Here is a 72089-nt window from a genome sequence, read left to right as displayed (position 1 = left end):
GGACGTGAGGCGGCGGGACCGAAGAGCGGGAAGACGTAAGTATTCTCTCTCTCTCCCCCCCTCTCCCCCTTCCTTCCTCTCAACTTGAAACCTGCCTGCCGCTGCCGCACTGTGTAAAATGGGGGCACCTGCCTGCGTACTGTGTAATATGGGGGCACCTGCCTACCGTACTGTGTAATATGGGGGCATCTGCCTGCGTACTGTGTAATATGGGGGCATCTGCCTGCGTACTGTGTAATATGGGGGCATCTGCCTGCGTACTGTGTAATATGGGGGCATCTGCCTGCGTACTGTGTAATATGGGGGCATCTGCCTGCGTACTGTGTAATATGGGGGCATCTGCCTGCGTACTGTGTAAAATGGGGATATCTGCCTGCCGCACTGTGTAATATGGGGCACCTGCCTGCGTACTGTGTAATATGGGGATATCTGCCTGCCGTGATGTGTAAAATGGGGATACCTGCCTGCCGCACTGTGCAAAATGGGGATACCTGCCTGCCGCACTGTGTAAAATGGGGATACCTGCCTACCGTACTGTGTAAAATGGGGGCACCTGCCTGCGTACTGTGTAAAATGGGGATACCTGCCTACCGTACTGTGTAAAATGGGGATACCTGCCTTCCGTACTGTGTAAAATGGGGACACCTGCCTGCCGCGCTGTGTAAAATGGGGATATCTGCCTGCCGCGCTGTGTAATATGGGGACACTTGCCTGCTGTAATGTGTAAAAAGGGGACTTTTTTATTTTTATTTTTTCCCCCCTGTGGTGGGTGTGATGATATCAGATGAGGCCATGCCCACTTTAATGAGACCACGCCCATTTTAATCAGGCCACACACCCTTGTCGGGAGCGCGCGCGCCGTAGGCGCGCGCATGCTTTTTCTTTTTATGGCTATATGGGGGGGGGGGGGGGGCACACATTTTTTTTTTTAGAGCAATGGGGGGGGGGGGGGGGGGCGCATTTTGAAATCTTGCACTGGGAGCCAAATTGTCTAGAAACGGCCCTGCCTGTGACATGGCAAGAGCAGATTGGCTGGTACTTTATCTCCGTCGACTTATCTCAATTCAAGGCTTAGTAAATAGACCCCTAACTTCCATAACATACGAGTGAGCACACACATTATACTGTTGCTTTTGTTAAAAGCCAACTAATACTACATTCAGACCGCAAATGCCGGATCCTACCCGGTAAGACAAACGTGTACTTACCGGGTGGGATCCGGCATTTGCGCTCCGCTGCTGGCTTTCCGACCCGGCAATATACCGGGTCGGTTGCCATAGCAGCGGAGGGAGCAGCAGCAGCAGGGGCGGGGGTGGAGGCGGCGCCGGGAGATGAGCTCATCTCCTGCGCCGCCTCTCCCTATGCTGTGAATGGGAACCGTGTCGCATCGACACGGCTCCCATTCACACCGCACCTGACCCGGTAATCAACCCGGGTAAAACCCTTCTTTTTTACCGGGTTCAATTACCGGGTCAGGCGACCCGCTAAATCGTGAAAGGACCTTTCACATCGCACACTGACCCGGTTCGACACGGCAATATGCCGTGTCGATACCGGGTTATTTGTGCGATGTGAAAGGGGTATAACCTACCAGCATAGCGTTAAGGCTGTTTACATGGTGGCACGCAGAGGCGTAACTGTGGGAGGCAATGGAGTCGGCTGCCGCTGGGCTCCTGCTCTGTAGGGGGGCGCCTCTAGACCCGTTCCCTGTTCAGCGACACCATTCAATCAAGCTAATTGACAGCTGCTGCTATGTCTTCCGTGGCTGACTCCCTTCCCCCACTAGTCCCTGCACCTTACAAGTCGCACCCTCTTTATTATAGATACACATTTTAAAAGTGTAATACCCAGGATTAGAACCCATGACCTATTACACTGGAAGCAGGCACCTTACTGATGGAGCTATTTGCTCCTGTATAGGAAGCATGAGAATTCTAACTATATGAAGTTACTTCTCTGAAAATTACCAGTAACTTCATATAGGACCCTATTCAGTAAGAATTGTAAATTCTGGTAAACAGCAGAATTTACAATCCTTTGCCGCCCATCACAGGGTCACCCACAGTAAATGCGGGCACAGGATGGGCCCTGCACATGCGCCCGCATCGTCATTGTGTTTTTTGCGGTTTGCGATCCAACCTGAATGAGGTCCATAGTTAGAATTCTCATGCTTCCTATACAGGAGCAAATATTTCCATCAGTAAGGTGCCTGCTCCCAGTGTAATAGGTCCTGGGTTCTAGAGATGCTGAGATGCTGGTCTCTTTAGTTCTATAGTCCCTGACTGTTCGCCCACACTGCTCAGCCTCCCGGCACACTGCTCGTCTCTCATAGGCAGGGGCTGGCGGTGCAGCTCCGTCTTCCGGTGTTCTTCTGTCCAGCATACAGATACAGGGGCACGTCGCGAGGCCAGGCTCCCGCAACTCGTGGCACGCCCCCATGAGCCGTAACCACGCCCCTCTTTTCGGGCACACTGCCAAAATTATATGCAAGGGCTGTACAACAGTCCCAGTCCGTCCCTGCCTGTGTGTACGAAACCAACAGGAAACATTATTCACAGGGAAACCAATGCAACACATTTTGTTCTTATTAAGATTTAAAAAAAAAAAAACACAAAAAACGTGCAGCTATGAAATGGTTAAAAAGAAGAAAAACATAAAACATTAACTGGTGCTTTCATTCCTTCTTATACATTTGTTCTTCGTGCAGGTTACAGTTTCTGTTGAGGTGAAAGAGACACAATAATGCATTATACAGAAGATTCCATGTGTACTGTACTGTGTAATAAACCAGTTTCACATTCCTTCCCCACCTAGTCGCATACACAACATTAGAAATCTTAAAGGCCCTACACACTGGGCGATAATAGTCAAAGATAGGAACGATCTCGTTCATTAATGAACGAGATACTGTTCATATCTTTGAGTGTGGAGGCATCAGCGATCAACGATGCGCGGCCCGGCGCTTGTTTATCGCCGGTGCCCCGTCGGCTGTGCATGCAGGCCAATATGGACGATCTCGTCCACATTTGCCTGCACTTCTATGAAGCCGGGTGACAGGGGGAGTGAAGATACTTCACTCCCCCCGTCACTGCCCCCCCCGCTGCTGGGTGGCCCGTCGGCCGTAATCACCGTCAGGCAGCTCGGCGGCGGATCATTAAATGTGTAGGGCCCTTAAGGTGACAAGACAATCTTAAAGATACTGGTGCAAACAGTAATGAAGCAAACATTCCTTGGCTCACATACATACCTCCCAACTTTTCATTAGTGATGAGCACCGGAAATTTTTCGGGTTTTGTGTTTTGGTTTTGGGTTCGGTTCCGCGGCCGTGTTTTGGGTTCGAACGCGTTTTGGCAAAACCTCACCGAATTTTTTTTGTCGGATTCGGGTGTGTTTTGGATTCGGGTGTTTTTTTCAAAAAACCCTAAAAAACAGCTTAAATCATAGAATTTGGGGGTCATTTTGATCCCAAAGTATTATTAACCTCAATAACCATAATTTCCACTCATTTTCAGTCTATTCTGAACACCTCACACCTCACAATATTATTTTTAGTCCTAAAATTTGCACCGAGGTCGCTGGATGGCTAAGCTAAGCGACCCAAGTGGCCGACACAAACACCTGGCCCATCTAGGAGTGGCACTGCAGTGTCACGCAGGATGGCCCTTCCAAAAAACACCCCCCAAACAGCACATGACGCAAAGAAAAAAAGAGGCGCAATGAGGTAGCTGTGTGAGTAAGCTAAGCGACCCTAGTGGCCGACACAAACACCTGGCCCATCTAGGAGTGGCACTGCAGTGTCACGCAGGATGGCCCTTCCAAAAAACACTCCCCAAACAGCACATGACGCAAAGAAAAAAAGAGGCGCAATGAGGTAGCTGTGTGAGTAAGCTAAGCGACCCTAGTGGCCGACACAAACACCTGGCCCATCTAGGAGTGGCACTGCAGTGTCATGCAGGATGGCCCTTCCAAAAAACACTCCCCAAACAGCACATGACGCAAAGAAAAAAAGAGGCGCAATGAGGTAGCTGTGTGAGTAAGCTAAGCGACCCTAGTGGCCGACACAAACACCTGGCCCATCTAGGAGTGGCACTGCAGTGTCACGCAGGATGGCCCTTCCAAAAAACACTCCCCAAACAGCACATGACGCAAAGAAAAAAAGAGGCGCAATGAGGTAGCTGTGTGAGTAAGCTAAGCGACCCTAGTGGCCGACACAAACACCTGGCCCATCTAGGAGTGGCACTGCAGTGTCATGCAGGATGGCCCTTCCAAAAAACACTCCCCAAACAGCACATGACGCAAAGAAAAAAAGAGGCGCAATGAGGTAGCTGTGTGAGTAAGCTAAGCGACCCTAGTGGCCGACACAAACACCTGGCCCATCTAGGAGTGGCACTGCAGTGTCACGCAGGATGGCCCTTCCAAAAAACACCCCCCAAACAGCACATGACGCAAAGAAAAATGAAAGAAAAAAGAGGTGCAAGATGGAATTGTCCTTGGGCCCTCCCACCCACCCTTATGTTGTATAAACAGGACATGCACACTTTAACCAACCCATCATTTCAGTGACAGGGTCTGCCACACGACTGTGACTGAAATGACGGGTTGGTTTGGACCCCCACCAAAAAAGAAGCAATTAATCTCTCCTTGCACAAACTGGCTCTACAGAGGCAAGATGTCCACCTCATCATCATCCTCCGATATATCACCGTGTACATCCCCCTCCTCACAGATTATCAATTCGTCCCCACTGGAATCCACCATCTCAGCTCCCTGTGTACTTTGTGGAGGCAATTGCTGCTGGTCAATGTCTCCACGGAGGAATTGATTATAATTCATTTTAATGAACATCATCTTCTCCACATTTTCTGGATGTAACCTCGTACGCCGATTGCTGACAAGGTGAGCGGCGGCACTAAACACTCTTTCGGAGTACACACTTGTGGGAGGGCAACTTAGGTAGAATAAAGCCAGTTTGTGCAAGGGCCTCCAAATTGCCTCTTTTTCCTGCCAGTATAAGTACGGACTGTCTGACGTGCCTACTTGGATGCGGTCACTCATATAATCCTCCACCATTCTTTCAATGGGGAGAGAATCATATGCAGTGACAGTAGACGACATGTCCGTAATCGTTGTCAGGTCCTTCAGTCCGGACCAGATGTCAGCATCAGCAGTCGCTCCAGACTGCCCTGCATCACCGCCAGCGGGTGGGCTCGGAATTCTGAGCCTTTTCCTTGCACCCCCAGTTGCGGGAGAATGTGAAGGAGGAGATGTTGACAGGTCGCGTTCCGCTTGACTTGACAATTTTGTCACCAGCAGTTCTTTGAACCCCAGCAGACTTGTGTCTGCCGGAAAGAGAGATCCAAGGTAGGTTTTAAATCTAGGATCGAGCACGGTGGCCAAAATGTAGTGCTCTGATTTCAACAGATTGACCACCCGTGAATCCTTGTTAAGCGAATTAAGGGCTCCATCCACAAGTCCCACATGCCTAGCGGAATCGCTCTGTGTTAGCTCCTCCTTCAATGTCTCCAGCTTCTTCTGCAAAAGCCTGATGAGGGGAATGACCTGACTCAGGCTGGCAGTGTCTGAACTGACTTCACGTGTGGCAAGTTCAAAAGGTTGCAGAACCTTGCACAACGTTGAAATCATTCTCCACTGCGCTTGAGACAGGTGCATTCCACCTCCTATATCGTGCTCAGTTGTATAGGCTTGAATGGCCTTTTGCTGCTCCTCCAACCTCTGAAGCATATAGAGGGTTGAATTCCACCTCGTTACCACTTCTTGCTTCAGATGATGGCAGGGCAGGTTCAGGCGTTTTTGGTGGTGCTCCAGTCTTCTGTACGTGGTGCCTGTACGCCGAAAGTGTCCCGCAATTCTTCTGGCCACCGACAGCATCTCTTGCACGCCCCTCTCGTTTTTTAAATAATTCTGCACCACCAAATTCAAGGTATGTGCAAAACATGGGACGTGCTGGAATTTGCCCATATTTAATGCACACACAATATTGCTGGCGTTGTCCGATGCCACAAATCCACAGGAGAGTCCAATTGGGGTAAGCCATTCTGCGATGATCTTCCTCAGTTGCCGTAAGAGGTTTTTAGCTGTGTGCGTATTCTGGAAAGCGGTGATACAAAGCGTAGCCTGCCTAGGAAAGAGTTGGCGTTTGCGAGATGCTGCTACTGGTGCCGCCGCTGCTGTTCTTGCGGCGGGAGTCCATACATCTACCCAGTGGGCTGTCACAGTCATATAGTCCTGAGCCTGCCCTGCTCCACTTGTCCACATGTCCGTGGTTAAGTGGACATTGGGTACAACTGCATTTTTTAGGACACTGGTGAGTCTTTTTCTGAGGTCTGTGTACATTTTCGGTATTGCCTGCCTAGAGAAATGGAACCTAGATGGTATTTGGTACCGGGGACACAGTACCTCCAACAAGTCTCTAGTTGCCTCTGCAGTAATGATGGATACCGGAACCACGTTTCTCACCGCCCAGGATGCCAAGGCCTCAGTTATCCGCTTTGCAGCAGGATGACTGCTGTGATATTTCATCTTCCTCGCAAAGGACTGTTGGACAGTCAATTGCTTGGTGGAAGTAGTAAAAGTGGTCTTACGAGTACGACTTCCCCTCTGGGATGACCATCGACTCCCAGCAGCAACAACAGCAGCGCCAGCAGCAGTAGGCGTTACACGCAAGGATGCATCGGAGGAATCCCAGGCAGGAGAGGACTCGTCAGAATTGCCAGTGACATGGCCTGCAGGACTATTGGCATTCCTGGGGAAGGAGGAAATTGACACTGAGGGAGTTGGTGGGGTGGTTTGCGTGAGCTTGGTTACAAGAGGAAGGGATTTACTGGTCAGTGGACTGCTTCCGCTGTCGCCCAAAGTTTTTGAACTTGTCACTGACTTATTATGAATGCGCTGCAGGTGACGTATAAGGGAGGATGTTCCGAGGTGGTTAACGTCCTTACCCTTACTTATAACAGCTTGACAAAGGCAACACATGGCTTGACAAATGTTGTCCGCATTTCTGTTGAAATACTTCCACACCGAAGAGCTGATTTTTTTGGTATTTTCACCAGGCATGTCAATGGCCCTATTCCTCCCACGGACAACAGGTGTCTCCCCGAGTGCCTGACTTAAACAAACCACCTCACCATCAGAATCCTCCTGGTCAATTTCCTCCCCAGCGCCAGCAACACCCATATCCTCCTCATCCTGGTGTACTTCAACACTGACATCTTCAATCTGACTATCAGGAACTGGACTGCGGGTGCTCCTTCCAGCACTTGCAGGGGGCGTGCAAATGGTGGAAGGCGCATGCTCTTCACGTCCAGTGTTGGGAAGGTCAGGCATCGCAAATGACACAATTGGACTCTCCTTGTGGATTTGTGATTTCGAAGAACGCACAGTTCTTTGCTGTGCTTTTGCCAGCTTGAGTCTTTTCATTTTTCTAGCGAGAGGCTGAGTGCTTCCATCCTCATGTGAAGCTGAACCACTAGCCATGAACATAGGCCAGGGCCTCAGCCGTTCCTTGCCACTCCGTGTGGTAAATGGCATATTGGCAAGTTTACGCTTCTCCTCCGACAATTTTATTTTAGATTTTTGAGTCCTTTTTTTACTGATATTTGGTGTTTTGGATTTTACATGCTCTGTACTATGACATTGGGCATCGGCCTTGGCAGAGGACGTTGCTGGCATTTCATCGTCTCGGCCATGACTAGTGGCAGCAGCTTCAGCACGAGGTGGAAGTCGATCTTGATCTTTCCCTATTTTTGGAACCTCAACATTTTTGTTCTCCATATTTTAATAGGCACAACTAAAAGGCACCTCAGGTAAACAATGGAGATGGATGGATACTAGTATACTTATGGATTGACAAGCGACTGCCGACACAGAGGTAGCTACAGCCGTGGACTACCGTACTGCGTCTGCTGCTAATATAGACTGGATGATAATGAGATATAAAATATATATATATATCACTACTGCAGCCGGACAGGTATATATTATATAATGACGGACCTGCTGGACACTGTCAGCTCAGCACTGCAGACTCCTAAAGTAAGCTACTAGTAGTATCAAGAAGATAGAAAAAAAAAAAACACCACAGGTAGGTGGTATACAATTATGGATGGACGAGCGACTGCCGACACAGAGGTAGCTACAGCCATGGACTACCGTACTGCGTCTGCTGCTAATATAGACTGGATGATAATGATATAAAAAATATATATATATATCACTACTGCAGCCGGACAGGTATATATTATATAATGACGGACCTGCTGGACACTGTCAGCTCAGCACTGCAGACTCATAAAGTAAGCTACTAGTAGTATCAAAAAGATAGAAAAAAAAAAAACACCACAGGTAGGTGGTATACAATTATGGATGGACGAGCGACTGCCAACACAGAGGTAGCTACAGCCATGGACTACCGTACTGCGTCTGCTGCTAATATAGACTGGATGATAATGAGATATAAAATATATATATATATATCACTACTGCAGCCGGACAGGTATATATTATATAATGACGGACCTGCTGGACACTGTCAGCTCAGCACTGCAGACTCCTAAAGTAAGCTACTAGTATCAAGAAGATAGAAAAAAAAAAAAAACACCACGGGTAGGTGGTATACAATTATGGATGGACGAGCGACTGCCGACACAGAGGTAGCTACAGCCGTGGACTACCGTACTGCGTCTGCTGCTAATATAGACTGGATGATAATGATATAAAAAATATATATATATATATATATATCACTACTGCAGCCGGACAGGTATATATTATATAATGACGGACCTGCTGGACACTGTCAGCTCAGCACTGCAGACTCCTAAAGTAAGCTACCAGTATCAAGAAGATAGAAAAAAAAACAAAACACCACGGGTAGGTGGTATACAATTATGGATGGACGAGCGACTGCCGACACAGAGGTAGCTACAGCCGTGGACTACCGTACTGCGTCTGCTGCAGTGCTAATATAGACTGGATGATAATGATATAAAAAATATATATATATCACTACTGCAGCCGGACAGGTATATATTATATAATGACGGACCTGCTGGACACTGTCAGCAGAATGCGTTTATAGAATAAAAACACCACACGACGAGTGTTTAACTTTTTCAGGCAGACAATCACAATATACTGGTGGTCAGTGGTCACTGGTCAGTCACACTGGCACTGGCAGTGGCACTCTGGCAGCAAAAGTGTGCACTGTTAAAATATGTACTCCTGCTATAACTGCTCCCCAGTCTCCCCCACAATTAAGCTGTGTGAGCAGTGAGCACTCAGCACAGTCAGATATACAGTATTACATAGATGATGCAGCACACTGAGGGCACACTGAGGCTGAGCACAGATATGGTATGTGACTGTGTCACACTGTGTATCGTTTTTTTTCAGGCAGAGAACGGATTAATTAAACTGGTGGTCACTGGTCACACTATCAGCAAGTAGTACTCCTAATATGCTCCCCAAAATTAGTAAATCAAGTGTCTCTACTACTCTCTAGTCTACTCTAAACGGAGAGGACGCCAGCCACGTCCTCTCCCTATCAATCTCAATGCACGTGTGAAAATGGCGGCGACGCGCGGCTCCTTCTATAGAATCCGAGTTTCGCGAGAATCCGACAGCGGGATGATGACGTTCGGGCGCGCTCGGGTTAACCGAGCAAGGCGGGAAGATCCGAGTCTGCCTCGGACCCGTGTAAAAAGCGTGAAGTTCGGGGGGGTTCGGTTTCCGAGAAACCGAACCCGCTCATCACTACTTTTCATTTCTTCAAAAAGGGACACACGCGCGGCTTCATCGCGCGCGCCCAAAAAAGGGGTGTGGCCTATGAAAAGGAGGCGTGGCTTTGTGGAGGACCCGCGATCGTGAGCCACGCCCCTGTTGTCGTCACTGAGGGGGCATGCCCAGCGCTCTGCGAGCCGCTGGCATACCCCCTCTCCCTCTGACTCCAGTGAATAGACGCTGTGCGCATGCGCAAAGCGTCTATTCACCGCTGCTCTGCTAAGCAGGGCAGCGAGAGACCGTGCCTCCCAACTGCCCCCCCCCCCACCACGGGACACTGCGGCCCGCGGGTGGGACAGCGGGACAGTCCTCAAAAAACGGGACTGTCCCGCGTAAATCGGGACAGTTGGGAGGTGTGCACATAGGGGGTAATTCAGATTTGATCGCAGGAGCAAATTTGTTAGCAGTTGGGCAAAACCATGTGCACTGCAGGGGGGGCAGATGTAACATTTGCAGAGAGAGATAGATTTGGGTGGGTTATTTTGTTTCTGTGCAGAGTAAATACTGGCTGCTTTATTTTTATACTGCAATTTAGATTTCAGATTGAACACACCCCACCCAAATCTAACTCTCTCTGCACATGTTATATCTGCCCCCCCTGCACTGCACATGGGTGGTCATTCCGAGTTGTTCGCTCGTTAGCTACTTTTACCAGAAATGCAAACGCAAAGCCGCCGCCCTCTGGAAGTGTATCTTAGCATAGCAGAATTGCTAACAAAAGATTAGCAATTCTGCTATTAAGTATTTCCTTGACGTCACAAACACGGCCAGCGTCCGGCCAGCCACTCCCCCCTTTCTCCAGCCACTCCTGCGATTTCTGCTGGCACGCCTGCGATTTTTAGCACACTCCCGAAAAACGCTCAGTTACCACCCAGAAACATCCACTTCTTGTCAAGCATTCTCCGATCAACAGAGCGACTGAAAAGCTTTGTTCGCCCGTGAGTAAAATAGCATAGTTTTGTGTAAAATTGCTTAGCGCGTCCGCCCTGCGGTGCATACGCATGCGCAGAACTGCCGGATTTTAGCCTATTAGCAATTCTGCTAAAAATAGCAGGGAGCGAACAACTCGGAATGACCACCTTACTCTATGCTAGTTTAGCACATTTTCTATTAACACTTTCCTGGCCAATCAAATGTCATACTTTTATTCTAACCTAATTCTCTCTGGCTCCCTGTATTATATAAATACACATCATGCCGTACTGCTTATCCTCTGCTAATAATCATTTATGGATTAATGTAAATGTCCTGTGGTTACCATTAGATTAAAGTCACCTGATTGATTTAGTAGCAGGGCTTTAGAAGCTCCTTTTCTCAATATATACATACATCCCCCGGGTGTAGTACGGCTGACCGGCGGTCTCCTGACCACCGGTCAGCTTACCGACGCCGGGATCCCGGCAGCATACCGACGCCGGGATCCCGGCGGGGAGGGGCGAGTGCAGCAAGCCCCTTGCGGGCTCGCTGCGCTTGCCACGCTGCGGGCTCGGTGGCGACCTGCGGTCGCCACGGGTTCTATTCCCACTCTATGGGTGTCGTGGACACCCACGAGTGGAAATAGTCCCTGTTGGTCGGCATGCCGACCATCGGGATAGTGACCCGTCGGGTTGGTGGAGGAGGTCATGTGACTGTCGGTCAGCTGACCGGCGGTCACATGAATACCACCCCATCCCCCCATTCCCCCTTTCCATTCCTCTGTCATCATGTGACCACCAAGGCGCTTCCTCACTGACTGGCTCTGATTTAAAGTGAAAAACTAGATGCTCTACCACAGGCCTGACTGTGAGTCAAAAATATTCTGCATTGTGCTATTTTCTAGCATCCGAAGTGACCCTTTCTAACTCTCTCCCGGGTGTGGTTCATTAGGTCACCATGAGTTAGGTTGACATACATTGGGTCGACCACGTTTGGTCGACATGCATTAGGTCGACATGATCACTAGGTCAACATGGTCATTAGGTTGACATGTGCTAGGTCGACATGGAAAAAGGTCGACATGATGGTTTTTTTTAACCTTTTTTTTTGTCGTTTTCTCCCAAAAGTGACCGGGAACCCCAATTAGTGCACCGTGACCCCTTGCTTTGCTCGCCATGCTTCGGGCAAGGTGCCTTGCTGCACTTGGCACAGGTTACCGTTCCCGATTGTAGTCCACGTGGTTTGTTAAGTATGAAAAAAGTCAAAAAAATGAAAAAAAAATTGTGTCGACCTTCTTTCTACGTCGATCTAGTACATGTCGACCTAATGACCATGTAGACCTAGTGATCATGTCGACCAAACGTGGTTGACCCAATGTATGTCGACTTAACTCATGTCGACCTAATGACCGCCATCCCTCCCTCCCTCCCATCAGGTTCATGCAATTCCTGACACATCCTATTTAATAAAAGGCTAATGCTGCTCCTCACCCCTATGGGGGTGAATTCAAGTGTTTTGCGTGGCAGCAGCAACTAGATGGCGTCCGACGGAGCAATTCCATTGTTGCTCTGTTCAGGCACGCACAGCCGCCGGCAACTGACATTACTGTTATGGTAACATACATAAAAAAACATTGACAGGCTCTCTGTCTTTGCTGGGGAGAACCATTGGACCTGTGCCATTGACGGCAAAAGCATTGACCATCCGTGGCATGCCATCGATGACCATCCCTGCCACGAGGACCACCACCTAGGTTATGCTATGGGGCGCAGTGTTGCACTGCTTCGCCCCGGCATATGCAGCGGTCATGTATAGTTTGGAGATGACTTGGGCACAGGCTTGGGCTGGCGCACAGGGGAACAGGGGAAACCACCAGTGGGCCCCACTGCCAGGGGGCCCACCTCCTGCTCTAAGGATCAGGTTCCAGACTGTGCACTTGAATTATACATTATACATGTGTTGCCTTATACTGGACTATGGTGTATATTCTACAGTGCATTGCTGTTATTAATCTGTTATTAATCTGGTACATTATCATGCATGCAGCAGCTGAATTTACTGTATATATTTATGAAGGGGCCCAGATGTTGCACTCTCTAATGGTTAGTCAAACCAATGAGGTGGCAGGCCACACCCCCTATGCGGACTGGCCACACCCTTTAACATGGGCCCCTACCACTGCATTTTCCCGGTGGGCCCTACATGCCCCAGTCCGACACTGCTTGGGCAATATGTTTCCTACTTGTCTAGATGACGTCTGTTACTTTATTCTTGCTGTGGTGTTGGTCACTAAGAGATTGCCTCAAATGACGTAAATTATGTTTGTCTATATGGTCAATGTACAGCGTTGTGGCAGCCTGCAGGTGGAAACTGTAGAATGATTGTGTGTTATCAAAGCTTTATTGAGAATCGTGAGTGGCAGCTCTGAGCTTAAATGAGCTGATTGTAATGTGGATATCCGGCTTGCAATGTTCTATAAAACACTTGGGGGAAAACACCTTCAGGCTCATTCATTATTATGGTGAAAGATCATGATTTCTAGGTATCAGTCTTTTGCAAGTTTGACCAAATAATGCAAATCTCTCATTGTTTGCTGTGGATTGCGGCAGAACAAAATATAAGGTGGGTTTGGCTAGGTTCTAAAAATAAAAACTACTTTGTTATTTGCACAATTGTATGAAAGCAGAACTAAGCCTTAAAATGTTGTGACATGTTTAAGTTGATAACTGCCACATCTGTGGTTACTTTAAATATAATCTAGAAATTGCTTAGTGCATATTGCCATACTGCAGCAAAAGCCTGTCCCACATTGCAAGTCACTGATATAGATCAGTAAACTATGTGCTTGGAAGCATATTATGCTATAGAGCGGGGGTACTCAACTTTAGCCCTCAAGTGCCACCAAAAGGTCATGTTTTGTGGATTTCTTTAATCAAGCACAAGTCACAGTCTATTTGGTTGGGTCAGTATCACCCCTTTCAGACCACCTGAGGCGGGTTACACCCGGGAGCCTGACACGGGAGATCCCAGGGCGCGACCTGCCTCAGGTGCCACGCCGCCACTGTAAGCAACCTGGCATATTGCCAAGTTGGTGACATCAGCGGTGATGCGGTGGGGGCGGTCCTTGGAGATTACATGATCTCCAAGCGCAACCCATCCACACACAGTGAACGGGAAACGGGTCGCATCGACTCAGCTCCCGTTCACACCGCATAGCAAACCGGGTTGAACACGTGTTCAACCCTGCTCGCTACCCAAGTTGGAATACTGGGTCGCTTGACCCGGCATTTCAACCCTGGCACTTTTCAGACCGCACATGAACACGGGTTATGCGCGCTCATGTGCCAATAACCCGTTTTCATAGGTGGCGGTCTGAAAGGGGTATAATTATCCCACCTGTTTACAGAGACAGAAATCCGCAAAGCATGACCTGTTGGGAAAGTTGAGGCATGAGGTATCAGTGCAGCACATTACATGATCATATTATATTCACCTGCTCAGCAACAAATGGTCACTACCAGCCCAGGTTTTAAGGATAGCCATACTTGAGCACAGGTACCCTAATTAATACCTCAGTTATTTTGATCTGTGCTCAAGCATGGATATCACGAAAACCTGGACTGTTAATGTACCTTGAGGGCCGAGATTGGGAAACACTGCTCTAAATGATGGCAGGTATGATTGTACACAGCAGAGTACCACCCAGAACGGAGGAAGAGGGGCGCCTATTATCTTTACAATAATTCAGTTAATCTAAATGTTGTTCTTTTAAATCAAATTTGTTAAATAGGGACACGTGTTGGTGACAATACTTTCACTACAACTAGACGTAGATAGCCAAACTGATTGTTAATATGATAAGGTGCAAAATTGTCATCCAACTGGATCACACTGCATGTCATCATACCTCCCAACATTAATGAACTAGTGCCCGGGACAACTGCATGGCGAAGCTGTGCCCATAAAAGGGGCGTGACCTGTGTGAAAGGGGGCGTGGCTTAGTGTCTCCCATGAATAGACGCTTTGCGCATGTGACAGGAGCCTCCCAACTGCCCCCCTCCTCCCCACCACTACAGGACACTGCGGCCCACGGATGGCACAGCGGGACAGTCCCAAAAAAAGGGACTGTCCAGCGAAAAATCGGGACAGTTGGGAGGTATGTGTCATTGCAATGTGTGTATTCTGATTGAACAGCTAGGAGCGGGGTAATAAACAGGGGTGGTCACTCCTACGTGGGACTTGCATTTGGCTTGCAGCTGCCTGGAGTGACACCCTGCAGCCTATAGAGCAGCTGCAGAGACACTCACAGCATTCTTAGGAGGCTCGGCGTGTTCATCTTCTTCCTGGTCCATCCTTTCATTATGACATCATGAACTTACATGTTCAGGGGGCCAGACCAGCTCACCGGGTGAATGTTGGCCTGCTATGGAGACTACAAGAGTGCCACATTGCGCATGCAATAAAAATGCATATCAAAGCCAGATCTAAATGGCAATGTGTAATTTCAGCAAGTCTTGGAGACTCCTGAACTTCGGAAAGCTCTGGAGAGAATGGGCCGGCCTCCGGAATGCAGTCCCCTGCCCCAGTGAAGTGGGCAGTCTGGAGTCTGGATGATGTTATTTGCGGTGAATTGCTTTATCATCATCATTATCATCATCATTGAATTTCATAACCTTTATGTATAGGGCGCCACAAGTGGCCAGCAGCGTCGTAGCAAAACAATTAGGGTGTGTACACACAGTGAGATATTTTCTTTCGATTTTGACTATATAGTCAAAATCTCAAGAAAAGTTAGTGCAGATCGCAAGGTGAAAGTCACCTTGCGATCCCGATTCGATCCCGATGCGCGGTCCCGCCAGGTCGGCATCGCAAGAAAAGATAGACTGTGCAGGCAAGTCAATACTTGCTAGATCGGTGTACTATCTAGTTCATCTCACATGTCAATGACATCTCACATAAGCCAAAATCTCACATAAGTCAAAATCGTAAGCACACATAGTCCATAGCTCAAGAAAAGTTAGTCAAAATCTGTGCTATCTGGGCTCCGGGGAGTCCAAGGGAAATCGCAAGTAAAAATCGGGCATAGCAAGGATCTCACCGTGTGTACACACACTTAGACAGTACAGGGTAAAACAGTACAATACAATACAATACAGTAGACAAGTAACAAATATCACTGCAGCTCTCAACACAGCCACTGATGCAGGGGGGGAAATGGAAAGATAGTAGATACAGCATAAGGTGAGACCTGTACCTAGTAGCGTGGGCAGATAACGGGTCTAGGGGGCAGAGAGCCCAAAGAGAATGTGCAGCTGGTATGTCAGATAAGTAGGTAGTGAGAACAGGAGGATGGAGGGCCCTGCTCATGGGGGGTGATTCCGAGTTGTTCGCTCGCTAGCTGCTTTTAGCAGCATTGCACACGCTAGGCCGCCGCCCTCTGGGAGTGTATCTTAGCTTAGCAGAATAGCGAACGAAAGATTAGCAGAATTGCGAATGGAAATTTCTTAGCAGTTTCTGAGTAGCTCGAGACTTACTCACACATAGCGATCAGTTCAGTCAGTTTCGTTCCTGGTTTGATGTCACACACATGCTCAGCGTCCGGCCAGCCACTCCCCCGTTTCTCCAGACACTCCCGCGTTTTTCCCTGACACGCCTGCGTTTTTCCGCACACTCCCAGAAAACGGCCAGTTTCCACCCAGAAACACCCACTTCCTGTCAATCACACTCCGATCACTTCAACGATGAAAAATCTTCGTTCGGGCGTGAGTAAATCTACTAAGTTTTGTGTTAAAATACTAACCGCATGCGCACTGCGAACCATGCGCATGCGCATTTTTGCCTTAATCGCTCTGTTGCGAAAATCGGCAATGAGCGAACAACTCGGAATGACCCCCATGGAGCTTACAGTCTAAAGGTAAGGGAGGAGACAAAGGAAGTGAGCCAATGCAAGGGGCTCCACCCCAAACTGCGACAATTCCCAGTGGCGGGCAAGGCAATGATGCTGTGATTTTCTGCATCACATACTCCTCCCCTCCCATCCTGGCTAGTTCTGCCACGGTCTCCAGGCATTGGTTCCGTCTCATATGCCGAGATACCTCATGTGGATATTAGTGGCCATTCAACTAAACTGCACAATGGCTTTCTAATGTTATAGGGCCTTATTCAGAGCTGATTACTATGGGGTACATTTACTAAGCAGTGATCAGAGCGGAGACGTGAGCCAGTGGAGAAGTTGCCCATGGCAACCAATCAGCACTGAAGTAAAATCTATAATTTGCATACTATAAAATGATACAGAGCTGCTGATTGGTTGATGGGGAAATTTCTCCACTGGCTCACTTCTCCGTTCTTATCACTGCTTAGTAAATGTACCCCTAAGGCTGCGAACGCTGTCACGTCTACTTTTTTTGTTTGTTTTTTGCCATCTGTGCATGCTATCATGAAGCAATTGCACCCTGGAAGTATGCGTTCGCAGCATGATTGACAGCCGACGGGGACCCGGGAGCGGTGACGCAGCTTTGGAGTGAAGGAGAGCAGGAAACGCAGGAGTGTCATGGCCATTTTCTAGGCCGCCCAATGACGTCGCCTGTGTTTCCTGCCTTAGGAAACATGGTGGCGATGCACCTGCCTATGCACCCAGGCTGCGTAGGCAGGGTCAACCTCTATTTCAGGTTTTTCACAAATGCTGGGTGGTCTTGCCCTGTGCCGGGCGGCCCCAGCATGTGACTAGTACGATCGCAGTTTTTGCTAATTTAGCAAAACCTGCAGTCAACCCTCACAGGCCCTCATTCCGAGTTGATCGCTCACTAGCTACTTTTAGCAGCCGTGCAAACGCATTGTCGCCGCCCACGGGGGAGTGTATTTTTGCTTTACAGGAGTGCGAACGCCTGTGCAGCAGAGCGGCTGCAAACACATTTTGTGCAGAACAAGACCAGATCTGTAGTTACTTATCCTGTGCGATGATTGCTGCGACAAGTGACACGGTAATGACATCAGATACCCGCCCAGCAAACGCCCGGCCACGCCGCGTTTTTCCAAACACTCCCAGAAAATGGTCAGTTGCCACCCAGAAACTCCCATTTCCTGTCAATCTCCCTGCGTTCGCCAGTGCGACTGAAAGCATTGCTAGAACCTGTGCAAAACCACGATGCTCTTTGTACCTGTACACCGGGCGTGCGCATTGCGGTGCATACACATGCGCAGTTTTGTCGTTTTTTTTAATTGATCGCTACGCAGTGAACAACGCCAGCTAGCGATCAACACGGAATGAAGGCCCCAGGTCCCATAGTCTGTGGATGTTGCTGAGACAGCCATGCTTGGAGAATACAATCTGTGCAAGGCTGTACCTCGTAATGACGAAGGTGAAGGCTGAGGGGGGCTTCTATTTTAAGATTGTATTTCTGAAATAAAAAATGTGTGACTTTTCGCACATGAGCTGCCAGTTCTTAGCATCTCATTATACAGCCAGGCAGACTATAAATACTCCAATGTAAATACTTAAACTCACCTTTCTAACTTTGCAGCATGAGTCAGATTACAAACCTAAATGTTTTCTCTCTGGGGAGATTGTTCACAAAGTGTTCTCCATCTGGTATTATTTGCGTTTACTCTCTGTATAGGCTTAAGGGGATCTGGTCCCTAGGTCGACAGTAACTAGTCGACCACTATTGGTCGACAGTAACTAGGTCGACATGGTCTCTAGGTCGACTGGGTCTCTAGGTTGACATGTTCTAGGTCGACAAGTCAAAAGGTCAACATGAGTTTTTCCAAAAACTTTCTTTTTTTTTGAACTTTTTCATACTTAACGATCCACGTGGGCTATGATTGGGAATAGGGGGGGTAATTCCGAGTTGATCGCAGCAGGATCTTTGTTAGCAGTTGGGCAAAACCATGGCCCTCATTCCGAGTTGATCGCTCGGTAATTTTCTTCGCATCGCAGTGAAATTCCGCTTAGTACGCATGCGCAATATTCGCACTGCGACTGCGCCAAGTAATTTTACAATGAAGATAGTATTTTTACTCACGGCTTTTTCTTCGCTCTGGCGAACGTAGTGTGATTGACAGGAAATGGGTGTTACTGGGCGGAAACACGGCGTTTTCGGGGCGTGTGGATAAAAACGCTACCGTTTCCGGAAAAAACGCAGGAGTGGCCGGAGAAACGGGGGAGTGTCTGGGCGAACGCTGGGTGTGTTTATGACGTCAAACCAGGAACGACAAGCACTGAACTGAACGCAGATGCCGAGTAAGTCTGAAGCTACTCTGAAACTGCTAAGTAGTTTGTAATCGCAATATTGCGAATACATCGGTCGCAATTTTAAGAAGCTAAGATACACTCCCAGTAGGCGTAGGCTTAGCGTGAGCAACTCTGCTAAATTCGCCTTGCGAGCGATCAACTCGGAATGAGGGCCCATGTGCACTGCAGGTGTGGCAGATGTAACGTGCAGAGAGAGTTAGATTTGGGTGGGGTGTGTTCAATCTGCAATCTAAATTGCAGTGTAAAAATAAAGCAGCCAGTATTTACCCTGCACAGAAACAAAATAACCCACCCAAATCTAACTCTCTCTGCACATGTTAAATCTGCCACACCTGCAGTGCACATGGTTTTGCCCAACTGCTAACAAAGTTCTTGCTGCGATCAGAATTACCCCCAGTAACCTGTGCCGAGTGCAGTGGCAGCAGAGTGAGGCACTTTGCCCGAAGCATGGCGAGAAAAGTGAGCCATGCGAGGGGACTCGGTGCACTAAGTGGGGTTCCCCGTCACTGTACGGAGAAAACGACACCAAAATCACATAAAAAACTCATGTCTACCTAGAGACCCTGTCAACCTAGAGACCCTGTCGACCTAGTTACTGTCGACCTTGCATACCACACCCAGGCTTATGGGGCATATGTAGTAATTAACAGGTCTGAGACCCAATAATTGTAATTTATCGCCGCTATTTGTAGAAATAAGAAAGTATGATTCACCTGAATGTATTTAAATACACCTGCGGGGACAGAGTCCGGGAGTAAGTAGTAAAGCAGGGGCAGGGACATACAGCTAGTGCACTATAGAATCCATTGCCAGCAGGCCAGCCAGCAGGGCTGTTTCTAGACGATTTGGTTCCCAGTGTGAACTCCATAAAATGTGCCCCTCCCATAATCAGAAAAAGGGGTGTGGTATTGCTAAAATGGGCATGGTCTTGCAGGAAAATACTACCTTAACCATATATTCCCTGAACAGTAATGGCCCTTGCACCATATTAAGCCCCACACAGTAATGCCCCTAGCACCATATTATGCCCCTCACACTAATGCCTCTTGTACCAAAGTATGCCCCCACATCAGTGGTGGAACTAGCGAGCGGTGGGCCCAGGTGCGACAAAATGCTTTGCCCCCCCCCCCCCCCCCCCAGTCCAAGTTCACCCCCTCACCCCTGGAGAGGATCTGCTGAGGGGGACCTGCTCAGGGCCAGAGAAATGGATACCTAGCAATAGTGCCGTAACAAGACATTTTAGCACATAGTGGCGTGGCTTCGTGGGGAAGGGGTGTGGCCACAAAATAATACCAATTCATAAAACGGTGCACAGTAGTCTCCATTATTCAAATTACGCCGCACAGTAGCACCACTACACCAGGTAGAGACCCTTTTACACCTTACGGCGGACAGATTCCACATAGCGGCAGACAGCGTACACTTTTTACACATAACGGCAGACAGCGTGCCCTTGTTAAACATAGCGGCAGACAGCGTGCACTTTTTACACATAACGGCAGACAGCGTCCCCTTTTTACACATAACGGCAGACAGCGTTCCCTTTTTACACATAACGGCAGACAGTGTGCCCTTTTTACACATAACGGCAGACAGCGTGCCCTTGTTAAACATAGCGCTAGACAGCGTGCACTTTTTACACATAACGGCAGACAGCGTCCCCTTTTTACACATAACGGCAGACAGCGTTCCCTTTTTACACATAACGGCAGACAGCGTGCCCTTTTTACACATAACGGCAGACAGTGTGCCCTTGTTAAACATAGCGGCAGACAGCGTGCACTTTTTACACATAACGGCAGACAGCGTCCCCTTTTTACACATAACGGCAGACAGCGTCCCCTTTTTAAACATTACGGCCAGTGTCGGACTGGAGCATCAAGGGCCCACCAGGGAAATGCAATCACAGGGGCCCACTAAGGGGCGTTGCCATATTCTGGAGTGGCCAGCCATTACAGGCGCCACCTAGCATAGTATATAATGAGAAAAAAAAATTACCTTTCAAATATGTCCCGTTTCACCCATACAACTGTGCTAAAATAATTACAGAGATGAAATGTGTATTAATATATACATCTATAGAGACACACACAGTAGCATCCAAACACACAGCCGACCCACACACACAATATACATACTTTATATTGTACACATCCCTTTCATAACAGCCACAATCATTTAATGAGGTCAGAGAGTGCTCACCCGGCCGGCCAGCATCATTTATAATAGACGCCCACATGCAGCATCCCTGATCCCCCATGGCCAGTGCCAGATTAAGGTCCACAGGGGCCCGGAGCTGAAATTTATGAAGGGCCTATTGTGTGACGCCCAAAGGGGTGTGATCATCGCCACAGAGAAGTTATTTCAGGTGGAAAGGGGGGTGTGGTGGCACACTACGTCACTGCACTACCTCCCCTCACTACATGTCAACACTGTATACCTGCACTGCATTCTCACACAATATTTATCTCCTCAAAGTACTGTCCATCACTATGTCCCTTCACCACACTATAACTGTTTTACATCCCCACACTATCTTAATGTATAACCTCCATCAGTACGCTACTTCCACACACTACACCTCCGCACTGTGGGGGCAGCAGGACATTTTTTAGCAGTTGAGCAAAACCATGGCCCTCATTCCGAGTCGTTCGCTTGGTAATTTTCTTAGCATCGCAGTGAAATTCCGCTTAGTACGCATGCGCAATATTCGCACTGCGACTGCGCCAAGTAATTTTACAATGAAGATAGTATTTTTACTCACGGCTTTTTCTTCGCTCTGGCGAACGTAGTGTGATTGACAGGAAATGGGTGTTACTGGGCGGAAACACGGCGTTTTCGGGGCGTGTGGATAAAAACGCTACCGTTTCCGGAAAAAACGCAGGAGTGGCCGGAGAAACGGGGGAGTGTCTGGGCGAACGCTGGGTGTGTTTATGACGTCAAACCAGGAACGACAAGCACTGAACTGAACGCAGATGCCGAGTAAGTCTGAAGCTACTCTGAAACTGCTAAGTAGTTTGTAATCGCAATATTGCGAATACATCGGTCGCAATTTTAAGAAGCTAAGATACACTCCCAGTAGGCGTAGGCTTAGCGTGAGCAACTCTGCTAAATTCGCCTTGCGAGCGATTAACTCGGAATGAGGGCCCATGTGCAGTGCAGGTGGGGCAGATGTAACATGTGCAGAGAGAGTTAGATTTGGGTGGGTTATTTTGTTTCTGTGCAGGGTAAATACTGGATGCTTTATTTTTACACTGAAATTTAGATTGAACTCACCACACCCAAATCTATTTCCCTCTGCACATGTTATATCTGCCCCCCCTGCAGTGCACATGGTTTTGCCCAACTGCTAAAAATTTTTCCTGTTGCAATCAACTTGGAATTACCCCCTGTATCACTGCACCACCTCCCTGTACTATATCACTACGCTAGCCACCTACCTCCCCACACTACATCACTGCAAAACCTCCCCACACTACTTCCCCACACTATATCACTGCAATACATCCTTGAACTACGTCACTGCACTCTCTACATCACTACACTGGGTGGTAGTCATGTGACCGCCAGTCGGCTGACCGACAGTCACATGACCTCCTCCGTGAGCCCGACGGCTCACTATCCCGATGGTCGGCATGCCGACCAACAGGGACTATTTCCACTCGTGGGTGTCCACGACACCCATAGAGTGGGAATAGAACCCGTGGCGACCGCAGGTCGCCACCGAGCCCGCAGCGTGGCGAGCGCAGCGAGCCCGCAAGGGGCTTGCTGCACTCTCCCCTCCCCGCCGGGATCCCGGCGTCGGTATGCTGCCGGGATCCCGGCGTCGGTAAGGTGACCGGCGGTCAGGAGACCGCCGGTCACCCGTACTACACCCCACTACACTACCTCCCCACACTACATAACTGCACTACCTCCTACTGCCACACTGCATCACTACGCCGTCCAGAGCAGCTCCAGTGAAGAAGTATAGAGAGAGGCAATTACAGACAGGATGGGGGGGTAAGGAGGGATGGGCCTGAGGCAGGCAGCTGAGTATTGTACCAGGAAGAGGGGCAGATCTGATCCTATGTATGAGAGGGACTACTCTGGATGTCTGCCTACTCACTACAGTGCTGTAGCCCATGGGTGGCTGCATAAATGTGCAGGGTCTAAATAAGCGGTGTATGGGACATATTGAACCCTTCCTCCCAGATGCAGACTACTGACCTCCTCATCCTGTACAGGGCTCATCTGCACTACTTCTGGATCTTCTTCCATGCCGCACACTGTGATGCCTCCCTGATGAAACTGCTGCTACACTTGCTTCTTCAGGCCCTACTGCTGCGAGCAGCACTTTTCTTCACTTGTGGCTTCACAGTTGGGATTGGAGGGCAGAGGCACAGATGGCAAGAGGGGCAGAAGCAGAAGTGATGAAGAGGGCAAAGACACAGATGATGATGATGATGGGGCAAAAAAAAAACAGTTGAGGGAGACAGGTATAGGTGTATCGGGGCAGAGGCACAAGTGACAAGGGAGGCAGAGGCACAGGTAGTCAAAGAGGCAGTAATATGGGTGTGAAGGGAGCAAAGGCACAAGTATAGAGATGCAGGTGTGGAGGGACAGAGATATAGGTGAGGAGGGGGCTGAGGCACAAGTGAGGTGGGAGGCAGAGGCAAAAGTGGTAAAATAAGTGTGGCATAGGTGAGGAGTGGGCAGAGACACAAGGAGGAAAACATGGGGTGGAGGAACAGAGATATAGGTGAGATGGAGGCAGAGGCACAAGTGAGGAGAGGGCAGAGACACAGGTAGGAAGACACGGGGTGGAGGGACAGAGATATACTGAAGGCGAGAATGATGGGGGCAGAGGCACAAGTGAACAGGGGGCAGAGACTCACGTAGGAAGACATGGGGTGGAGGGACAGAGATATAGGTGAGGAGGGGGCAGAGACAAGTGAGCAGGGGGCAAAGACACAGCTGATAAAAGGTGCAGTGGGACAATATCTAAACGGCAGTAACTGACATGAAAGATACAGCTTGATATAAGTAGCGGCAGCCGCATCTGATGACCCAGCCCCAGGCCATTCAAGGGAAAAATTCAACATCTTCCCCACCACCCAGGGGTTACCCTCCAAGTGGTGCACAGGCAGAGAGCATGGGGAGTGGGCAGAAGAAGACAGGGGGTTTAGCAGAAGTCAGGGGCTGCAAACAAGGAAGAGCTGCACCCTCTATATTAACTAAATCGACACATACTGCATTGGCCCCACCCGACCTACCACTACCTCCAGCACCCCCTCACAGACATGCTGTACGGTGTGTGCTCAGCGTGTACTACCTGCAGTCACTCAGTAGACTGCATCGGATGCGGCATGCCACCCGGGAAGGGAAATGTCTGCTGCCGCGACCCGCCTGCTGCCCGCCACTCAGAGGCGTAAGTATATTCCAAGCGCCCGGAGGCGAAACAGATGATGGTGTCCCCTTCACACCCGTGGCTCCAGCTTACGCATGCGCCAACATCTGTTGGCGCATGCGCAGTGGCACAGCTGTGGGGACAAAGGAGGAAGCAATGTGCCAGTATATATTCATGCAAGTTGAGAATAATTCAGTCATGCCTCTTATCACCAGCCAGCAGTCACTGGGTGAGGCAGCAGAGGCACACATGGATAAAGAGGCAGAGGTACACGGGGGACAGGGGCATAGATAAGGAGGGAGCAGAGGCACAGATGAGATGCAGAGGCACATAGGGGACAGTGGTATAGATAGGGAGGGAGCAGAGGCGAGGCACAGATGAGGAAGGGCAGAGGCAAAGATATGAGGGGGGGCGGGTCAGAGTTATGGATATGGGGAGGGGGCAGAGGAAAGATGGGGACAGGCGGAGGCACATATAAGGAGAGGGCACAGGTATGGGGCAGGAGCAAATAAACGGGTATTGGTCAGAGAAACAGAAGTGAGGGGGGCAGAGTCACATATATGGGTAAGGTTTAGAGGTAGGAATGGTAAGAAGGACAGTGAGACAGTCTGTATAGCAGAGAAGGGCTGGGGAACTTATACCACTTACAAGTTACACTGGCCTATTCTGTGCATGTGCAGTGCAGAGCTGCACACTATGCTCGGGGAATTGGAGTAGGGGGAGGAGAGCAGGGAGCGGGTCTGGGAGCTGTAGAGGAAGAGCTGAAGGGACAATTATCCGTTGTGATCCCTGAGAGTGGGGACCTGTATGTAAGAGAGATAAGGGCCAACACTCCTAATAGCTCAATCTACCAAGTGTCAGTGATCCCTGTGGTGATCTGCTTGCTACAGAATGAGAGCAGGTCACCTTATTATACAGTGTGTACAGGTCACAATTGGGGGTGGGCCGCGCCGCAGTCATGGGGACGGGGCCTTGGCCAGACACTGCTAGCCAGCCTGTCACTGAAACTGATGACTGATTCTACTGTGAGAGACTTTGAGCGTACAGTGCAGCGCCGACCTGGGGGAGTATTCTCTCCTTCCTCCTGGGTCAACCCGCACTTGGCTGTTTCTCCTCTGTGCCCCCCGATCCCCCCTCCACGGCACGGCAGCTGGAGCCCGGCAGCGAAGTACTCACTGCCTCCGGGATTTCTGCGACTGCGCGCACTCACTCACCAGCTCTGCTCCTCTCCAGTCTCCAGGCGTGCCACTGCCTTCTCCTCTGCCGCTCTGCGCTCCTTCTCTTCCAGACCGTGGCGGGATCCTCCAGAGCATGGTGCGGCGCCTCGTGACGTGACGTCAGTCCACTGCATCCACACACGATGCTCTGCAAACTGCTGACTGCTAAACCACGCCCCCTGGCAGAAGTGGGTGTGGCTAAAATGATTGTGATCCACCGGTGTAACCACCGGAACCCCGGCAGGCCAGTCCGAGCCTGATTACGGCAGACAGCGTGCCCTTGTTACACATAGCGGCAGACAGCGTACACTTTTTACACATTGCGGCAGGCAGATTCCCCCTTTTTACACATTACGGCAGGCAGATTCCCCCTTTTTACACATTGCGGCAGACAGATTCCCCCTTTTTACACATCACGTCAGGCAGATTCCCCCTTTTTACACATTGCGGCAGACAGATTCCCCCTTTTTACACATCACGTCAGGCAGATTCCCTCTTTTTACACATTGCGGTAGGCAGATTCCCCCTTTTTACACATTGCGTCAGGCAGATTCCCCCTTTTTACACATTGCGGCAGGCAGATTCCCCATTTTTACACATTGCGGCAGGCAGATTCCCCCTTTATACACATTACGTCAGGCAGATTCCCCCTTTTTACACATTACATCAGGCAGATTCCCCTTTTTACACATTGCGGCAGGCAGATTCCCCATTTTTACACATTGCAGCAGACAGTCCCAAGAAAGAAAGAAAGAAAGAAAGAAAGAAAGAAAGAAAGAAAGAAAGAAAGAAAGAAAGAAGAATTATACTTACCCTCTCCGCTGGCTCAGGCTCCTCGGTGCAGCTTCTGGTCACGATTCCCGGGCAGGAGAGAAGGAGGAGGAGGGAGGTGGAGGAGGGAGCCGCAGCAGTGCTGTGTTATTGGTTGAGGTGCTGCTGCCCCTCTGCTTCACTATAGGCTGTTCTCGGAAGACAGCCTATAGTGAAGCAGAGGGACAGCAGCAGCAGCGCCTCCACCAGTAACAAAGCGCTGCTGCGGCTCCCTCCTCCACCTCCCTCCTCCTCCTTACCCCCGTGGCCGATGCAGTGCGCTCCTCTCCTCTCCGGGCGGCTGTGTGCTGTGGGCAGCGGTTGCCCGCAGCACACAGCGGCATGTAATGAGTCAGTTTGACTCATTACATGCTTTGGGCCCCTGGACAGAGGCGGGCCCCAGTGCAACGCACTGGTTGCACTGGCGGTAGTTCCGCCTCTGCCCCACATAGTAATGCCTCTTGTTGTGCCCCACACAGTAATACCCTTTGCACCAAAGTAAGCCCCCACAGTAATGCCCCTTGCACCATCACTTACCAATAATCACAATTCCCCCTAAAATGAACATTGTACCTGGTCGTTGTCAGGGGTTGTTTCATGCTGCAGCTGCTAGCCAGGCCTGCTCCCTCAGCTTCCACCCCTGCAGCCGCTGCCACATTCCCAGCACTTCAGTGCTGCTGCCTGTCTCCATCCTCCGGGCGCCGTCTAAATATCCCTCCAAAAATGTCCACCGCCAACTCTAGTATCCATCAAAACTGTCTTCTCTCAGGCGGCAGCCATTTTGGGAGGGAAGTTTTCACAGTATTCTGTGCAGCCGGCCAGACCGCATAGAATACTGCACACAGTAGACATGTGCCAACACCCCGTGCGATTGCATGGCTGGCCCGGCCCTAAAAACGGCCCTGCCAGCCAGGTACTAATAATGAGTAGAGATGTGAGCTGACCCTCGTGTTTTGGCCATTTTCGTGTTATGGATTTGGTTTTGGTCTTCCAAGACCACCCTTAAGTGTTTTGGTTCAGAATTAGAATTTAAACACCGAATCTTGGGTTTTAGATTTTTTTAAAAATTAATAAAAACAGCTAAAATCATGTAATTTCTGCAATCCTAAACCCGAAATTCGGATCTAAAATCTGAATTCTAAACTGCTGTAAGATCTGAACTGGAACTCGTTTTGGTTTGATCTCCTAAGGAGATCCGTATTGGGACTCAGTTTGGTTTGGATCCACAAAATTTGGGTGGGTCCGGATTTCTAAAGAACTGAACCACAAATATCTAATAATGCATAGGCATTAACTTAAATGTCTGAAGTGATGTCAATGGCATGAAAACCAGGGAGAAAAGGAGCCATTCTGCGTGCACCTGCCAGCCTTCACAGTCGCTTTACTCCCCACCTGCCACTCTCTTTCCTGGGCTGATGTTTACCATGGCATAAAAGGACTTAGAGCCGGCAGACATCAGCGACCATGGTAAAGAAGATGAATAGGTGAATCAGGAGCACTACTGTGGTATAATGTGAATAAGGGGCACTGCTGAGTGGCTTAACTATATAAGGGGCACTACTGTGTGGCAACATGATTTGTGGACACTACTGTGTGGCATAACGTGAATAAGGGGAACAACTGTGGCATATTGTGAATAAGGGGCACTACTGTGTGGCATAATGTTATTATTACTGTGTGGCATAGCATGAATAAGAGGCACTACTGGGGCACAATTTGAATATGGGGCACTACTGTGTGGCATAACATTAATTGTGGGCATTACTGTGTGGCATAACCTGAATTGTGGACACTACTGTGTGGCATAACATGAATAAGAGGTATTACTATGTGGCATTATGTGAATAAGAGGCACTCAGGTATTTAATAATGTGAATGAGAAACTCTACTTTGTGGCATAATGTGAATAAGGAGCACAGCTTTGTGGCACATTGTGAATAAGGGGCACTACTGTGTGCAATGATGTAAATAAGGAGCACTGTTGTGTGACAGCATTACTATTGTGTAGCATAATGTGACTAAAGGGCACTATTGTGTGGCATAACCTGAATTGTGGGCGATGTTTTGGTATTTTGTGAATTAAGGGCACTACTGTTTGGCATAGCCTGAATTGTGGGCACTACTATGTGGTATAAATGTGAATAAGGGACACTACTGTGTGGTAAAATGGGAATAAGAGGCACTTCTGTTTGGCATAATGTGAATTGTGTGTATACTGTGTGGCATAATGTGAATTGTTGGCAATATTGTCTGGTGTAACGTGTGGTGTAATGTGAATTGTGAGCACTACTGTATGGCGCAATGAAAATAAGGAGCACTATTGTGTAACATTCAGTGAATTGGGGGCACTGTTGTGTGGCATGCAAATTTTGGGCACTATTTGTGCCATAACACAAATTGGGGGCATCTTTTGTGATTATGTTAGGGACAGGGGTGTGTGGATTCCCGGGGGGGGGGGGGGGTCCAATGCTTATTGTTACATTTGGGCCCACCACTCTTTAGTTCTGCCGCTGTAGTGAAGGGAACACATTCGCAATCCCCTCGCGGCTTCTTCGGGGGCTGTGCACAGTACTATGCATGTGCGGTTGACCATTCATGTGCTAAGGCAGCCCACCACACTCAGTACTCTGCATTGTCCCCATTCATTCTGTTATTCCATCTCTGCAGTACAGCACCTCTGCCATCCAGTGATGCTGCCATGGCTACACGGTATGTTATACTTCTTGTGCTGCCCATGTCAGGCCACTTCAACTAAATTTTACAGGGCCACTTTTACTTCCCAATCCACTCCTGGTCTCAGACACAACTGCGGCAAAAGGCCGCAGCTGCCTACAATCAGATCTTGTGAGGAGGAATACCGCCCCCTCAACAGACCCCACCCCCTCATCAGTCCGTACCACCATTAGGGCTGCTTCCATAGATTTCCCGGGCTGGTTTTCCATCCCAATCTGCCCCTGGTTGTGACAGTCTGCATCATTTTCTTTTGCATACTTTTTCACTTTGGGGGGCATTCAGAGATGAACGCAGATGGCTGCAGCCAGATCTGCGCTCATCTCTGCACATTCTGGGGGCTGCCCAGCACAGGGCAAGGCTGCCAAGGATGTGTGAGGCCGCCCCCCGCCCGATGCATCCACAATAAAATTGCGGGCGCATCAGATCTAAGGTTGACCCCTGGCTGGTCAGCAGCCTTTTTTTTTTCCGGAGCGGCTGTGTGTAACATCACGCAGCTGACCCGAAAACGCCCACTGCGCATGTGCAGTTTGCCGCCACGGGCAAACTGCGCTGTGGGACGATATTGCAGCGGGGTCTGAATAACATTAATAAACTTTTTATAAACATTAACCATAGGCTCAATTGGGAATCAGTTATTTATTTCCTTTTTATATTATACATATGGGTTTCAGTGGAGTTGGAACCACGAAGCTCTGGCAGGGTGGGGGGGAAGGGGTGTGTGTGTGTGTGTGTGTGTGTGTTGGCCGGACCGCTCCCACGAAACGGCGGCCAAACGCTGCCGTTCCGCCCCCTCCCGCCCAGCGACCGCCTCTGCCTGTCAATCAGGCAGAGGCGATCGCATCCCTGCTACGGCCTTCGGCCATCTGGCATGTGCGCAGTAGGGACCCGTTTGCTTGGCTGCGACAAAAAGCAGCCAGCGAAAGGGTCAGAATGACCACCCATGTGCACTGCAAGGGGGGCAGATGTAACATGTGCAGAGAGAGTTAGATTTGGGTGGGGTGTGTTCAAACTGAAATCTTAATTGCGTTGTAAAAATAAAGCAGCCAGTATATACCGTGCACAGAAACAATATAACCCACCCAAATCTAACTCTCTCTGCACATGTTATATCTGTCCCACCTGCAGTGCACATGGGGGGTCATTCCGAGTTCATCGCTTGCTAGCTACTTTTTGCAGCCGTGCAGACGCATAGTCGCCGCCCACAGGGGAGTGTATTTTAGATGTGCAAGTATGCGAACGCTTGTGCAGCCGAGCAGTACAAAAACAGTTTGTGCAGTTTCTGAGTAGGTCTGAACTTACTCAGCCGCTGTGATAACTTCGGCCTGTCCAGTCCCGAAATTGATGTCAGACACTCGCCTTGCAAACGCTTGGGAACGCCTGCGTTTTTCCAACCACTCCCTGAAAACGGTCAGTTGACACCCATAAACACCTTCTTCCTGTCAATCTTCTTGCGATCGGCTGTGCGAATGGATTCTTCGTTAAATTCATCGCCCAGCAACGATCCGCTTTGTACCCGTACGACGCGCCTGCGCATTGCGGTGCATATGCATGCGCAGTAATGTCCTGATCGCTGCGCTGCGAAAAACGGCAGCGTGCGATCAGGTCGAAATGACCCCCATGGTTTTGCCCAACTGCTAACAAATTTGCTGCTGCTATCAGGTCTGAATTACCCCCATTGTCTCTTTTAATGACTGTTTTCAGTGCAGTTCTGCCATCTGTGCTTATATAATGACTTTGTGTCTTCTGCGCACACACGGTTCCTATTCTCTTCTACCTGTTTATGAAAGTCTCGAGATTACATATTGTTTAGTCACGATCATTTTCGGAGGCCATTGTGTAAAAGATTTGTTCACATTTGAGAAGTACATTTGAATCATCGTAGGGTCAGAGGGACCTTCGAGTTGGTACAGTCACAACCTCAGGAAACAGTCGTCTTGTATCTACGTCTACATATCACACAAATAAACGTCAATGAATAATTGTCTGATTTTAAAAAATATCAAATTCTGTAGGTTATAGTTTCTGTTGTGTGTTTTTATGATGTGCATGTTTGTGATTTTCAGTATTCGATTAATCAACGGTCATCCAATTGCTTGTAGTTGTAATCTTTTATTTTGCCAATACCCTTCGATTTTTATCATATCGCATTTTCAAAACCGCAAACACTGAATGCAATAATGATTTAATTGAAAATAAAAACAGACCAAAAACCCCAATAAATAACAGCAATATGGTATCCTGCAATCGCAGGCTGCTGCGCCCGTAATGAACTACTGTCCCATAATTAACCAGGCTCATCAAGGGAAGTGAGCTCATACACAGCCTGAAGTGACATTAAGCTGGGTACACACTGTTCCAATCCTTGGCAGATCAGACTCTTCATACAATCCTACTGTAGACCTGATCGCAGATTCAACATCTAGTCCATGCGCACACACTTGTCCAATTTTTCAGCAGACCTCCAATCTGCGTCTGCTGAAACAATCGGCTGCAATAAATGTGGCTGTGGTGGAAGGAGGATTTTACGCATACTTGCCTACCTGACCCTCTCCATGAGGGAGAAAACAGGATTTTGATACCTACCGGTAAATCCTTTTCTCCTAGTCCGTAGAGGATGCTGGGGTCCACTTCATGACCATGGGGTATAGACGGTTCCGCAGGAGCCATGGGCACTCTTAAGACTTTTCAATGGGTGTGAACTGGCTCCTTCCTCTATGCCCCTCCTCCAGACCTCAGTTATAGGAACTGTGCCCAAGGAGACGGACATTTCGAGGAAAGGATTTACTTTATTACTAGTGGTGAGATACATACCAGCTCACACCTCAACCATGCCAACAACATGGCATTCAACATAACACACGCCAACAGGCATGAACCAATGACAGCAACATGCTGAAACTAATATAACACAACTTGTGTAACTCTAATAACAAAACTGCAGGTAAAGTACGCACTGGGACGGGTGCCCAGCATCCTCTACGGAGTAGGAGAAAAGGATTTACCGGTAGGTATCAAAATCTTGTTTTCTCATACGTCCTAGAGGATGCTGGGGTTCACTTCATGACCATGGGGTTTATACCAAAGCTCCAGTACGGGCGGGAGAGTGCGGATGACCCTGCAGCACCGATTGACCGAACTTGAGGTCTTCATCGGCCAAGGTGTCAAACCTGTAGAATTTTGCAAACGTGTTTGACCCCGACCAAGTTGCTGCTCGGCAAAGTTGCAATGCCGAGACCCCCCGGGCAGCCGCCCAGGATGAGCCCACCTTCCTAGTGGAATGGGCCTTCACCAACGTCGGTAACGGCAATCCAGCCGTAGTATGAACGTGCTGAATCGTACCTCTGATCCAAGCGCAATAGTCTGCTTGGAAGCAGGGCACCCAATCTTGTTGGGAGCATACAGGACAAATAAAACCTCTGTTTTAAATATTCGAGCTGTTCTAGCGACATAAATCTTCAAAGCCCTAACCACATCTAGAGACTTTGACTCAGTGAATGTGTCAGTAACCACTGGCACCACAATAGGTTGGTTTATGTGGAACGATGAAACCACCTTTGGAAGAAAATGTTGACGAGTTCTCAACTCTGCCCTATCTTCATGGAAGATCAGGTAAGGGCTCTTGTGAGACAAGGCCCCCAATTCAGACACCCGCCGTGCGGATGCCAATGCCAAAAGCATCACCACTTTCCAAGTGAGAAACTACAACTCTATCTCTTGTAGAGGCTCAAACCAATCTGATTGAAGGAACTGCAACACCACGTTAAGGTCCCATGGTGCCACTGGAGGCACAAATGGAGGCTGGATGTGCAGAACCCCTTTCACAAAGGTCTGAACCTCTGGAAGAGAGGCCTATTGTTTTTGGAAGAACACTGACAAGGCTGAAATCTGGACCTTGATTGACCCCAATCGGAGGCCCGCCTCCACACCAGCCTGCAGAAAATGGAGAAAACGTCCCAACTGAAACTCTTCCATAGGAGCCTTCTTGGATTCACACCAAGACACATATTTTCTCCAAATACGGTGGTAATGTTTCAACGTTACTCCTTTCCTGGCCTCAATAAGGGTGGGGATGACTTCCTTGGGAATACCCTTTCGGGCTAGGATCCGGCGCTCAACAGCCATGCCGTCAAACGTAGCCGCGGTAAGTCTTGATACACGCACGGCCCCTGCTGCAGCAGGTCCTCGCGAAGAAGAAGACCCCGAGGATCTTCTATGAGCAACTCCTGAAGATATGGGTACCAAGCCCTCCTTGGCCAGTCTGGGGCAACGAAGATTGCTTGAACCCTTGTTCTTCTTATGATCCTGAGAACTTTTGGGATCAGCGGAAGTGGAGGGAAGACATACACTGACCGGAATACCCACTTGGTCACTAGCGCATCCACTGCTATTGCTTGAGGGTCTCTCGACCTGGAACAATATTTCTGAAGCTTCTTGTTGAGACGAGATGCCATCATGTATACTTGAGGAACTCCCCAAAGACTTGTCACCTCTGCGAAGACTTCTTGGTGGAGGCCCCACTCTCCTGGATGGAGATCATGTCTGCTGAGGAAGTCTGCTTCCCAGTTGTCTACTCCTGGAATGAAAATTGCCGACAGAGCCTTTACATGTCTTTCTGCCCAGAGGACGATCTTCGTTACCTCTGCCATTGCCGTTCTGCTTTTTGTTCCGCCCTGCCTGTTTATGTACGCGACTGCTGTTACATTGTCCGACTGGATCTGCACGGGATGATCTTGAAGAAGATGTACCGCTTGTTGAAGGCCGTTGTAAATGGCTCTCAATTCCAGCATGTTTATGTGAAGGCAGGCTTCCTGACTTGACCATTTTCCTTGGAAGCTTTCCCCCTGAGTGACAGCTCCCCAGCCTCGGAGACTTGCATCCATGGTTACCAGGACCCAGTCCTGAACCCCGAACCTGCATCCCTCTAGTAGGTGAGAACTGTGTAGCCACCACAGGAGCGAAATCCTGGCTTTTGACGACAGGATTATCTTCCGGTGCATGTGTAGGTGGGATCCCGACCACTTGTCCAACAGGTCCCACTGGAAAACTCTGGCCTGGAACCTGCCAAACTGTATGGCCTCGTAGGCCATCACCATCTTCCCCAACAATCGAATCCAGTGATGGATCGACACACTTGATGGTTTCAATATCTGTTTTATGATCCAACCGTGTTGTTGGAGTATTGACAGGGAGAGTGTGATGTTTTGTAACAACTGCTCCCTGGATCTCGCCTTTATCAGGAGATCGTCTAGATAAGGAATTATACTGACTCCTTTTTGACGCAGGAGAACCATAATCTCCGCCATCACCTTGGTGAATACCCTCGGCGCCATGGAGAGACTGAAAGGTAACGTCTGGAATTGGTAATGGCAATCCTGAACCGCGAATCTCAAATAAGCCTGGTGAGGAGGATAAATGGGAACATGCAGGTAAGCATCCTTTATGTCTACAGACACCATGTAGTCCCCCTCCTCCAGACTGGAAATCAGTGCCCTCAGTGATTCCATTTTGAACTTGAATCGTTTCAAGTAGAGATTCAGATTTTTTAGGTTTAGGATCGGTCTGACCGAGCCGTCCAGCTTCAGAACTACAAAAAAGGCTTGAATAAAACCCCTCCCCTTGTTGTGACAAAGGTACCAGGACTATGACCTGATCCCGACATAATTTTTGAATTGCCGCTGTTACTGCTTCCCTTTCCGGAAGAGAAGCTGGCAAGGTCGATTTGAATAATCGGCATGGGGGAACGTCTTGAAACTCCAGCTTGTACCCCTGGGATACTATCTGCAAAAACCCAGGGGTCCAGGCCAGACAGAATACAACCTTGGCTGAACAGTTTGAGACGTGCCCCCACCCGAGCGGCCTCCCAAAAAGGAGCCCCAGCATCATGCTGAAGATTTGGCAGAAGTAGGGGTAGACTTCTGCTCCTGGGAACCTGAAGCCGCTGTGGACTTCTTTCCCTTTCCCCTTCCCCTACCTGCAAAGAAGGCGGAACCTCTCGCTTTTTTGTATTTATTGGGCCGAAAGGACTGCATGTGCAGGCGCAGAGGGCAAAAATGTCGACTTACCTGCGGTAGCCGCCGAGACTAACGCATCCAGTCCATCGCCAAATAAGGCCTCACCTTTATATGGGAGAGCCTCCATATTTCTTTTGGAATCTGCATTTGCGTTCCACTGGCGAATCCACAACGCGCACCTAGCCGATACTGCCATGGTAGCGGCTTGTGAACTCAAGAGTCTAATATCTTTCATCGCTTCTAGCATGTATGCGGCAGCGTCTTTGATATTCCCTAACATAAGGAGTATCTCATCTTTATCAACCATGTAAATTTCTGATGACACGCTTTCTGACCATTTTTCAATAGCGCGACTCACCCACGCGCAAGCAATTGTGGGCCTGAGCAGCGTACCATTGGCAACATAAATGGATTTCAATGTAGTCTCCATTTTGCGGTCTGCTGGCTCCTTTAGTGAAGCCATGCCAGGTGCAGGGGGAATTACCTTCTTTGTCAACCTGGACAGAGCACTGTCTAACACAGGGGGTGACTCCCATTTTTTCCTGTCCTCCACCGGGAAAGGATAAGCTATCTGAATTCTCTTGGGAATACGAAATTTATTTTCGGGATTCACCCACATCCCTTCAAAGAGAGTATTAAGCTCATGGGAAGGAGGGAAAGTGACCTTGGATTTCTTTTCTTTATAGAAATAAGCCTTCTCTTGAGGTACAGGAGTGGCTTCCGTGACTTCCAGAACTTCCCTTATAGCGACAATCATATATTGTATATTTTTTGCCAATTTATTATCTATTTTTCTGGAGTCACTATCGTCGACACAAGAATCAGTGTCCGTGTCGGTATCAGTATTCACAATGGCCCTCATTCCGAGTCGTTCGCTCGTTCTTTTTTTTCGCATCGCAGTGAAAATCAGCTTAGAGCGCATGCGCAATGTTCGCACTGCGACTGCGCTAAGTAATTCTGCTATGAAGAAAGGATTTTTACTCACGGCTTTTTGTTCGCACCGGCGAACGTAGTGTGATTGACAGGAAATGGGTGTTACTGGGCGGAAACACGGCGTTTTATGGGCGTGTGGCTGAAAACGCTACCGTTTCCGGAAAAAACGCAGGAGTGGCCGGAGAAACGGGGGAGTGTCTGGGCGAACGCTGGGAGTGTTTGTGGCGTCAAACCAGGAACGACAAGCACTGAACTGATCGCACAGGCAGAGTAAGTCTGGAGCTACTCTAAAACTGCTAAGTTTTTTTTGATCGCAATATTGCGTAAACTTCGTTCGCACTTTTAAGATGCTAAGATACACTCCCAGTAGGCGTAGACTAAGCGTGTGTAACTCTGCTAAATTCGCCTTGCGACCGATCAACTCGGAATGAGGGCCAATATTCGCAAATGGTCTGTTATGTGACCCAGAGGGGTCGCCTGCGGATGGAAGAACAGAGCCCTGAAAAATCACATCCTCCACAGATTTTCTCCAGCACTCAGCATGAGATTCAGACTTATCTAATCTCCTATTGATATATTGATATTATGCATACTATCACATATTTCTTTCACCCATGCAGGCTCTTGGTGTGCCGACAGCGCCACCACATTACAACTCTGTGTCCCTAAAATGCCTTCCTCTGGGGAGGAACTCCCTGCCTCAGACATGTATTTACACATGTGTACAACACACACAGACACACTGGGACTTATAGGGGACAGACCCAGAGGCGGATTGGCCATAGGGTCTACAGGGAGGATTCCCGGTGGGCCGACGCCCCTGTGGGGCCTGTTTTGTTTGAGGACATGTAGTCCTTTTTATAAACATAATGATAAGATGCAAAATTATTTGCATATATGAAAATTACTTTGCCACTTAGCCTGTGATTGCAGATGATCTAGTGTATGCTCTGTCTGCCTGCTTGGCTGACATATAAGATTGAGTGAATAGTGATTGGGATACGGTTGGTGTAATAAGCAAGAAAATATATATTTCTAAAGAATGATATAGTTTCCTAAATTCTGAAGGCGTATCATATAATGTGCTCATAATATTTAATTTTATTTCTTTTTAACTTCCCCCTTGATGCTGGACATGCCCACTATCTGGAAAGTCTTGGGGGGAGGGTGCTGCTGCCATGGCCCATGGCTAGACCTTACACCTCTGGTGCTGCCCATGTGGGGCCACTAGTACAAATTTTTCCAGGGCCGCTTTTTGTTCCCAATCCGCCCCTGGACAGACCCACAGTAAAATCTGTCAGAGGGACACAGTTTAGGAGCAGCCAGTTCACAACCCAGCACCAAAGAAAAAATCCCCATGCCGCGTACTTTGTACACAGAGACAAAATCCCCGTGTCGCATACTCCGTACACAGAAACCTTTAAGCGCTATTATATTATGAATAATATGTTTTAGCACCCAGGCCCCCCCTTTTTTCACCCTGATACTTGTTCAGAAGTGTAGGAGGACCAGCTTCTTCTCTGCAGTCTGTGAATGAGAGAAAATGGCGCTGAACAGTGTGCTGGCTGACTGAGGAGGAAGCTCTGCCCCCACAATGGCGCGTTTCTCCTCAGAGATTTTTCATGTAATATTTATACTGGCGGGGTTAGGGCTGTGCCTTGGCATCTTATGCCCCCTTTTTTCCAGTTTACGAGGTTATTTGCTGCCCAGGGCGCCCCCCCAACGCCCTGCACCCTGCAGTGCCTGTGTATGTGTGGACAGCAATGGCGCGCTGCGCTCCCGCCAGCCGCGTGGTACCTCAGCCGTCACTTTACTTGATTGAAGATCTGTCTTCTTACACTCACCTGTCTTCTGACTTCTGGCTCTGTGAGGGGGGTGACGGCGTGCTGTGGGAGTGAGCATCTAGACACGGCTAGCGTTCAGTTCCCTTCAGGAGCTAATGGTGTCCTGTCAGCCAGAAGCAGAGCCATGAGCCATGAAACTCTTCAGGAAGTTGGTTCCTACTTCTGCCCCCTCAGTCCCACGAAGCAGGGAGACTGTTGCCAGCAGTTCTCCCTGAAAATAAAAAACCTAACAAGTCTTTTCAGAGAAACTCAGTAGAGCTCCCCTGGAGTGCATCCAGCCTGCCTGGGCACAATTCTAAAACTGAGGTCTGGAGGAGGGGCATAGAGGAAGGAGCCAGTTCACACCCATTGAAAAGTCTTAAGAGTGCCCATGGCTCCTGCGGAACCGTCTATACCCCATGGTCATGAAGTGGACCTCAGCATCCTCTAGGATGTATGAGAAAATGCTCTGTTCCTGGACTTTCCTGGTAATGTATGATTGCCATCACCTGTGGTGAAACACCTTTCTTATCAATGAACTAGCTCACCACAGGTGATGGCAATCATACATTACCAGGAAAGTCCGGGAACAGAGCATTTTCTCCCTCATGGAGAGGGTCAGGTAGGCAAGTATGATTTTACATGGTGGGGGAAGGGGAGGAATTTATTTATAACAATAGTAGAGGGGGGAAGGTTGAGAATATTAATTGATGTAAATGTATTTATTACCAGTTATTTATATAACGCACACATATACCGCAACGCTTTACAGAGAATATTTGTCCCTCTCACATCAGTCCCTGTCCCAGTGGAGCTAACAGTCTATGGGGGTCATTCCGAGTTGATCGTTCACTAGCTACTTTTTACACTGCTGCGAACAGATAGTCGCCGCCTATGGGGGAGTGTATTTTATCTTTGCAAGTGTGCGTTCGCATGTGCAGCCGAGCGGTACAAAAACAGTTTTGTGCAGTTTCTGAGTAGGTTTAAACTTACTCAGCCGCTGCGATCACTTCAGCCTGTTCGTGTCCAGAATTGACGTCATACACCCGCCCTGCAAAGGCTTGGACACGCCTGCGTTTTTCCAACCACTCCCAGAAAACGGTCAGTTGCCACCCACAAACGCCCTCTTCCTGTCAATCTCCTTGCGATCGGCTGTGCGAATGGATTATTCATTAAATCTATCGCTCAGCAACGATCCGCTTTGTACCCGTACAACACGCCTGCGCATTGCGGTGCATACGCACGCACAGTTTTGCCGATTTTTTACCTGATTGCACCGCAGCAAAAAAAACTAGCGTGCGATCAGGTCGGAATGACCCCCTATATTCCCTAGCACATGTACACGCACACACATTCACGCTAGGGTTCATTTTGTACAGGGAGAATATACAAACTCCACACAGGGCAATGGTGGGAATCGAACCCATGACCTCAGTGCTGTGAGGCAGTAATGCTAACCATTACACCATCCGTACGATGGTTCCCATAAGAAAAAAAGCACTTTTGTGTGGCCACTGCATCCCCCAGGACTTGTGGCGTCTTCTTCTTTGATCTTTTATCTGGGGGGTGGTGGCCTTTAAGCACTTTTGTTGGCTGCTGGCTCCCCAGGACTTGCATCATTGTCTTTGTCTATAATCTTCACCTGGGGGTGTCTATCCCAGGACTTTTGACACCTTTACCTGGAGGGCAGTGGCCTCTGAGCTCTGTTGTATGTCGGCCACCCATCAGGACTTCCGGCATTTTCTATCTTCAGGAGCTCCTCCTCACTCCTCCTATGCGTACAGACTGATACCCGCTGCCTCACGCTGAAAAATTATTAGCCAGCACAAGAAACGAGAAACTCCCGCTGCCGAACTCTGCATTAATGGCTAGCAGGGACTGGATCTTCTAGGATCCAGGTCCGCCGCCATGCCTGCACCGTTCTGTAACCATGCCAACATCATCCCGCCATCATTGCCGTGTCACACCGGTTCTCACAGCATCAATGGGCGGTTCGGGGATCCCTCTGGATCCTGCACCACTGCCAAGTTGACGGTGTGTATGGCTGCTGAGACCGGAGATTGCTCACCTGTCTCAGCAGCCTACACACTTGTATATTGGATAGCTGGTCGGCGGTCAGGTCTCCAGGTGTTTTAACATTTTTAAACACAAGGAGACCCGACAGCAGTGCTTAAAGTGATCCTAGAGAGGTGGTGGTACTCACCCCCACCTCCACCCGGCGCCTATGCAATAAAGGTATTGCGCGCGCCTTAGGCACGCACCCCCAGAAAGGGGCGTTGTCTCAAAAACAAAGGGGTATGGTCACACAATAGTAATAATGCCCACAGTAATAGCACCCCGTAATATACAAAGCCCACAGTGGTAGTGCCCCTTATATAGACCCCATAGTAGTGGTGCCCCTTATGGAATGCCCCCAGTAGTAGTGCCCCTTATATCCCCAGGAGTGATGCCCATTATGAAGTGCCCCCTTTACAATGCCCTCATTAGTAGTGCCCCCATTGGTAATGCCCTTAATGGTAATGCTCCTGTGTAGTATTACCCCAGTAGTAATGCGCCCCTGTAGTTATGCCCCCAGTAATGCGCCCCTGTAGTTATGCCCTCAGTGGTAATGCGCCCCTGTAGCTTGTCCCCTTGTAGTTTGCCCCCAGCAGCTTGCCCCCTTGTAGTTAGCCCCCCTTGTAGTTTGCCCCCTTGTAGTTTGCCCCCAGTAGCTTGCCCCCTTGTAGTTAGCCCCCCTTGTAGTTTGCCCCCAGTAACTTGACCCCTTGTAGTTTGCCTTCACTTGTTTGCCCACTTGTAGTTTGTCCCCAGTAGACTGTCCCCAGTGGTTAGCCCCCTGTAGCTTGCCCTCAGTAGTTTGCCCCCCTGTAGCTTGCCCCCAGTGGTTAGCCCCCTGTAGCTTGCCCCCAGTAGACGCGCTGCTAATACAGTCACACATGTTTTAAAAAATAAAAAAAACACCATTCTTACTTACCAAGCCCCGCTCCCGCGTCCAACCACTGTGATCTTCCTGGCGTCCGCTCCCCGGCACTATGAGAGAAATGTCATGACGTCTCTCCCATAGTGCGCACTGACAGTGCTGGGAGCCGGAAGCAGGAGCTCAGTAGTGAGCTCCTGCCGCCGGCTTCGGCTGTGAAGAGAGAGTCAGGTGCCCGCTGGTAACACAATCTCAGCGGGCGCCCGGCATCTCCCTGCGGCGCTGGCACACATCGGGTGAGGTGAGCCGGAACTGCGTTCCGGCTCCAAGTGGAACTGACGGAACACAGTTCCGCCCCGTTCCGGCTCACTTTAACCCCTGCTCGACAGGCTACCAGAATCAGGTGTATGGGTTAATCGGCCAAAATACACAATTGTTCAGTGGCGGAAAAACCGGTCGGTTGGGAGTCGGATCTCCCGAGGATTGGACGAGTGTGTACCCAGCTATATAGAGACAACAGTTTGTGACAGTTACAGGCATAGCCGGCCCTAACCAATATGATGCCCTAGACAAGGTTTTGGCTGGTGCCCCCTTGCACAGACGCTAGTTCCGCCTCTGACCCTGCACCTCTTTCCCAGCACCATCACCCCTCACCCATAGCAATCCTCATTTTGGTGCTCTTACCCCATAAATTTTAAATAGGAACAGTGTGCACATTCAGTGTTCTTGCTGGGAAGGGGCATGGCCACACAATAATACCCCCAGTTGAAATTATGCCACACAGTAGTGCAACTTTATTCACATTATATCATGCAATAGTGTCTTTTATTCACGTTACATACACAGTAGTACCACGTTACTCCTCACAGTAGTGCCCCTTATTCACATTACACCACACCATATTGCTCTTTATTCACATTAGACCACACAGTAGTGCTCTTTCTATATGTTACATCACAAAGTACTGTAGTACACCTTATACACATAATGCTGCGCATTAGTAATGCATTTTGTATGCAGATAGAGCCGCAGTCACACACAGAATAGAGGCATGCCGCATATCATTCTAATCAGCAGAAGCTGCTTGTGCCCCTAGGCATTCCAAATGCCCTAGGCGTTTGCCTAGTTTGCCTATGCCTAGCAGGGCCGGTTCTAGCCCTTTTGGCGCCCCGAGCAGGGAAAAAGGGGCATGGCTTCATACAGAGCACGTGGTCAGTTACTCCCCCTGTAGAGTTGTGCCCCCATTTGTGCCCCCTGTAGGAGTAGCGCCGCTTATACAAAAATAATAATAATAATACTTACTATCCCCGCTCCTGATTCCCGACCGCTGCAGACCTCCGCCGGCGCCGCTCCTCTCCTCGGATCTATGGGACAGATAGACACTAGAGGTCAATTATGACCCCTAGCGTCTGTGTCAGTTCCACAATGCTGTGCTGTGCGCGATGACATCATCACGCACCGCACAGCAAAGGTCCTCTCCACGAAGGGAAACTAGACGGGTAGCGTCTAATTCCCTTCACAGCTGACACAGCGGGGGACACAGCGGGGGACACAGTAGCGGATCTTGCCATGGTGCAGCGACCTCCGGATGGCGGCGGCGCCCTACGGAAGGCGGCACCCCGGGCAAAAGTCCTGCTTGCCCGTGGCAAGATCCGCTACTGATGCCTAGGGCCGGCTCTGGTTACAGGCAGAGCTGGTTAAGGAGGTGCTGGGTGATCTGCACATCACGGTGAGCAGGGGCCTAGTGGGGTGTGGCTCACAAGCCTTGTTTCCCTCTGTATCTGAGGTGAATACATGTAACTGCGATGTAACTGTGTGTACTGAGCATATATGCTAGTGTAGGGACTTGCAAAGAATTGGGGTCCTTTGATGATGGTCTGCAAGCTTAAATAATAGTTACCTACCCTCCCTCATTCTGCAGGAGACTCCCTGAAATAGCAGCAATCTCCCTGAATAGTCCAACAATCTCCCTCATTGTACATTACCCCCATTATGCAGCTGTTACTTTCTTGGGGGGAACAATAAATCAGAGATATATCCATTCAAATGGGCTCATTTCCCTGTATTGGTTATGGTTATAAGGCACAATGGGGCAGATGTATTAACCTGGAGATGGCATAAGGAAGTGATAAACCAGTGATAAATTCAAGGTGACTCAGGCAACAGCCAATCACCTCCTAACTGTTAATTTACATATTGGAGCTGATTGGCTGGTGCCTTTATCACCTTGCACATATCACTGGTTTATCACTTCCTTATGCCTTCTCCAGGTTAATATATCTGCCCCAATGATCCCTATGGCTACATGCATTTTAAATAAGGTTTTTTCATGGCCACTTGCAGTATATGTGTATACAGTATACTAATACCCCTTTCACATCGCACAAATAACCCGGTGTCGACACAGGTCAGTGTGCGATGTGAAAGCACTTTGCGTGAATTAGCGGGTCGCCTGACGCGATAATTCAACTCGGTATAAAAGAAGGATTACACCCGGGTTGAATACCGGGTCAGGTGCAGTGTGAATGGGAGCCGCATCGATGCGACACGGTTCCCATTCACAGCATAGGGAGAGGCGGCGCAGGAGATGAGCTTATCTTCCAGCGCCGCCTCCACCCCCGCCCCTGCTGCTGCTGCGACCCCCCGCTGCTATGGCAACCGACCTGGTATATTGCCGGGTCGGAAAGCCATCAAAGGAGACCAAATGCCGGATCCCACCCAGTAAGGACACGTTTCTCTTACCGGGTGGGATCCGGCATTTGCGATCTGAAAGCGGTATTACTTTGGGGCTCATTTACGTTTGGATGCAAGCAATTTTCATGACACGCTTCTAATGCTGCCTTCACATTGCAAAACCTGCTTTTGAAATGGTTCTTTAAACGGTTCTTAAAACGGGTCTGAGCAGTTAAACCCCCTTCACATCGCATGTTGTAACCAGTATATTACCATTTCATTACCGTTTTGGTACTTTTCACACTGAACCCGTTTCACCCATACAAAACAGTGGTTGTCATTTTAAATGTTTATTTCCTGCTTCTGCCTGGTGACATCACACATGGAGACAGCCTATCACCTTCTGGGGCTTGCAAATACCGTTTCAGACCCTTTCACACTGCACAATGAAACGGGTCTGAAACGGGTAGGACCCTGCTTTTTTACTGTTTCAAAATACCGGTATTTTGAAAACGGTAAATTGAAGGTGACCCTTTCACATCACAGCTCGAACCGTTTAGGAAGCCTTAAAAATCGTCAATTTACCGGGTTCAAGTGTGAAAGGGGTATTAGATGTAGCAGAACATGTCCACGCTGATAGGTATTACTTTCACATCTCCCTGAAATGTTTTTTCAAAAGTAGGCAAGTATGGCTTAAATGTTTTGATCAAAATATGAAGAAAACCAATGTATTTAATTATATTTGCTACAGACACACAGATTTGCAGTATATTATTGTTAGTGCCAATAGCAAAAGTCTTTCTGTTTTGTATAAATAATATATGGCATTAATACTGCTGCTCAACTGGTACCATCATGTACAATATGGGTAAATCCGAGCGCGGGCATATTTCTTTTCAATGTGTGCCATTTGTGCCTGAATTTATACAGACTCAGCCAGGAAATTATAATGCACTTCAACCAGTTTTATAAAATGCAAAATATTTTTGCATAATGAAAATCGCTGTGCACCTGTCCGCAAAGGAGGGAAATGAACCCAGAGAGGTATCTTTCATCTCATCTTCCCAGTCTCACGCTCCACACATTTGTAGAAGCTTGGTGATTATCTTCCTTATGTTCCATGCTGTGTTTGGCCTCGTTCTCCGCTGGGTGTAAACTATTGACTAATTTACAGACATAGGAGTAAATATACTATGGTGGGAGCTTTTTTTTTAGAACTGGTGATGTTGCAACCAATCAGATTCTATCTATTATCTTCTAGTAGCTGCTAGATAAATGTTAAGTAGAATCTGATTGGTTGCTATGAGCAACATCACCAGTTCTAAAAAAAACTCCCACCTTAGTAAAATTACCCCATTAAATCTCTGAAATGTTGCCAAATGAACTTAATCTTCTTTATTCATCCGCTTACAGGCACTCACCTATTCATCAGCTTCTGCTCTCCATGACCCATACGCGTTTCTATAATGGGTGCAGTGTGTGTGTGGTGCACACGGGCCCCTGGGTCCACGGGGGCCCACACCGTACACACTGCACCCATATATTATACTTACCCCTCCAGGGTCCCACGAAGGCAGCCCAGCAGTGCGGGCACAAATCACTTGGAAAATGACCGCCGCGGCCATATCCGAGTGATTTGCGCATGCGCACTGGAGGTGTCCCCGGGAACAAGGTGCGGGCTCCATGTTCCCGGAGACCTGCACATGCGGAGTAGATTCTGACATTATGCCAGAGTCTACTAGCTGCCAGAGAGGAGGGGTCCCATGACAGAGGCTGAACACGGGTCCCCTCCTCTCTTAAAACGCCCCTGCCATGACCATTCTGTTAGAGCATACTTCAGACTTGTCTATATATGTACTTGTATAGGACACCATTACTGATCATATATGGCCATTGGGGGTAATTCAGAGTTGATCGCAGCAGCAAATTTGTTAGCAGTTGGGCAAAACCATGTGCACTGCAGATGTGACAGATATAACATGTGCAGAGAGAGTAATGGACCCTACACACTGATAGATCCGCTGCCGAGCTGCCCGACGGTGGATACGGCCGACGGGCAACCCGGCGGCGGAAGGGGGGGGGGCAGTCACGGGGGGAGTGAAGTTTCTTCACTCCCCCCGTCACCCGGCTTCATAGCAGTGCAGGCTAATATGGACGATCTCGTCCATATTGGCCTGCATGCACATGCGACGGGGCACCAGCGATGAACGAGCTCGGGGCCACGCATCGTTCATCGCTGGTGCCTCTACACTGAAAGATATGAACGAGTTCTCGTTCATTAATGAACGAGAACGTTCATATCGTGCAGTATCATCTGCCAGTGTGTAGGGCCCATTAGATTTGGGTGGGGTGTGTTTAAACAGAAATCTAAATTGCAGTGTAAAAATAAAGCAGCCAGTATTTACCCTGCACAGAAACAATATAACCCACCCAAATCTAACTCTCTCTGCACATGTTATATCTGCCCCACCTGCAGTGCACATAGGCCCTCATTCCGAGTTGTTCGCTCGTTCTTTTTCATCGCATCGCAGTGAAAATCCGCTTAGTACGCATGCGCAAAGTTCGCACTGCGACTGCGCCAAGTAACTTTACTATGAAGAAAGTATTTTTACTCACGGCTTTTTCTTCGCTCCGGCGATCGTAATGTGATTGACAGGAAATGGGTGTTACTGGGCGGAAACACGGCGTTTCAGGGGCGTGTGGCTGAAAACGCTACCGTTTCCGGAAAAAACGCAGGAGTGGCCGGAGAAACGGTGGGAGTGCCTGGGCGAACGCTGGGTGTGTTTGTGACGTCAACCAGGAACGACAAGCACTGAACTGATCGCACAGGCAGAGTAAGTCTGGAGCTACTCTGAAACTGCTAAGTAGTTAGTAATCGCAATATTGCGAATACATCGGTCGCAATTTTAAGAAGCTAAGATTCACTCCCAGTAGGCGGCGGCTTAGCATGTGTAACTCTGCTAAATTCGCCTTGCGACCGATCAACTCGGAATGAGGGCCATAGTTTTGCCCAACTGCTAACAAATTTGCTGCTGCAATGAACTCTGAATTACCCCCATTGTCCAAACATATTTACTATCCATCCTGATAGAGTCCAGCGATTGTTGATCTATTCCGACCCTTATACCCAGTCATTTGTGGTCAATTACGCATTGGCCTTCCAAATTGCATGGTGCATACTGTAGATTCTTTAGTTTTAGATTGAGGAGGGGGCATGTACTAAGCAGTGATAAAAATGGAGAAGTGAGCCAGTGGAGAAGTTGCCTATTGCAACCAATCAGCTGCTCTGTATAATTGTATAATATGCAATTTATAAATGTTATGTCAATGCTGATTGGTTGCTATGGGCAACTTCTCCACTGGCTCACTTCTCCACTTTTATCATTGCTTAATACATCTCCCCCTTCTTTAATATTAACTTTGAGAAACTCCGCGGCATGAATAAACTGTTGCCTGTAAATCGCTCACTATTGGTATTTTCGTGTAAACTGACTTGATGATAGTTTAATATTTAGCGTTTGCATTTTCTTGTGTATTACATAAAGTATTTTCTTTACATGGATGAGGTGTGTCAGGAATGTGATGGAAACGTCTGGTACAGCAAATGGAATACATACGTGAGCTCCGGCTGGCTGCACCTTCCTAGGGTTGTGTGTTTTCTGTGAAATTGACTTACACATGAGTTACTAGCTCCAAGTAGTTCTTTCCAGTAAACATCACGTCCCTGCGAGTCCTGTTCAAACAGATGAAAATATTTAAAGGCCTCGAGGCACAAATCCTGATAACCGAGCAACTCATTTATTTTATGCTGCTGACTTATGCTGATGTGGGGCGAATATTTCTTTAGGTATGGTTAACTCGTCGGTTAAAGTTCTGCAGCAACTTTGTATTTATTTTGTGTTTGTTATGTTGTAGGAGCGAGGACAGCATAAAAATCAGGACGTCAATGTATAAAATATGGTCAAACCTGCAACAGTGCCTATTTCAGAGGGTTTTGGTATGTGTGGCCGACGGACAGGATGCCGGCAGTCACAATAACGACACCGGCATCCGATGTTTAAAATGCCGACAGGGGCGAGGTAAGTTTGATATCCCCTCTCCCCTACCCCCCTAACCCTCCCTTCCCGCAGCCTAACTCTAACCTCCCCCTTAGTGCCTGACTGAATGATCATTGGGGGTCATTCCGAGTTGTTCGCTCGTTATTTTTTTCCGCTACTGAGCGATTAGTTGCAAACTGTGCATGCGCAATGTTCGCAGTGCGCCTGCGCCAAGTAAATTAGCACAAAAGTTTGGTATTTTACTCACGGCGTAACAACGTTTTTTCTTTCTTCGTTCTGGTGATCGGAGTGTGATTGACAGGAAGTGGGTGTTTCTGGGTGGAAACTGGCCGTTTTCTGGGAGTGTGCGGAAAAACGCAGGCGTTTCAGGGAAAAACGCGTGAGTGTCTGGAGAAGCGGGGGAGTGGCTGGCCGAATGCTGGGTGTGTTTGTGACGTCAAACCAGGAACGAAACTGACTGAACTGATCGCTAATCGTGAGTAGGTATGGAGCTACTCAGAAACTAAGAAATTTCTTTTCGCTATTCTGCTAAGCTAAGATACACTCCCAGGGGGTGGCGGCCTAGCGTGTGCAATGCTGCTAAAAGCAGCTAGCGAGCGAACAACTCGGAATCACCCCCATTGTTCAGTGCATGGTCAGCTTTAGATCTCTATGTCTGTATATAAAAAGTTGACTGTACATTGCTTAATATGCTCACATTGAATATCCTTAAAACCTGGACTGTAATGGCAGAGTTTGGGAAACCGTGTGCTAGCCATACTTACCTACTTATTGGCTGCTCCCTCCGGGACGGAGCAGCCAGGTCGCACAGGAGAGGGCATTAAGGAGGTGGTCCGGGGTCGTGTAGAATGCAGTCCATGGTTGAGAGGAGCCACAATCGCGTCATCGTAGCCCCGCCCACTGCTTTTTGATGCCCACATTACCGGCATTGCAAAGCGCGCGCGCAGGGGGGGGGGGGGGGGCTACGATGACTATTTCGCCCCGGAGGTGAGCTGGTGAAAGTGGGGAGTGTACGGTGGGAAGAGAGATGCAGGAGACTTGCCCACTTTCCCGAGAGGGGCTGGGAGTGCCACCCAGTTTTCGGGAGAGTAGGCAAGTATGGTCTTAGCCCATTAAAGAGACATACCAGAAGGTAAACTACCAATAACAAAAAACAAAACAAAAAAACATTACGAGGAACATATTTGGCATTTTTAAGATATACAAAAAAAGTTGCCTTCGGTTAAAGCTACCAAAAATGACACTTGGTAATTCTGCAAATCCAGTGATTATAATAACAATAAGTCTGAGCATTAGGGTATTCAGTTCATTTACAGAAGTGTCACATTCTTGCATTGCACTCCACATATATTGCATTTCAAAAATGTTCCTATTCCAAATCCAGAGCTGCAATTCTATATACTGAGCTACGACTTCAGTGTATTATGCCATAGTCCAGCTTTTTGGCTCAGTTGATTCCCCAGGTAATGCCTTTGACACAAGCCATGACAGTCAGGTGACTAACAGGTGATGTCAGCATTCTGACTTACTGTACTTGGAATGTCCCCATATGAGTGTGCAATGGTAAATGTGGTATTAGTTTTAAATAGAAAATTGATCACATAAATCCAGATTATCTCAGAATCAATATAGAGGTTCGCTGAGATCTCCAAGCCAATGGTCAGGTTGATTTTACACCAAGCCCCCATAGCACCCCATCTATTCAGGTAAATGTCGCTGATTCTACTAACAATTCCTCTCAGTCATTTATAATAGTGAGAGTACAGTATGTGCCTGTGGAAAGTTCAAATACAATTGACCTGTGCTTCAGACATGTTTGTGTGTGGGTGTGTATGTGTGTATGTTTGTGTGTGCGTGTATATACAGTATGTGTGTGTGTGTGTGTGTGTGTGTGTGTGTGTGTGTGTGTGTGTGTGTGTGTGTTTGTGTGTGATTCATTTTGCCTCGCCTACTTTGTTCTGGACTGAAGTTCATTTTATATAGTGTATGCAAATGACCACAATTCTCCAGATAAGCCCTTAATTCATGTTCTGTAGAACAATCACTGACAGTAAGTAGTCTGCAAGCGGGAATGCTGTGTGTTATGAGGGTAGGATTAGTCACCGTTTTCTTATCTGTGAGTTTATAACCCAGGTAACACTCCTAGTGATTCAGCTTGCCACGTTATCGCAGATTCATTTGATAAACAGAAGGTAAAGTACACTGTGTGTAGGACACAAAACTGTTTATAGATTCCATATAACACGGCAGTCTAGGTAACCGGATTGCGCTGCGCTGTGATTGGCTGAGGCGTTCCTCTTGCACCATAATATTTGTGCTGTACTGCGCTTGTTCATTTTGCAATGAGGGATGTAATAATCTCCACTGTCCTTCAGTTGGCAGTCTATGTGTTACAGTATGAAGTAGTTATTTCAGGATTGACCTGTAATCTCTCAGCCAGAAATGCTCTGTGGTGGCCATACCTATACCATACTGTGAGAGTGGCCTTTTTTACTTCATAGTAAGATATTCCCAGGGATTTCCACTTTCTGTGGTAGGGGATGGTTAGGGCTAGGCTACAGTAGGGGCGGGATAGGGCTAGGCTGCAGGAGGGGATGGTTAGGGTTAGGCTACAGGAGGGGCGGGATAGGGTTAGGCTGCAGGAGGGGGTGGTTAGGGTTAGGCTGCAGGAGGGGGTGGTTAGGGTTAGGCTGCAGGAGGGGAGGGATAGGGTTAGGCTGCAGAAGGAGATGGTTAGGGTTAGGCTGCAGAAGGAGATGGTTAGGGTTAGGCTGCAGGAGGGGAGGGATAGGGTTAGGCTGCAGAAGGAGATGGTTAGGGTTAGGCTGCAGGAGGGGAGGGACAGGGTTAGGCTGCAGGAGGGGGTGGTTAGGGTTAGCCTGCAGGAGGGGGTGGTTAGGGTTAGGCTGCAGGAGGGGAGGGATAGGGTTAGGCTGCAGAAGGAGATGGTTAGGGTTAGGCTGCAGGAGGGGAGGGATAGGGTTAGGCTGCAGAAGGAGATGGTTAGGGTTAGGCTGCAGGAGGGGGTGGTTAGGGTTAGGCTGCAGGAGGCGCGGTATAGGGTTAGGCTGCAGGAGGGGGTGGTTAGGGTTAGGCTGCAGGAGGGGCGGGATAGGGTTAGGCTGCAGAAGGGGATGGTTAGGGTTCGGCTGCAGGAGGGGCGGGATAGGGTTAGGCTGCAGAAGGAGATGGTTAGGGTTAGGCTGCAGGAGGCGTGGTATAGGGTTAGGCTGCAGGAGGGGCGGGATAGGGTTAGGCTGCAGGAGGGGAGGGATAGGGTTAGGCTGCAGAAGGAGATGGTTAGGGTTAGGCTGCAGGAGGCGTGGTATAGGGTTAGGCTGCAGGAGGGGGTGGTTAGGATTAGGTTGCAGGAGGGGAGGGATAGGGTTAGGCTGCAGAAGGAGATGGTTAGGGTTAGGCTGCAGGAGGGGGTGTTTAGGGTTAGGCTGCAGGAGGGGAGGGATAGGGTTAGGCTGCAGGAGGGGGTGGTTAGGGTTAGGCTGCAGGAGGGGAGGGATAGGGTTAGGCTGCAGGAGGGGGTGTTTAGGGTTAGGCTGCAGGAGGGGGTGTTTAGGGTTAGGCTGCAGGAGGGGAGGGATAGGGTTAGGCTGCAGGAGGGGGTGGTTAGGGTTAGGCTGCAGGAGGGGAGGGATAGGGTTAGGCTGCAGGAGGGGATGGTTAGGGTTAGGCTGCAGGAGGGGCGGGATAGGGTAAGGCTGCAGGAGGGGCGGGATAGGGTTAGGCTGCAGAAGGGGGTGGTTAGAGTTAGGCTGCAGGAGGGGCGGGATAGGGTAAGGCTGCAGGAGGGGAGGGTTAGGGTCAGGCTGCAGAAGGGGATGGTTAGGGTTAGGCTGCAGGAGGGGCGGGATAGGGTAAGGCTGCAGGAGGGGCGGGATAGGGTTAGGCTGCAGAAGGGGGTGGTTAGGGTTAGGCTGCAGGAGGGGCGGGATAGGGTAAGGCTGCAGGAGGGGAGGGTTGGGCTGCTGAAGGGGGTAGTTAGGATTAGGCCATAGGAGGGACGGGATAGAGCTAGAATACTCACCAGGATCCATCGGCATTGTCAGCAGGGCAGTAGAGAGCCTGGCTGGGCCCAGATACTTTTCAGGGGGCGTGGCCTAATAACATGAGGCGTGGCCATGCACCTTTAGAAAAAAAATACTGAAAAAAATTGTATTTTAAGCGCCTCCCTGTCCAAACTGCAGATGAGGAGAAGAACTGTGACTGCTGCTGCCAGGTAAGGGGGGGCTGGGACCCTCTATTAGACCTGGGCCCAGGTAATTAGTACCCTCCCCCCCTGTCTCGGCACCACTGATTGTGAGCACCAGGATTCTGACCGCTGGGCTTCTGACCATCGGGATATTGTACCCAATTCCCATGTACATGTAGAAAACAAATAAAGACCTCTATGCAGCTGTCACTGACAGTCTGATGTAATGCACCTGTGACAGAATGGGCCACTCTCATGGAAGGTTTACAGTTTAGTAATCCGCTACTGGTGCCACCAGACACATGCAATTACCATGGTGCCACCACCAGACTTCTTCGCCAGCACATGGCATCGCGTCCTTCTTGGGGGTATGTGTATCTGCTGCAGCACCTCTTTCCAGGTTATTCTAGCTGGATCCTCCTGATTGTTTCCTTTGGATCAGGGCTGCTGGGTGGTGTGCAGAGTGTTGTCTCAGGATGTAGAGTTCAACACAGGACAGCCACGGGCTAGATCAGAGAGCTAGCTCTTATCTGTAAGTCACAGGAATACAGCAGCTATAGGACGCAATGTATCAAAGCCTTTTTGTGGTAAAACCTCTAACAAATGAGGTTTTGCTGCCCATATGTCAGAAAGGGGACTGCAGAATGTATTGGAGACATCTGCTGCGATGCTGCAGCTAAGCGGTTCCCATAGGATTCTTATGGGCTGTGATGTGCCCGCATGCGCCAAGCTCCAGTAAGCGTAACTTTCCGGAGCTTGTACCCACTAGCCAGGTCTATCAGTAGACGCTGTTGGCTATAGAAACCTATGGGCTTCTTTTCTAAACAATCCATGGAGAGGGATCTGAAGGATGATCAATGCAATCATTAATACGAGAGCTCGCCCACCAGTGTCCAGCAGAAACAGGGCAGGATCTTCAGCAGTGACTTTGCCCAGAAATAACTCCTACAAGAGCCGTTGCATAGAACACTCACTTGAAGGCACAGGATGTTATATACTTAAATTGGACTTTTTGCCCTTTATATACACGTGCTGGCAGGGGGTACTTCACTACTCTGTTGATTTAAACATTCCAGGATGATTCCCTAATCTCTCACTTAAGCCAGTCTGGACCACACTTTCACTTAAACATTGCAGATCTCCCAACATGACCCTCTCCAGGAGGGACGGAATGCTCACTGCTCCTGGACTTCCCTCTTAATTTATGATTGCCATCACCTGTGGTGATACACCTTTCTTATCCATTTACCTTTTCAAAACAGGTGCTGACAATCATAAATTAAGAGGAAAGTCCAGGAGCAGAGCATTGTGTTCCTCCTGGAGAAGGTCATGTTGGGAGGTATGACATTGTACTTAATGATGGGTGCTTCTCCCCTGTCCCCGCCCTGCCACATTGAGGGGGAGCTCAGTCCTCTGTCAGCCCCCTTGGTCCATTAAGACTGGGCTGGGAGATTTTAACCCCCCCCCCCCCCTTCCCCAAAGAACTCCCAGGATGAATGCTCAGAGGTCTAGTGCCACCTCCATGCCAAAAACAGCCATCAGACCCCAGTTTTTGTGATTATCATTAAGGGGTCTATTCATGAAGCAGTGAAAAGTGTGGAGAAGTGAGCCAGTGGAGAAGTTGCCCATGGCAACCAATCAGCATTGAAGTAACATTTATAATTTGCATACTATACAGTTGTACGGAGCATCTGATTGGTTGCCATAGGCAACTTCTCGGCAGGCTCACTTCTCCACACTTTTCACTGCTTTATGAATAGACCCCTTTGTCTGCATCCTATCCCTTTTCAACCCTTCCCCCTTTCACTCACCTTACTAGTAGTTAGAATAGTAGTGCTGTCTGGCTGCTGTAGTTGCACAGTGGCACAGTTGGGTTTGGAAGTTTCTGGTAGAGCAGGAGCCTTGCATCAAATTGCAGACCATGTGATGTGGTGGTTCCGAGTCACTGATAGACTGGGAGCATGCTGCACATCGATTTAGACACAGCACAGCATGCTTCCAGCCAGGGCTGTCTTAACAGCATTGAAGACCCTGGGCAAAGCAATGCACTGCGGCCCCCACACACCCATTCACGGGAATAAATGTAAAAACAAAAAATCATCACTTACACCTCCTGTAGTCCTGCACCGTCTCTCCACATGCTTCCATGCAGTAAATGGCTGTCAGCGCTCTGATTGGTGGATAGCTCCAGCCACCCACCAATCAGCATGCTGACAGCCATTTGGTTTTTGCTGTAGCCTGTGCGGCAGGTAGGTAATGCTGCCTGGCTATTCTGATTGGGTGTAATTCACAATCAGAGCCTCAAGGCAGCATTCTCTACCTGCCTCCCAAGAACCTTCGGAGACACCAGCCCGGGAGGCAGATGCCCTCTGACCCAGCCTGCCCCTGCTCGAAGGCCTCTAGAATCATGGGGCCCCCGAGCATTTGCCTTAAGATGTTTCTGCTTCCAGCCAGGGCCGGATCTAAACCTTGTGGCGCCCAGGGCGAAAAAATAGGGGCGTGGCTTCATGGAGAAGGAGCGTGGTCAGTTATGCCCCCTGTAGCTGTGCCCTCAGTAGTTGTGCCCCCAGTACTGTGCCCCCCTGTAGCTGTGCCTACAGCAGTCTAGCCCCCAGTACTGTGCCCCCTGTAGAGTTGTGCCCCCAGTAGTATTGCCCTCAGTACTGTGCCCCTGTAGAGTTGTGCCCCCTAGTTGCGCCGCTTACAAAAAATAAAAAAAATAAAAAATAAATTAATACAATCCCCGCTCCTGCTTCACGACCGCTGCTGCCCTCTGTCTCCGGCTGCCGGTGCCGCTCCTCGGATCTATGGGAGAGACGTCATGACGTCTCTCCCATAGCACTGCATAGACACTAGAGGTCAATTATGACCTCTAGCGTCTATGTGACATTCCCACAATGCAGTGCGCACCGCACAGCACTGCATCTACACAGCATCGGGTGGCACCAGTAGCGAATCTTGCCATGGCGGCAGCGTCCTCCGGAAGACGTTTTCCCGGGCAAAAATCCTGCTTGCCCGTAGCAAGATCTGCTACTGCTTTCAGCCTGTACATGACTAAGAGGAGCTGGATCGCATCATATAGTGTGAGCCTTCCAATGACCCAGGGAAATTGCCAAACAAGGCACCCATCTGATGAAACTGGTCCAGGGCCCACCTGAGATAGGGGGACCCTGTCACATGACCTCTTTGAATCCCCCCTCCTTAATACTCATTCATCTCTACTATGAAATATCCCCTATTTCTATCCTCAGTGTATGTGATCATTAGAGCAGATGTGTGTGAGATGTTTGTTAGATAATATTTCTGTTTTGTTTTTATACCTTTTACCCATGTTCATTAACGGATCCTTTTTTATCAAGCGCTATCTCCTTCATATGCCGCCTCATAAAGGGCTGATTGGATGCAATCTGAATAGTACTGATTACTGCCTGGAAATGATCATTACCTACCTTGTAAAAGTCTCTTTGAAGTTTATATTAATATAAAACCTGTTTGGAATCGGTGGATCAGGCATCTAGTCTATAGACACTGTATAACACATACAGTTTTACTTTAATACAAAATAGGAAGTAGAATGTCTGTGGAAAATCTAACTTGCTTTAATATCGACTACAGAGCAACATTAAGCTTTTCATACTGTATCTTCAGCTTCTACTTATTATTCATATACTAGGTGCTTCATCGCGCCCTACGGGCGCTCTTCACACCGTCGCAAGGGGCTACGCCCCCTTAACCCTTGCATGCCTTTCTGGGGTTTAATATTTGTATTATATGGAGTATTACCTGCATTCCTTTGTTAGTGGTTAAATATTGCACAATGAAAGGGCATGCGATGGTGAAGGAGGCACAGCCCCTTGCGACGGCGTGAACAGCACCTGCAGGGCACGATGTACAGAATGTAGCGGGTGCGGGGGGGACTGCGGATGGTGTATGTAGATGCTGCGGGTGGAGGGGGGGCAGAAGTGGGGGTGGGGCCCGGATGGGGAAGGTTCGGGAGGTACTGCGGGTGGGGGAGAGGCAGAGGAGTGGGGGATGCAGATGGGGGAGGGGTCCGGAGGCACTGCAGGTGGGGGTGGGGGAGGGGCAGGGGTGCCACAGGTGGGAGAGGGGCAGGTGTGGGGATGCTGTGGATGGCTGAAGGGTTCCGGAGGTGCTGTGGGATGGGAAGGGATGGGAGTGCCGGGGGTGGGGTAGGGGACCGCAGGCACCATGGGTAGGGTAGGGGCAGGTACGGGTGGTGCGGTGGATGGGAAAGGAGGTCCGGAGGTGCTGCAGGTGGTGGAGGGGCAGGTGCGGGGGTGCCATTGGTGGGGGAGGGGTGGGTGAGGGGGGGACCGCGGTTGGAGGAGGGTGTCTGCAGATGCTGCGGGTGGAGGGGGGCAGGTGTGGGGGGGAGACATATAAGGGGGGTGAATGGTGGAGGGGGCCTGGAGGTGCTGTGGGTGGTGAAGGGGCGGAGGAGTGGGAGCCGCGGGTGGTGTAGGGGGTCTGGAGGCACAGCATGTGGGGGAGGGGTGGAGTGCCGCATGTGGTGGAGGGGAAGGTGCGGAGGTGTGGTGCATTGGGGAGAGGTCTGGAGGCGCTGCGGGTACTGTACATGCCATAAAAGGTAGTTGGAGGGTATGCAGTAACAGGGCCAGGACAGGGGTGACAGGGTCAGAACAGGGTTGACGGGGCCAGGACAGGGGTGACAGGGTCAGAACAGGGGTGACGGTGCCAGGACAGGGGTGACGGGGCCAGGACAGGGGCGACTGGGCCAGAACAGAAATGACAGGGACAGGATAGGGGTGACAGGGCCAGGGTAGGGGCGGCAGGACCAGGACAGGGGTGACGGGGCCAGTATAGGGTTGACAGGGCAAGCACAGGGGTGACAGGGCCAGGATAGGGGTAACAGGGCCAGGATAAGGGTGACAGGGCCAGGATAAGGGTGAAAGGGCCAGGATAAGGGTGGCAGGGCAAGGCCAGGGGTGACAGGGACATGACAGAACACAGGGCACGGGAGAGATTGGTATTAGGGACAAAACAGTGGTGACAGACAGATGTGTCTTACCGGAGTCACTGCTGCTGGCTGCTGCTGTTCCACTCCAACCTGTTGGGATCTGCTGCTGCTGGAGACTTGGCATGGTTGATTCTCTCAGGCTGGAGTCCTGCTTCCTCTGCCCGTCCGCATCCCTCCCCCCCTCCTCAGTCACACACCGCAGACCTCGCGCAGCTGCCGGGCACTGTGGTAAGGTGAGACTGGAAATGACTGGTTAGCCCCCAGGAGATGCTGCGGCTGGAGGGAGGAGGGGGTCATAGCATGCAGCTTGGATTTCTGCAGCGCTACCCGCCAGCTAAAGTGTGTGAATGAGCTGGGCGCACCTCACTGCGGGTGGCAGCGCTGCAGCTAGCGGTGGGGTTGCCGGGGCTGGAGATAACAGAGGCAGTACGGAACCTGCACAGCGGCAGGTACCCCACAAAACTGCAGCTAAGAAGCGTGGAGTGTGCTAGAAAGTGACGCTCCTCCGCGCCAGAGAGACCCTGCTGAATATGCCAATGTGGGGGGTCAAGCACACAGTGAGCCGGTGCCCGTCTGTCTGTATGACATACCCCTCACCCACCCCCATACCTCCCAAATGTCCCGATTTTCGCGGGACAGTCCCATTTTTTGGGGTCTGTCCCGCTGTCCCACCCGCGGGTCGCAGTGTCCCGCGGTGGGGGGGCAGTTGGAAAGCTCCTGTACTCGTTGTTCTGCTTAGCAGAGCAGCGGTGAATAGTGGAGACAGAGGGAGAGGGGGCATCAGGGGGTACGGATTAAGGGGGGGTTCCAGCAGCAGAGCCGGATTAGGGAGGGGGGGGGGGCAGGGGGTACGTACCGTTGGCCCCACAGTTTTAGGGGGCCCCCCGGCTCGAGTAGCTCTGTCCCATCTCAGAAGCTCCCCCGTCCTACCAGCAACAGCGGCAGCATTGTGCTACAGTCAGCACACGCTGCTGTGTATTGGCAGGTCTGTGGTGTTACAGGGAGGCAGCAGTCTCCCTGCTTTCTTCTGCCTGTGCGGGTGTGTAGGGGGGAGCGACCACCCCCTCTGGATTTAGCCCTAGCTGAGGGGCCAAAATCCCATTTAAAAAATAAAAATAAAAATCGGAATTTGCATAAGTGGGCGTGGCCGCGCGTCCCGCGATTAGGCCACGCCCCTAACCCCACAGCAGGCACAGCAATGAGATAGGGCTCCACTGTCTCAAGTGCCCTGGGCCCCCCGGGCTCATAATCAGCCCCTGGGGGCATGCCAGCAGCTCACAGAGCGCTGGGCATGCCCCCTCACTGACGAAAACGGGGCCCTCCCGTAAAGCCACGCCCCCTTTTCGCCGAGTGTGTGTGTGTGTGTGTGTGTGTCCCTCCTTCTGCCTGAAGACAGCTCCTGCAGAAAGCTGGGAGGTATGCACCCCTGCCTGTGCCATGCCCATACTATCTGCTTCTGCTCCTAGTCTCCTGTAGATTTGGCCAGATCTGTGACTCATTTGACTAACTCCGCCCAGTCTTGTGACTCCGCCCAGCGTTAGCAAATGAATCACAAAGTCACAGAATAGGGCTATTATATAGGAGATATGTATTATAAATAATTACTGCCCGAGGCAGAACTTGCCCTATTCTGAATTTAGTCTTTGAACCATTTCATTATATTAGGTTCTGAGAACTAGGAGAACTAAAGGTCATTTTTCCTAAATTTTTATTGATTTCAAATTGATGGAAATGTATCTAAATCAATATTATGGTTCTAAAACACATTTATTAACAGGTGATTTTTTTTTTTCTATATGTTACATTTTATAGGTAAAACTGGGCATGCACTATACTATAGTGTATACTATATAAGTATCTGGCAGAACAAATGACAATTGACCATTTGCTCCCGAACACTGGAAAATGGACAAAACCTGCCATTCAGACAAACTGGTTAAATCACGGATCTGCCAGATAATTGTATAGTGTATGCCCAGCTTTAGCAATACCCCTTTCACATTGGCGATTCAACCAGGTTAATGTGGGTCGCGACCCCCCCCCCACCCCCATCCCCCACAGAGAATCCAACCCGGGTAGAGACCTGGGTTAGACACTGAACGACCCGAGTTAAAGAGCAGTGTGAACAGGTAACCAGGGTCATCCGACCCAGGTCTCGTTACCACTGTATGGTGAATTGGCTCACCAGAACTTGGAGATGGTTTTCATAGATTTGCAAGCGACATAAATCAATGAAAACTAACCTTTAGTAAATATCCCCACTAATATTACCTTTATAGTTTAGTGTCACGGTACAGAAAAGTTTTGTAGCTCAAAATCTGTTTGTGAGATTAAAATTATTAACCAATATTTCCGCTACTATCCCTATATTCCTGCAAAGGACCAAACTTAAAGATCTCTCTCTAGATGGGCAGTAACACGGTACAACTGCAGACATTGCTCTTAATGGATCATGGGTGCAGATCCCTTCTGTTCTTATTCTGATTGTGTGGACATCTGCAATCACTATGTAAGCATAGGCGTGCGCAGCACATTTTATTAGGGGGTGCACCATTGGAGGGGTGTGTCTAGCACCGTCTTTTGGGTGTGTCTAGCACCATCTATTGACAGTCAACGCAATATAAAATATCCACCCTTGTACCAATCCTAATAAAGCAGATACATTGTCAGATGTTGTGGTATGCACCGAACAAACACCTCTGATGGCACTCACTGCAATTACACTGCTCCTCCTCAGCCTGGTCTGGCTCCCCCTGTCTTTCCCCTGCAAGCTGCAGCAGCTTACTTACAAGTCAGTCACTCACTGTCACTGACAGTCGCAGACTAGTACTGCCGCTGCTGGAAAACGAGTGACGTGCCAATGTTGCTGCAGACCGCCTGCCAGAATTGAATTTGTCTTCCTAAGAGGAACGCTGGCTGCATGCTGATCCTCATCAGTGGCTGGCGTTGGCATAACATAGAAGGAGAGAGGTTGGTATGTGGCAGGTGTGGCGGGTGGCCTTGCGAGCACCCGCCACACATCACATCACGCTGTTTTTGTACATGGAGGTGGAGCCAGGAGTTTGAAAGCCGGGGGCAGTGGCACCCTTGATTAACCCATTGCGTCCGGTCAGTAATGCAGTCCTGACAGTGTGCAGCGCAGAGGGGACAGTAATCAGCCTGCTCGGCGATCGCTGCATCAGGCATGTGAGATCGGGGTGCCAGACATTAGGGGGTGCCTGTGCGCACCAGGCACCCCCCCTGCGCACACCTATGTATGTAAGTCAATAAGCAACGGTTTATCATTATACTTGTAGGTATTTGTGGGGATCCTGGGTTTATGTTTAATTCTTTTTCCATGGGAACCTGTAGGAAGTGCCCGTAGACAGCCTCATATGCCATATGGGTACACCTGCTACCTCTAGTGGGTACGATATCACCTTGGCAAATATGCTGGTAAAGTAAATGTACTGTTATTGTAAAAATGCAACACACTATAAAGGGTTTTACCACTTTCAGTACAAATACCAAGGGGTTCCCCAAAAAGTAACTAAGACACAGTGCTTAGAGCAGCAGCGATCACCAGTCCTGGAGCAGACATACAATTTTAGATATACAGGCATTTTACTCCCCCTTGCTGGTAGGCAGGGACCCAACACACATTCTATTGCGGTGTGCACCGCCTAGGAGGGGAGTGTCTAGCGCCACACAGTGGTGAGTCAAGCAGAATCTAGGGAGCGTGTATATCAGTATTCTTACATCTCGCCACATATTACCATGTCTAACCTCCCCTCATATCATGTCCCATCAATCTCCCACACATGATCACAGCACCCACAAATCCCCTCATCTCACAACAGCCCAGTGGATGCATAGGTGTGGCACTGAACCCAGAGAGAGCACATTGCCCCCCCTCCCGCCACCCCCCTGTTCAATAGCAATTTTTTTCCCCGGGGCAGTCCCCCCAGTAAACTACGCCACCCGCAGGGACTGCCTAGTAGAGATGAGCGGGTTCGGTTTCTCTGAATCCGAACCCGCCAGAACTTCATGTTTTTTTTCACGAGTCCGAGCGACTCGGATCTTCCCGCCTTGCTCGGTTAACCCGAGCGCGCCCGAACGTCATCATGACGCTGTCGGATTCTCGCGAGGCTCGGATTCTATCGCGAGACTCGGATTCTATATAAGGAGCCGCGCGTCGCCGCCATTTTCACACGTGCATTGAGATTGATAGGGAGAGGACGTGGCTGGCGTCCTCTCCGTTTAGACACTTGATTTACTAATTTTGGGGAGCATTAGGAGTACTCAGTAGTGTACAGTGCAGAGTTTTGCTGATAGTGACCAGTGACCACCACTTTTATTTATAATCCGTTCTCTGCCTGAAAAAAGCGATACACAGCACACAGTGACTCTGTCACATACATACCATATCTGTGTGCACTGCTCAGGCTCAGGCCAGTGTGCTGCATCATCTATATATATTATATATCTGTCTGACTGCTCAGCTCACACAGCTTATAATTGTGGGGGAGACTGGGGAGCACTACTGCAGTGCCAGTTATAGGTTATAGCAGGAGCCAGGAGTACATAATATTATATTAAAATTAAACAGTGCACACTTTTGCTGCAGGAGTGCCACTGCCAGTGTGACTAGTGACCAGTGACCTGACCACCAGTATATATAATATTAGTAGTATACTATCTCTTTATCAACCAGTCTATATTAGCAGCATACACAGTACAGTGCGGTAGTTCACGGCTGTGGCTACCTCTGTGTCGGCACTCGGCAGCCCGTCCATAATTGTATATACCAGTGACCTAACCGTGGTTTTTTTTTCTTTCTTTATACATACATACTAGTTACGAGTATACTATCTCTTTATCAACCAGTCTATATATTAGCAGCAGACACAGTACAGTGCGGTAGTTCACGGCTGTGGCTACCTCTGTGTCGGCACTCGGCAGCCCGTCCATAATTGTATATACCAGTGACCTAACCGTGGTTTTTTTTTCTTTCTTTATACATACATACTAGTTACGAGTATACTATCTCTTTATCAACCAGTCTATATATTAGCAGCAGACACAGTACAGTGCGGTAGTTCACGGCTGTGGCTACCTCTTTGTCGGCACTCGGCAGCCCGTCCATAATTGTATATACCAGTGACCTAACCGTGGTTTTTTTTTCTTTCTTTATACATACATACTAGTTACGAGTATACTATCTCTTTATCAACCAGTCTATATATTAGCAGCAGACACAGTACAGTGCGGTAGTTCACGGCTGTGGCTACCTCTGTGTCGGCACTCGGCAGCCCGTCCATAATTGTATATACCACCTAACCGTGGTTTTTTTTTCTTTCTTTATACATACATACTAGTTACGAGTATACTATCTCTTTATCAACCAGTCTATATATTAGCAGCAGACACAGTACAGTGCGGTAGTTCACGGCTGTGGCTACCTCTGTGTCGGCACTCCGCAGCCCGTCCATAATTGTATATACCAGTGACCTAACCGTGGTTTTTTTTTCTTTCTTTATACATACATACTAGTTACGAGTATACTATCTCTTTATCAACCAGTCTATATATTAGCAGCAGACACAGTACAGTGCGGTAGTTCACGGCTGTGGCTACCTCTGTGTCGGCACTCGGCAGCCCGTCCATAATTGTATATACCAGTGACCTAACCGTGGTTTTTTTTTCTTTCTTTATACATACATACTAGTTACGAGTATACTATCTCTTTATCAACCAGTCTATATATTAGCAGCAGACACAGTACAGTGCGGTAGTTCACGGCTGTGGCTACCTCTGTGTCGGCACTCGGCAGCCCGTCCATAATTGTATATACCAGTGACCTAACCGTGGTTTTTTTTTCTTTCTTTATACATACATACTAGTTACGAGTATACTATCTCTTTATCAACCAGTCTATATATTAGCAGCAGACACAGTACAGTGCGGTAGTTCACGGCTGTGGCTACCTCTGTGTCGGCACTCGGCAGCCCGTCCATAATTGTATATACCAGTGACCTAACCGTGGTTTTTTTTTCTTTCTTTATACATACATACTAGTTACGAGTATACTATCTCTTTATCAACCAGTCTATATATTAGCAGCAGACACAGTACAGTGCGGTAGTTCACGGCTGTGGCTACCTCTGTGTCGGCACTCGGCAGCCCGTCCATAATTGTATATACCACCTAACCGTGGTTTTTTTTTCTTTCTTTATAGTCATACTAGTTACGAGTATACTATCTCTTTATCAACCAGTCTATATTAGCAGCAGACACAGTACAGTGCGGTAGTTCACGGCTGTGGCTACCTCTGTGTCGGCACTCGGCAGCCCGTCCATAATTGTATATACCACCTAACCGTGGTTTTTTTTTCTTTCTTTATACATACATACTAGTTACGAGTATACTATCTCTTTATCAACCAGTCTATATATTAGCAGCAGACACAGTACAGTGCGGTAGTTCACGGCTGTGGCTACCTCTGTGTCGGCACTCGGCAGCCCGTCCATAATTGTATATACCACCTAACCGTGGTTTTTTTTTCTTTCTTTATACATACATACTAGTTACGAGTATACTATCTCTTTATCAACCAGTCTATATATTAGCAGCAGACACAGTACAGTGCGGTAGTTCACGGCTGTGGCTACCTCTGTGTCGGCACTCGGCAGCCCGTCCATAATTGTATACTAGTATCCAATCCATCCATCTCCATTGTTTACCTGAGGTGCCTTTTAGTTGTGCCTATTAAAATATGGAGAACAAAAATGTTGAGGTTCCAAAATTAGGGAAAGATCAAGATCCACTTCCACCTCGTGCTGAAGCTGCTGCCACTAGTCATGGCCGAGACGATGAAATGCCAGCAACGTCGTCTGCCAAGGCCGATGCCCAATGTCATAGTACAGAGCATGTAAAATCCAAAACACCAAATATCAGTAAAAAAAGGACTCCAAAACCTAAAATAAAATTGTCGGAGGAGAAGCGTAAACTTGCCAATATGCCATTTACCACACGGAGTGGCAAGGAACGGCTGAGGCCCTGGCCTATGTTCATGGCTAGTGGTTCAGCTTCACATGAGGATGGAAGCACTCAGCCTCTCGCTAGAAAAATGAAAAGACTAAAGCTGGCAAAAGCAGTAGCACCGCAAAGAACTGTGCGTTCTTCGAAATCCCAAATCCACAAGGAGAGTCCGACTCCAATTGTGTCGGTTGCGATGCCTGACCTTCCCAACACTGGACGTGAAGAGCATGCGCCTTCCACCATTTGCACGCCCCCTGCAAGTGATGGAAGGAGCACCCGCAGTCCAGTTCCTGATAGTCAGATTGAAGATGTCAGTGTTGAAGTACACCAGGATGAGGAGGATATGGGTGTTGCTGGCGCTGGGGAGGAAATTGACCAGGAGGATTCTGATGGTGAGGTGGTTTGTTTAAGTCAGGCACCCGGGGAGACACCTGTTGTCCGTGGTAGGAATATGGCCGTTGACATGCCTGGTGAAAATACCAAAAAAATCAGCTCTTCGGTGTGGAAGTATTTCACCAGAAATGCGGACAACAGCTGTCAAGCCATGTGTTCCCTTTGTCAAGCTGTAATAAGTAGGGGTAAGGACGTTAACCACCTCGGAACATCCTCCCTTATACGTCACCTGCAGCGCATTCATAATAAGTCAGTGACAAGTTCAAAAACTTTGGGTGACAGCGGAAGCAGTCCACTGACCAGTAAATCCCTTCCTCTTGTAACCAAGCTCACGCAAACCACCCCACCAACTCCCTCAGTGTCAATTTCCTCCTTCCCCAGGAATGCCAATAGTCCTGCAGGCCATGTCACTGGCAAGTCTGACGAGTCCTCTCCTGCCTGGGATTCCTCCGATGCATCCTTGCGTGTAACGCCTACTGCTGCTGGCGCTGCTGTTGTTGCCGCTGGGAGTCGATGGTCATCCCAGAGGGGAAGTCGTAAGCCCACTTGTACTACTTCCAGTAAGCAATTGACTGTTCAACAGTCCTTTGCGAGGAAGATGAAATATCACAGCAGTCATCCTACTGCAAAGCGGATAACTGAGTCCTTGACAACTATGTTGGTGTTAGACGTGCGTCCGGTATCCGCCGTTAGTTCACAGGGAACTAGACAATTTATTGAGGCAGTGTGCCCCCGTTACCAAATACCATCTAGGTTCCACTTCTCTAGGCAGGCGATACCGAGAATGTACACGGACGTCAGAAAAAGACTCACCAGTCTCCTAAAAAATGCAGTTGTACCCAATGTCCACTTAACCACGGACATGTGGACAAGTGGAGCAGGGCAGGGTCAGGACTATATGACTGTGACAGCCCACTGGGTAGATGTATGGACTCCCGCCGCAAGAACAGCAGCGGCGGCACCAGTAGCAGCATCTCACAAACGCCAACTCTTTCCTAGGCAGGCTACGCTTTGTATCACCGCTTTCCAGAATACGCACACAGCTGAAAACCTCTTACGGCAACTGAGGAAGATCATCGCGGAATGGCTTACCCCAATTGGACTCTCCTGTGGATTTGTGGCATCGGACAACGCCAGCAATATTGTGTGTGCATTAAATATGGGCAAATTCCAGCACGTCCCATGTTTTGCACATACCTTGAATTTGGTGGTGCAGAATTTTTTAAAAAACGACAGGGGCGTGCAAGAGATGCTGTCGGTGGCCAGAAAAATTGCGGGACACTTTCGGCGTACAGGCACCACGTACAGAAGACTGGAGCACCACCAAAAACTACTGAACCTGCCCTGCCATCATCTGAAGCAAGAAGTGGTAACGAGGTGGAATTCAACCCTCTATATGCTTCAGAGGTTGGAGGAGCAGCAAAAGGCCATTCAAGCCTATACAATTGAGCACGATATAGGAGATGGAATGCACCTGTCTCAAGTGCAGTGGAGAATGATTTCAACGTTGTGCAAGGTTCTGATGCCCTTTGAACTTGCCACACGTGAAGTCAGTTCAGACACTGCCAGCCTGAGTCAGGTCATTCCCCTCATCAGGCTTTTGCAGAAGAAGCTGGAGGCATTGAAGAAGGAGCTAAAAGGGAGCGATTCCGCTAGGCATGTGGGACTTGTGGATGCAGCCCTTAATTCGCTTAACAAGGATTCACGGGTGGTCAATCTGTTGAAATCAGAGCACTACATTTTGGCCACCGTGCTCGATCCTAGATTTAAAGCCTACCTTGGATCTCTCTTTCCGGCAGACACAGGTCTGCTGGGGTTGAAAGACCTGCTGGTGACAAAATTGTCAAGTCAAGCGGAACGCGACCTGTCAACATCTCCTCCTTCACATTCTCCCGCAACTGGGGGTGCGAGGAAAAGGCTCAGAATTCCGAGCCCACCCGCTGGCGGTGATGCAGGGCAGTCTGGAGCGACTGCTGATGCTGACATCTGGTCCGGACTGAAGGACCTGACAACGATTACGGACATGTCGTCTACTGTCACTGCATATGATTCTCTCAACATTGATAGAATGGTGGAGGATTATATGAGTGACCGCATCCAAGTAGGCACGTCACACAGTCCGTACTTATACTGGCAGGAAAAAGAGGCAATTTGGAGGCCCTTGCACAAACTGGCTTTATTCTACCTAAGTTGCCCTCCCACAAGTGTGTACTCCGAAAGAGTGTTTAGTGCCGCCGCTCACCTTGTCAGCAATCGGCGTACGAGGTTACATCAAGAAAATGTGGAGAAGATGATGTTCATTAAAATGAATTATAATCAATTCCTCCGCGGAGACATTGACCAGCAGCAATTGCCTCCACAAAGTACACAGGGAGCTGAGATGGTGGATTCCAGTGGGGACGAATTGATAATCTGTGAGGAGGGGGATGTACACGGTGATATATCGGAGGGTGAAGATGAGGTGGACATCTTGCCTCTGTAGAGCCAGTTTGTGCAAGGAGAGATTAATTGCTTCTTTTTTGGGGGGGGTCCAAACCAACCCGTCATATCAGTCACAGTCGTGTGGCAGACCCTGTCACTGAAATGATGGGTTGGTTAAAGTGTGCATGTCCTGTTTTGTTTATACAACATAAGGGTGGGTGGGAGGGCCCAAGGATAATTCCATCTTGCACCTCTTTTTTCTTTTCTTTTTCTTTGCATCATGTGCTGATTGGGGAGGGTTTTTTGGAAGGGACATCCTGCGTGACACTGCAGTGCCACTCCTAGATGGGCCCGGTGTTTGTGTCGGCCACTAGGGTCGCTAATCTTACTCACACAGCTACCTCATTGCGCCTCTTTTTTTCTTTGCGTCATGTGCTGTTTGGGGAGGGTTTTTTGGAAGGGACATCCTGCGTGACACTGCAGTGCCACTCCTAGATGTGCCCGGTGTTTGTGTCGGCCACTAGGGTCGCTAATCTTACTCACACAGCTACCTCATTGCGCCTCTTTTTTTCTTTGCGTCATGTGCTGTTTGGGGAGGGTTTTTTGGAAGGGACATCCTGCGTGACACTGCAGTGCCACTCCTAGATGGGCCCGGTGTTTGTGTCGGCCACTAGGGTCGCTAATCTTACTCACACAGTCAGCTACCTCATTGCGCCTCTTTTTTTCTTTGCGTCATGTGCTGTTTGGGGAGGTTTTTTGGAAGGGCCATCCTGCGTGACACTGCAGTGCCACTCCTAGATGGGCCCGGTGTTTGTGTCGGCCACTAGGGTCGCTAATCTTACTCACACAGCTACCTCATTGCGCCTCTTTTTTTCTTTGCGTCATGTGCTGTTTGGGGAGGGTTTTTTGGAAGGGCCATCCTGCGTGACACTGCAGTGCCACTCCTAGATGGGCCCGGTGTTTGTGTCGGCCACTAGGGTCGCTAATCTTACTCACACAGCTACCTCATTGCGCCTCTTTTTTTCTTTGCGTCATGTGCTGTTTGGGGAGGGTTTTTTGGAAGGGACATCCTGCGTGACACTGCAGTGCCACTCCTAGATGGGCCCGGTGTTTGTGTCGGCCACTAGGGTCGCTTATCTTACTCACACAGCGACCTCGGTGCAAATTTTAGGACTAAAAATAATATTGTGAGGTGTGAGGTATTCAGAATAGACTGAAAATGAGTGTAAATTATGGTTTTTGAGGTTAATAATACTTTGGGATCAAAATGACCCCCAAATTCTATGATTTAAGCTGTTTTTTAGTGTTTTTGGAAAAAAACACCCGAATCCAAAACACACCCGAATCCGACAAAAATAATTCGGTGAGGTTTTGCCAAAACGCGTTCGAACCCAAAACACGGCCGCGGAACCGAACCCAAAACCAAAACACAAAACCCGAAAAATTTCAGGCGCTCATCTCTACAGTGCCTAGCAGTGGCAACGGCTTCACATTCGACATGCTTCCTGCTAATCACAGACGGAGAGGCAGTCCCAGGTGGTGGTGTTTTCTCTTCCTGAGACTGCCAGTCTGGACTGCAATTAGCAGAGAGAGACACTCCCCTGCTATAACGGCAGCCCAATCTGGCTTCTAGGGACTGCAGCTGATGCAGTCCCTAGAAGCCTCGGCTACTTGTCGTATTTTGCACATGTGCGCACAAGTCAGCTGCACCTTTTAGACTGACAGACACAGAGCAGTTACAAGTAGGAGCCGCTGCTGCCCCCCACACACAGTACTGAAGTGTCACACATGTTCCATACACACCCCTCTAACCTCCCCACATGACACTTGTATGCCCCCCTGACTTCCGCATATGCCACTTTCATGCCCCTCAAACCTCCCAACGTCGTAAAATTGGTAACTTTAACTGTAATATTAGCTCAGACAATTCATAGACATTTTTATTTGGGTTCAATGAATAGGTTACACCTAGAGCATAGTTTTTAACTTCTGGCCTGCAGCAAATGACAGCAGGAATTATCATGACAAGTATTTACTAATACAACATCTGTCCCAATTGTAAAGCGCAACGGAATTTGCTGCGCTATATAAGAAACTGTTAATAAATAAATGCAAATAAATATAAGCCCCGCCCCATCCTTTGGGCGATAGTAATAACTTTGATTGCAGTCATTGGTCAGAAGATTCCACCTATGTACAGGACACGTTCTCTCACCATGTCTGAGGGAAAGTTCATGCAGGCACGGCCAGGTGAGACAGAAAAAGGTGTATATTGCCCATTTTATGTGTATTATATAATGGCTTTAATGTGTCCAGGAGCAAGAGCGCTGTTCAAAGGCCCCAAACACTTCAATTCGTCTCTCACATCAAGGTGTGAGTCGTTGTATTGATGTTATTGTGTGTCTGTAGTGTCTTGTTTACAGTCTGCTCAAACAATGGCTGATTGGAGGCTGCCAGCTGTCTGCTGTAATCCCTGCTCCTTTTCACCTTTTCCCATGGGATAAAAGGCCTCACATTCAATATACTGTAAAAGAACTACTAATAAAGCTCAGAGATATATAAATAAATGTAAGACTTCGCACACCCGCACAACATCTGAGGTGCTTGGCATTGCATGTACGCTAAAGGCCCATACACACGGTGAGATTCGGGCTATGCCCGATTCTCACTATGCGACAGCGGCTAGATCGGGACATAGTCAGTATCGCAGGCACACTCAGTATGTGCTTGCGATACTGACTATGTGCAATTTTGGCTAAGTTTCAATTTTTACTATCTCTTCTACAGAGATGGTCAAAATTGACTTGCCTGCACAGTCTATCTATTCTTGCAATGCCGACCGCGCGGGGCCGCGCATCGGTAACGAATCGGGATTGCAAGGTGACTTTCACCTTGCGATCTTTCTACACTAACTTTTCTTACGATTTTGACTATATAGTCAAAATCGATAGAAAATTTCTCCGTGTGTACACACCATATGTTTTACCTGTCACTGTGCCTAGAAGAGGCGGACTGCAGTGTCCTACAATTGGGTAAATATATCCCCCCCCCCCCCAAACACACACAGAAAGAGATGTCGCATTAATCGAGTTAAGAACTAACCATTTAGCAAAATATACATCTTTGGTTTCGCCATTTGTAATTGTAAACTTTATTTTGCACAGATTTAACAGAAGGCCACATTCAACCTGTAAAAGGTGAAACATTTGGAAGTTAAATGCAGAATGTGGTACATATTGTATTTCATTGGAACAGAATTGAATATGTATAAAAATGACACCGTTGCCAATTATCCCCAATGTGCAGGCACCACCCCATGTATTATAAATTATTATTATTATTATTATTATTATCCTTTATACGGTGCCACAAGGAATCCACAGCACCCAATTACAGAGTACATAAACAAATAATCAAAACAGGAAAACAGCAACTCACAGTTGAAGACAATATAGGACAAGTACAGGGTCAGAGCCGGATTAAGGGGGGGGGGGGGCAGGGGGTACATAACCCTGGGCCCCCCATTCCCAGGGGCCCCCCGTCCCTGCCATCCACCACAGGGTGTGTGGACAGTGCTGGCTGCTACTGTGGGGGTGAGGGTGCAGGCTGTGTGACTGTGCTGGGTGCAGGGTTGCGACTGCCATTGCCTTGGACTTCCTCCAGGGGCAGCCGCGCCCCCTGTACCCTGTCACACACGACTACACTGCATTTCCCCCCTCTGCTCCTCCCCCCGTGCGCTGGAGATCTCTCACACAACACAATGCATTCCCCGCCCTCCACCCCTGCCGGAGATCTGAGATGCTCGACTCTGTCCTTAGCATCCCCGCCACCATCCCTCCTCCAGCAGCATGTGTGGGGTAAAACACTTACCGACCTCTCACTACAGTGTGGCTCCATGGTACTGCAATGGCGCAGACACTCTGCTCCTGCTGCCGCCGGCCTCCTCTTCAGCCTGTGCCTGGGTCCGCGGGCCTCATTAGCGGTGAGTGACATGAGAGCCCTGTGACCTCCTGCCCCTACCCCCCTGTGTGTGGCCCCATGTACCCACTTCCTTATGTGTTTGTGGCATCCTCTACCCCCCTCAGCCTGGTGTGTGGGCCCCTGTGCCCCCTGTGTGTGTGTATGACAGTGTCCTCCTGCCCACCCCAACACCCTGCGTGTGGCCCCTCTACCCCCTGTCCTATGGGTGTGTGGCACCATCAAATGCCTCCCCCCCCTTACATAGTTGTGTGGCCCCCTGTGCCCCCCTGTGTGTGTATGACACCTTGAGTCCTCCTGCCCATCCCAACCCCCTGTGTGTGGCCCCTCTACCCTCGGGGAAACACGGTATGTGTGTGTGGCACCATCTACCACCCCCCGCCCCCCCCCCCCTACATTGTTGTGTGTCCCCCTGTGCCTGCTGACTTTGAGTGTGTGTGTCACCCTGTGCCCCCCCCCCCCCCCCTACTCCTGTGTGTATAACATTCTGTGCTCTCCCAAGTGTGGTGCATTGTGTGTCCCCTGCCCCTGTGTTCGTGATACCCTGTGCCCCCATTCCTCTATGTTTGATACACTCAGCACCCTCTGCACCTCTCTGTGTGTGGCGCCCAGTATATATATATATATATATATATATATATAGCAATGCAGGTGGCACTCAAAGTCTTGTAGCGTTTAGTGAAAAAACTGTGATATGTTTACTTAAACGTTTTGGGGGTCGAGTCCCCTTCATCAGGAAACAAAGCATTTATAAAAGCTACAAGTCTCTGAGTGCCGCCTGCATTGCTATATGGAGTGACACTTCAAAGTAGAGGGCACCAGAGCAAGATAATTAATAGCAGAGAGTGGAGTGCCGGACCAAGCCTGGTAATATATATATATATATATATCTTTTATTTTAGTCCGTGGGGGCCCCCTGCTCTTTAGTGCCCCTGGCCTCCCGGAGCCTTAATCCAGCTCTGTACAGGGTATATAACATAGCTACATCAGCAGACGACACTGACATAAGTATCAGGGTGGCAGAAAACAGCGGGATTTGGTGCCGTCGAAGGTGGTTTAAGTAAGAGACAGTGGTGCTAGTAGAAATTTTTTCTTAGTGGTAATGATAGTTAAAATGGATGTAGTCATGTGTCATGAGGGGGCGTGGTCACACAAAACTAGGGGAGTGGCTAAATTACAGTAGGGCAGGACCACATTATGCCACACATCGTAATGCCCCTTACACATTATGCCAAGCACTGTAATGCCTTACATATTATACCACACACAGTTATACCACTGACACCATTTTATGTCCCACACAGAAAAATGCCCCTTTTAAATAATGCGCCAGTGGAGGGCTGATGGTACTGCGTACCACCACCAGATTTCTTAATGGTACTCCGTACCACCCCGTACCACACTACTTTCAGCACTGGTAAGAGAAGGATAAGCACATGAGGGTTGAGGGCCCTGCTCGCGAGACCTTACATTCTAAAGTGGAGGGGCAGACAGACAGGGGTGACACAGATGGGGTAGGCAGTAATACCCCTTTCACATT

This window comes from Pseudophryne corroboree, chromosome 2, assembly GCF_028390025.1.
Source record: "Pseudophryne corroboree isolate aPseCor3 chromosome 2, aPseCor3.hap2, whole genome shotgun sequence".
NCBI classification, from domain to species: domain Eukaryota; kingdom Metazoa; phylum Chordata; class Amphibia; order Anura; family Myobatrachidae; genus Pseudophryne; species Pseudophryne corroboree.
The sequence above is the reverse complement of the archived record's forward strand: the minus strand, read 5'-3'. Positions refer to the sequence as shown.